General features: G+C 45.8%; 4 protein-coding genes across 7 annotated transcripts; 2 read left to right on the top strand and 2 right to left on the bottom strand.

Moving 5' to 3' along the window:
- Positions 1-16,589: 16,589 nt before the first annotated feature.
- On the bottom strand, positions 16,590-36,405 carry RNF41 (ring finger protein 41). 2 transcript variants are annotated; one of them, XM_027854995.1, is made up of 7 exons: positions 36,188-36,405; positions 33,098-33,282; positions 25,708-25,819; positions 22,361-22,632; positions 21,424-21,559; positions 21,024-21,127; positions 16,590-20,313 (listed from the first exon to the last, which is right to left on the bottom strand). In XM_027854995.1, exons 3-7 carry the CDS (start codon positions 25,795-25,797, stop codon positions 19,962-19,964), a joined length of 954 nt encoding a protein of 317 aa, XP_027710796.1. In that variant the 5' UTR covers positions 25,798-25,819; positions 33,098-33,282; positions 36,188-36,405; the 3' UTR covers positions 16,590-19,961. The 2 variants fall into 2 exon arrangements, with proteins under 2 accessions (XP_027710796.1, XP_027710797.1); XM_027854996.1 differs by lacking the exon at positions 25,708-25,819.
- Positions 36,406-36,754: 349 nt separating this feature from the next.
- NABP2 (nucleic acid binding protein 2) lies at positions 36,755-43,832 on the top strand. 3 transcript variants are annotated; one of them, XM_027855106.1, is made up of 7 exons: positions 36,764-37,268; positions 38,892-38,990; positions 39,366-39,504; positions 39,618-39,689; positions 40,077-40,158; positions 40,956-41,019; positions 43,308-43,832. In XM_027855106.1, exons 1-7 carry the CDS (start codon positions 37,193-37,195, stop codon positions 43,505-43,507), a joined length of 732 nt encoding a protein of 243 aa, XP_027710907.1. In that variant the 5' UTR covers positions 36,764-37,192; the 3' UTR covers positions 43,508-43,832. The 3 variants fall into 3 exon arrangements, with proteins under 3 accessions (XP_027710908.1, XP_027710907.1, XP_027710910.1); XM_027855109.1 differs by lacking the exon at positions 36,764-37,268 and adding an exon at positions 38,417-38,567; XM_027855107.1 differs by lacking the exon at positions 39,618-39,689 and having other exon boundaries at positions 36,755-37,268.
- Positions 43,833-44,715: 883 nt separating this feature from the next.
- SLC39A5 (solute carrier family 39 member 5) lies at positions 44,716-50,036 on the top strand. The gene is given in 12 exon segments (XM_027854935.1): positions 44,716-44,861; positions 45,274-45,624; positions 45,626-45,657; positions 46,137-46,320; positions 47,226-47,388; positions 47,636-47,805; positions 48,067-48,186; positions 48,539-48,629; positions 48,732-48,908; positions 49,131-49,211; positions 49,432-49,622; positions 49,889-50,036. Coding segments are annotated over 11 exon segments (1,611 nt in total). The 5' UTR covers positions 44,716-44,861; positions 45,274-45,366; the 3' UTR covers positions 50,033-50,036.
- Positions 50,037-50,120: 84 nt separating this feature from the next.
- Positions 50,121-67,006, bottom strand: ANKRD52 (ankyrin repeat domain 52). Its single transcript, XM_027854934.1, has 28 exons — positions 66,940-67,006; positions 66,530-66,613; positions 66,173-66,251; positions 65,999-66,069; positions 64,889-65,089; positions 64,536-64,623; positions 64,242-64,384; positions 63,777-63,989; positions 63,328-63,406; positions 62,856-62,970; positions 62,643-62,725; positions 62,420-62,537; positions 62,127-62,195; positions 61,869-62,009; positions 61,703-61,783; positions 60,873-60,984; positions 60,638-60,709; positions 60,120-60,321; positions 59,266-59,353; positions 59,051-59,168; positions 58,020-58,239; positions 57,722-57,809; positions 57,528-57,611; positions 57,249-57,394; positions 56,869-56,951; positions 56,489-56,571; positions 56,210-56,301; positions 50,121-55,819 (listed from the first exon to the last, which is right to left on the bottom strand). The coding sequence occupies exons 1-28, from the start codon at positions 66,964-66,966 to the stop codon at positions 55,569-55,571; spliced, it is 3,231 nt and encodes a 1,076-aa protein (XP_027710735.1). The 5' UTR covers positions 66,967-67,006; the 3' UTR covers positions 50,121-55,568.
- Between the last annotated feature and the right edge of the window lie 2,612 nt (positions 67,007-69,618).

Below are 69,618 nucleotides of genomic sequence, written 5' to 3'. Positions count from 1 at the left end.
TCCTCCTACACTATCTTGGCTGGTTTCTCCTCCTAATTTTAAGCAGATTAGTTTTGTTGGTGCAAAACCCTTTCAACTTCACATAATAAAAAAATGTCCATTTTATCTTCTGTGATCCTATCACTTTAGTCATAAATTAAATTTTTCTTCTCTCCAAAGATATGAAAGAAAATTTCTTCCTTGCTCTCCTGATTCACTTGTGACATCAAATCTCATATCCATTTGAGAGTTTCATTTGATATACAGGGTAAAATGTGGTTAATATCTAATTTCTGCTCAACTTTTCAGGTTTTTCAACAGTTTTGTCAAATAGTCCTTATCTCAGTACCTGAGATCTTTGGGTTTACCAAATATTTTACTCATGTGCTCATCTGCTTCTGTACTTATTGTCTTTCACTGAGCAACCTATTTTTTTCCAATTACATTTAAGTTCCAAGCTGTTTCCCTCTGTCCTTCCCAATCCCGCACTAGAAAAGGCCAGCATTTGACACAGATATATGTGAAATTGTATAATACATAGTTCCATATATCAGTTATTTCTCTGGTGGTAGATAGTATCTTCCTTCATAGGTCCTTTGTATACTAATATAACTCAGAATAGCTTAGTCATTCACATTTACTCTTCAAACAATATTGCTATTAGTGTACACAAAGTTCTGGTTTTTCTCATTTCACTCTTCATTATTTCATGCAAGTCTTTCCATGTTTTCCTAAAATCAACCTGCTCATCATTTCTTACAGCACAGTGGTATTCCATCACAATCATATACCCCAACTAATTCATTCCCAATTGATGGGCATCTTCTCAATGTCCAATTCCTTGCCACCACAGAGAGAGCTGCTATAAATATTTTAGAACATGTAGGTTCTTTTCCTTTTTCACAGATCAACTTATTTTTTAACTAGAATAAAATATTTTATAATTACTGCTTTGTAGTACAAATCTGTTCCTAATAGATTCCCTTCCTTCCCACTTTTTTTCATTGTTACCTTGAGTTTCTTGACAATTTGTTTCTCTGTATAAATTTTTTTTCTAGTTCTATAAAATGGTTCTTGGTAGCTTGGTACTAAATAATACATTAATTTATCAAATAAGTAAAATAATTTTTATTGTATTGGCTTTACCTACATTTGAGCAATTGTTTTCTCCAGTTATTTAGGTGTGTGTATTTCTGCAAAGTGTTTTATAGATGGATTCATATAGTTTTGGGATTCTGGGTGTAGCTTGGAAGATATATTCCCAAATATTTTATACCTTCTATCATTACTTTTTTAAAAATTCAATTTTATATCATTTTCAATTCAGAATTTTTTCCCTTCCATCTCCCCTATCTCATTGAGAAGGCAAGAAAAATAAAATCCATTACAAATATATATATATACATAATATACAAATATATATACACACATACATATTTATATCTGTCTATCTATTCATACAAAACAAATTCCCACATTAACTATGTAAAGAAAGAAAGGGAGGAAGAAAGGGGAGAAAACAAGTGAGAAGAATATCAGCTCTCAATATGGAAGTGTATAGCATTTTTCATAATTTTTTTTAAAATTGTGCTTGGTCATTGTGTTAATTGTGTTACCAGAGATACCAAGTCTCTCAAAGTTGATTATCTTTACAATATACTGTTATTGTATAAACTGTTCTCCTGGTTCTGCTCCCTTCACTTTGCATCAGTTCATACAAGTCTTCCCAAGTTTTTCTGAAAGCATCCCCTTATCATTTCTTAGAGCACAATAGTATTCCATCACATTTATATACCATAACTTATTCAGCCATTGCCCAGTTGATGGGCATTCCCTCAGTTTCCAATTCTTTGTTGCCACAAAAATTGCTACTACAAATATTTTTGGTTATATGGGTCCTTTTCCTTTTTCTTTGATCTTTTTGAGGTATAGATCTAGAAGTAATATTGCTGCATCAAAAGGAATGCATAGTTTAATAGTTTGGGGGAATGATTCCAAATTGCTTTCCAGAACAATAGGACTAGTTCACAACTCCATCAACAATTTTAGCTCAGCCCCGCCAACATTTGTCATTTTCCTTTTTTTTTTTATCATCTTAGTCAATCTGCTGAGTATGAGATGGTATCCCAAGGTTGTTTTAATTTGTATTTCTCTGATTATTAGTGAGTTAGAGCATTTTTTTTTCATATGACTATTGATAGCTTGGATTTCTTCCTCTTAAAATCGCCTAGTCATATCCTTTGACCATTTAGGAATTGGGGAATGGTTCTTATTCTTGTGAATTTGGCTCAGTGCCCTATATATCTTAGAAATGGAATCTTTATCAGGCAAATATACTATAAAGATCCCCCCCCCCCAGTTTCCTGCTTTTCTTCTAATTTCAGCTGCATTGGTTTTGTTTGTGCAAAAACTCTAATTTTATGTAATCAAAAGTATCCTTTTCACTTATTGTGAACCTCTCTATATCTTGTTTGGTTAGAAATTCTTCCCCTGTCCATAGGTCAAACAGGTCATTTCTTCCATGCTGCACTCATTTACTTATATTATTTTTTATGTCTAAATCACATCCCAGTTTTGAGGTTATCTTAGTATATGGTGTAAAATGTTGGTTTACATCTAGTTTTTGCCATACCTTTCCAGTTTTCCCAACAGTTCTTGTTGAATAGAGAGTTCTTGCTCTTATCATTGAGATCTTTGACTTTGTCAATCAAACACTAGGTTACTGTGCTCATTTGCTTCTGTATATTATGTACTTAATCTATTCCTCTGATCAATTTATTTCTTATGTAATACTAAATTGTTTTGATGATCAGAGCTTTATAGTGTATGGTTTGAGATCTGATACAGCTAGTCTCCCTACCTTCTCATTTTTTTCATTGATTCCCTTGATATTCTTGACCTTTTATTTCCCCAGATGAATTGTGTTATTTTTTTCTAGCTCTATAAAGTACTTCTTTGGTAGTTTGATTGCTATGATACTGAATAAGTAATTAATTTAACTTATTGTCATTTTTGTTACATTGGGTCAGCCTACCCATGAACAAGTACTATTTCTCTAATAATTCAATGTCTTGTGTGTGTGTGTGTGTTCTTTTGGAATTGTGTTCATATAGTTCCTGTGCATGTCTCAGCAGGTAGATTCCCAAGTATTTTATACTGTCTGTAGTTATTTTGAATGGAATTTCTCAATCTCTTTTTGTTGGGTTTTGTTGGTGATATATGGATACTGACAATTTTATAGGGGTTTATTTTATATCTTGAAACTTTGATGATGTTTCAATTAATTTTTTAGTTGATTCTAGGGTTTTCTAAGTATACCATCATTTGTATAAAGCAAGAATTTATTTGCCTATGCTTATTCCTTCAATTTCTCTTTATCATGCTGATATAGCCAGCATTTTTAGTACAATATTGAATAGTGGCAGTGATGATAAACATCCTTGCTATATCCCAGATTTTATTGGAGAGACGTCTAGTTTATCCTGATTATAGACTTTTGTTCTTGGTTTTAGGTAATACTACTCATCATTTGAAGAAAAACTTTTATTTCTTCCTATGCTTTCCCAGTATTATTTGTTGTTGTTGTTTTACAGCACTGTCAAAAGCTTTTTTTTTTTTTTTTTTTTTTAGGCAATTGGGGTTAAGTGACTTGCCCAGGGTCACACAGCTACTAAGTGTCAAGTTTTTGGTCTGAGGCCAGATTTGAACTCAGGTGAAGGCCTGACTTCAGGGCCAGTGCTCTCTCCACTGCACCACCTAGCTGCCTGTTAAAAAGCTTTTTCTGAAGTACTGGAATAAAAATATGATTTTTAAAAATTAATAGGATCAATTATGTTTATAGTTTTCTTAATATTGAACCAGCCCTGCATTCGTGGTATTAATCCAGCTTGGTCATTGTATATGACCATTGTGATACATTGCTGTAGTCTCCTTGCTAATATTTTATTTTTAAAAAATTTTGCATCAATATTTATTAGGGAAACTGGTTTAGTTTTCTCTATTTTGACTCCTCCTGTCTTAGGTGTCAGTCATATTCATATTATAGAAGGAATTTGGCAGGATCTCATTACTTATTTTTTCAAACAGCTTAAATTATATTGGAATTAATTGTTCTTTAAATGTTTGGTAGAATTCACTTGCAAATTCATCTGGTCTTGGGTTTTTTTCCCCCCTTTGTGAGTTACAGCTGGTTCAATTTCTTTCTCTCATAGTGGTATTTAAGTATTCCTGTTCTGTTAATCTGGGCAATTTTTATTTTTGTAAATATTCTTCTATTTCATTTAGATTATCAGTTTTATTGGCATATTGTTTGGTGCAATAGCTACTAATAATTACTTTTATTGATTGGTGGTCAATTAACTTTTTGATACTGGTAATTTTATTTTTTTAAATCAAATTAGCTAATAGTTTATTTTATTTCTAGTTTTCTAATTTAAAAAAAGCTTCTGGTTTTATTACTTCAATGATTTTTAAATTTTACTTTGTTTTGATTTTTTATTTCAAAACATCTATTTTAGTATTTAATTGGGGGGGTGTTAATTTGTTTTTTTCTAGGTTTTTTTTTTTCCTAGTTGCTTGTTGATTTGTTATTTTTCTTTTATTAATGAGATATATTTTCTCCTAAGTATTCCTTTGGCTGCATCCCACAAATTTTGGTATGTCACCTTTGTGGTCATTATCTTTAATGAAGTTGTTTTTATAATTTGCTCTTTGACCCATCTATTCTTTAGAATTAAGTTAGTTTCCAATTAGTTTTTAATCTCTGCTTGAAAGGCCCTTTATTGAATGTAATTTTTATTGCATTATGGTCAGAAAAAGATCCATTTGATAAGTCTGCTTTTCTGCATTTGTAAGGTTTTTATGCCCTAATACATGGTCAATTTTTGTGACGGGGCCATATATAGCTAAGAAATAGGCATATTCCTTTCTATTCTCATTTTCCTATTTCTATTTCCAAAGTCTATCATATCTAACTTTTCAAAAATTCTATTCATATTCTTAATTTCTTCTTTATTTCGGTTAGATTTTATCTAGATTTAAGGAAGATATATGAGGTTCTCCACTGTTATAGCTGTACCTGTACTATTTCTTCCTGTAACTCATTTCACTTTTACTTTAAGTATTGTATGGTGCAGATTCAGCCCTCATTTCCTTCCATGAGTCAAGCACTTCTGGCCAGATCTATTCCCCATCTGTAGACCTTTCAGTTTCCTTAAGCCACTCTGGCCAGAAAAATGACTCACTGTGACTGTTTTTTGGCTGTCCTGATCAGAATTCAGGCTACTGCATTTTCTAGATCTTTGAGGAAGGGTGTGTTGGTGGTGGGGGAGGGAAGGGGAGGAGGCTTCCTCCTGCCATCTTAATTCTGCTTCTATCCCTATTTTGAATGGATTTCTTTCCAGCTTTTCCCACTGGGTTGCTGGTAATATATAGAAGTACTTATGATTTATATGGATTTATTTTATATCCAGCAACTTTGCTGAATGAATTGCTTCAATTTATTTTTTCTTACCTCTTTAGAGTTTTCTAAATACTCTAAAATTCTAAACAAGTGACAATTTTGTTTCCTCTTCGCCTGTGTACTTATTCCCTTGATTTCTCTCTTGTATTATTAATATAGTGAGCATTTCTAGGTTTATGTGAAATAGAGGTGTTCATGGACATCTTTGCTTTAATTCTGATTTTACTGGAAAAACCTCTAAATTTTCTACATTACATGTGTTTGTTTGTTTTTGAGTCATGTCCAACTCTTCATGACCCCACGGACCACTGCACACCAATACTGTCAATGATGTTTTCTTGACAATGATACTGGAGTGCTTTGCCATTTCCTTCTCCTGTGGATTAAAGCAAACACAGGTTAAGTGACTAAGTGTGAGGCTGGATTTGAACTTATGTCTTCCTGACTCCAGGCCCAGTGCTCTATCCACTAGGCCATCCAGCTGCCTCTAATATTTGCTTATACCATTTACTATATTAAGGAAAGGTCCATTTATTACTATGCTTTCTACTATCTTTAGCAAAAATGTGTTTTGGATTTGACTAAAGCCTTTTCTGCATTCAGTGATATAATCATATGGTTTTATTTATATTAACATGATTCATAATGCAGTGTTGGAAAGTCAGCATAGTTTTAAGCTTTAATAAGTATTAAGACCTTTTGAACCCCTGAAAAGTTTGAAAGTCTTTTCAGTCTTTATGAAATCCAACCCTGCATTCCTAATATAAACCCAACAAGGTCATAGTTTGTAATCTTCCTATTCTGTAACCTATTTGCTAATATTTTATTTAAAATTTTTGTGTTAGCATTCATCATGGATTTTTTTTTTTGGTATGGCATAAATTATATTCTTTATTTTAAAATTGCTAAATATAGTGTTTCCTTCATATATGTACTGATCTGGATTAGGCACAATAAAGATAAAACATAACAATTTGGTTAACAATACTCATGAGGAAAGATATCTCCTTATTCCCTAGCATGGGAGAAAATGAAGACAATGGAGAAATAGCCTATCCTATAGGGCAACAGACCAGTACCTCACTATCCTACAAGGCAAGACAATGATGCAAGGGTTTTAGCGGTCCTCTTTCTCAATCTATCTTACCAGTAAATCTGGATCGTTAGTAGATGAGGTTATACAATATTAGAACTGGAAAGGATTTTGGAAATCATTTAGTCCAACTCCTTTCTTTGATGAAATAGCTGAGGCTCAGATACCTTGGGTAACTTACTCAAGTTTGTGGAATAGACCATAGGTCTCATCATGTCTAGTCCAGATTTTTTCCTCTATACCATATTACTTCTTTCTTCCACAAGGCTCCTCCCAAGTCTTCAGCCATGTCTCCTGCCCTAAAAGTATTTAAAATTTTTTTCATGCAAAACATTTCCATAGTAGTCATGTGAAAAACTTTATTTCCCTTCATCCAATCCCACCCCTCCTTTTATTCTGTTCTTTTGACCCTGTCCCTCCTCGTGTTTGCTTCTGATTACCCCCTCCCCTATACCATCCCCCCATTTTCCTGTAGGTTAAGAGATTTCCATACCCAATAGTGTGTTATTCCCTCTTTAAGCCAACTCTGATAAGAATAAGATTTGCTCATTCCTTCTTTCCCCCACTTCCCCTCCATTGTAAAAGCCTTTTGTCTGTTTTATGTGAGATCATTTACCCCATTCTACCTCTCCTTTTCTCCTTCTCCCAGTATAATCCTCTCACCCTTTAATTTTATTCTCCAGATAGCATTCTTTCATCTTCAACTCGCTCTGTGCCATCTATCTATCTATATACATACATAGATATATTTTTTCCCCTCCATCTACCTGATACTGACAAAGGTCTCGTGAGTTAAAAGCTGCTAAATCTTGGGTAATCCTGTTTCCACAATACTTACATTGTTTCTTTCTGGCTGCTTGCCATGTTTTCTCCTTGACCTGGGAACTCTGGAATTTGGCTACAATGTTCCTAGGAGTTTTCCTTTGGGGATCTCTTTCAGAAGTGATCAGTGGATTCTTTCAATTTCTGTTTCACCCTCTGTTTCTAGAATATGAGGGCAGTTTTCCTTGATAATTTCTTGAAAGATGTCTAGGCTCTATTTTTTTTTTGATCATAGCTTTCAGATAGTCCAATAATTTTTAAATTATCTCTCCTGGATCTATTTTCCAGGTCAGTTGTTTTTCCAATGAGATATTTCACATTGTAAAACAAAATGAAAAGAATGAAAAAATAGACAATGTCTTGATTTCTCATAAAGTCACTAGCTTCCATTTGCTCCATTCTAATTTTTAAGGAAGTATTTTCTTCAGTGAGCTTTTGGACTTCCTTTTCCATTTGGCCAATTCTGCTTTTTAAGGCATTCTTTTCCTCATTGGCTTTTTGTACCTCTTTTGACATTTGGGTTACTCTATTTTTAAAAATTAATTTATTTTAGTTTTCAACATTCACTTCCACAAGATTGAGTTCCAAATTTTCTCCCCATATCATCCCTCCCTCCACCCCAAGATGGCATGCATTCTGAGTACCTTCTCCTAATCTGCCCTCCCTTCTATCTCTCCCACCTTCTTATCCCCTTCCCCTTCAATTTTCCTATAGGCAGAATAGATTTCAATACCCCATTTCCTGTATATCTTATTTCCTAGTTGCATGTGAAAACAATTTTTTTTAGCATTTGTTTTTAAAACTTTGGGTTCCAAATTTTCTCCCTTCCTCCCTTCCCACCCACCCTCATTCAGAAGGCAAGGAACTCGATACAGGTTATATATGTGTAGTCATGCAAAACATTTCCATAGTAGTCATGTTGTGAAAAACTATTTTGCTTCATCCTATCCTGCCCCCCATTTATTCTGTTCTCTTTTGACCCTGTCCCTCCTTAGAAATGTTTGCTTCCAATTACCCTCTCCCCTCTATCACCCCCTGCTCTCTTCTCCCCTTCCCCCCCGTCATTTTTCTGTAGGGTAAGATAGAGTTCCATATTCAATTGTGTGTGTATGTTATTCCCTCTTTAAGCCAAATTTGATGAGTATAAGATTCACTCATTCCCTCTCACCTTCCCCCACTTCCTCTCCACTGTAAAAGCCTTTTCTTGTCTGTTTTATGTGAGATAATTTTCCCCATTCTACCTCTCCCTTCCTCCTTCTCCAAGTATAATCCTCTCACCCTTTAATTTTGTTCTCCGGATATCACCCCTTCATCTTCAACTCACCCTGTGCCCTCTATTTACCTATCTATATATATATATATACACATATAATTTTTCCCCTCCAACTACCCTAATACTGACAAAGGTCTCATGAGTTACAAATATCTTTCCATGCAGGAATGTAAACAGTTCAACCTTGTTAAGTCCCTTATGATTTCTCTTTCCTGTTTACCTCTTCATGTTCCACTTGAGTCTTGTATTGGAAAGTCAAATTTTCTATTCAGCTCTGGTCTTTTCATCAAGAATGCTTGAAGGTCCTCTATTTCACTGAATGACCATTTTTTCCCCTGAAGGTTTATACTCAGTTTGGTGGGTATGTGATTCTTAGCTGTACTCCTATCTCCTTTGTTCTCTAGAGTATCATATTCCAAGCCCTCTAGTCCCTTAATTTAAAAGCTGCTAAATCTTGGGTTATCTTGACTGTTTCCACAATACTTAAATTGTTTCCTTCTGGCTGCTTGCCATATTTTCTCCTTGACCTGGGAACTCTGGAATTTGGCTGCAATATTCCTAGGAGTTTTCCTTTGGGGATCTCTTTCAGGAGGTGATCAGTGGATTCTTTCAATTTCTATTTTGCCCTCTGGTTCTAAAATATCACAGCAGTTTTCTTTGATAATTTCTTGAAAGATGATTTCTAGGCTCTTTTTTTGATCATGGCTTTCAGATAGTCCAATAATTTTTAAATTATCTCTCCTATTTCACATTGTTTTCTATTTTTTCATTCTTTTGGTTTGTTTTACAATGTCTTGATTTCTCATAAAGTCATTAGCTTCCAATTGCTCCAATTCTAATTTTTTTATTAATTTATTTTATCAACAATCACTTCCCTATGCTTTTGAGTTTAAAAGTTTTCTCCCCCTTCCTCCCCACCACCCTCCCCAAGACAGTGCACAATCTGATATAGGCTATACATATACATTCCTATTAAACATATTTTCATATTAGTGATGTTGTAAGAATTAGAACCAAAAGGAGGAACCGCCAGAAAAAGGAAACAAAACTCAATGGAAGAGGAAAACAACAACAACAACAACAAATAGAATGCTTCAATCTGCATTCAGACTCCAGAGTTCTTTCTTTGGATGTGGATAGCATTTTCCATCATGAGGCCTTTGGAGGTGTCTTAGATCCTTGTATTGCTGAGAAGGGTTAAGTCTATCAATATTAGTCATCACACAATGTGGCTGTTACTGTGTACAACATTCCCCTGGTTCTGCTCACTTCACTCAGCATCAGACCATACAAGTCTTCCCAGGTTTTTCTGAAGTCTGCCTGCTCATCATTTCTTATTGCACAATAGTATTCCATTACATTGATATACTACAACTTGTTCAGCCATTCCCCAATTGATAGGCATCCTCTCAATTTCCAATTCTTTGCCACCACAGAAAGAGCTGCTATATTTTTGTACATGTGGGTCCTTTTCCCATTTGTATGATCTCTTTGGGATACAGCCCTAGAAGTGCTATTGCTGGGTCAAACGGTATGCACATTTTTATAGCCCTTTGGGCATAGTTCCAAATTGCTCTCCAAAATGGTTGGATCATTTCACAACTTCACCAATAATGCATTAGTGTTCCAATTTTCCCACATCTTCTCCAACATTTATCATTTTCTTGTTTTGTCATCTTGGCCAATCTGATAGGTGTGATGTGGTACTTCAGAGTTGTTTTGATTTGCATTTCTTTAATCAATAGTGATTTAGAGCATTTTTTCATATGACTATAGATGGCTTTAATTTCTTCATCTGAGAACTGCCTGTTCTTATCCTTTGACCATTTATCAATTGGGGAATGACTTGTATTCTCATAAATTTGACTTAATTCTCTATGTATTTTAGAAATGAGGCCCTTATCAGAGACACCGGTTGTAAAATTTTTTCCCCAATTTTCTACCTTCCTTCTAATCTCAGTTGCATTAGCTTTGCTTGTGCAAAAACTTTTCAATGTAATCAAAGTTATCCATTTTGCTTTTCATTAATGTTCTCTATCTCCTGTTAGGTCATGAATTCTTCTGTTCTCCATAAATCTGATAGGTAAACTATTCCTTGCTCTCCCAGTTTGCTTATAGTATCAGCCTTTATATCTAAATCATGAACCCATTTTGACTTTATTTTGGTACATGGTGTGAGATTTTGATCAACGCCTACTTTCTGCCATACTCTTTTCCAGTTTCCCCAGCAGTTTTTTCAAAGAGTTCTTATCCCAGAAGCTGGGATCTTTGAGTTTGTTAAATAGTAGATCACTACAGTCACTGACTGTTGTGTCTTGCATACTTAACCTATTCCACTGATCCACCACTCTATTTCTTAGCCACTACCAAGCAGTTTTGATGATTGCTGTTTTACAATACAATTTAAGATCTGGAAGGGCTAGGCCACCTTCCCCTGCATTTCTTTTCATTAGTTCCCTTGATATTCTGGATCTTTTGTTCTTCCAAACGAATCTTATTATTTTTTTCCTAACTCCATAAAATTTTTTGGTAGTTTGATTGGTATGGCACTGAATAAATAAATTAGCTTAGGCAGAATTGTCATTTTTATTATAGTAGTTAGCTTGGCCTACCCATGAGCAACTGATGTTTTTCCAATTATTTAAAGATCTGATTTCATTTGTGTGAAAAGTGTTTTGTAATTGTTTTCCATTCTAATTTTTAAGGAAGTATTTTCTTCTTCAAGCTTCTGGGCTTCCTTTTCCATTTGGCCAATTTTGCTTTTTAAGGCATTCTTCTCCTCACTGGTTTTTTGGACCTCTTTTGCCATTTGGGTTAGGGTATTTTTTAAGGTGTTATTTTCTTCAGGTTTTTTTTTTTTTTTTTTGCGTCTCCTTTAGCAAGCTGTTAACTTGTTTTTCATGATTTTCTTGCATCACTCTCATTTCTCTTCCTAGTTTTTTCTCTACTTCTCTTACTTGCTTCTCAAAATCCTTTTTGAGCTCTTCCATGGCCTGGGACCAATTCATATTTTTCTTGGAGGCTTTGGATATAGGAGCTTTGACTTTGTTCAGTCTTCTTCCAGTTGTACTTTATGATCTTCTTTGTCACCAAAGAAAGATTCTATGGTCTGACTGTTTTTGCAGCGTTCTCATGATCCCAGCCAATTACTTGAATTACAAACTCTGTTAAGGTAGGGGTCTGCTTCCAGTGTGGAGACTGTACTGTCCCAAGCTTTGGGGGTTTTGTGCAGCTGTTTTCAGACAGACTTCTAGGGACCTATATATTTGCAGTTCTTCCAAGGTGGTATGATAAGGGTGTTTACTCCTTTCTTGGCCTGTGCTCTGGTCTATGAGTGACCACAAACACTCTTTTCTGCCTTGGAACTGTGGGGATTTGCTCTCCACCGCCACTACAAGCTCCACTACACCAGCACTCCTCCTTGCCCCAGGATTGCCACCCAGAACTGTGACCCAGGTCCAAGCATGGGCAAAGTAAGAGAATCCTGTACCAGCAAAGAGATCCCTGCAATCCCCCTCTAATCATCAACTGGATTCCCCCTCAGTCTGTCGGCCAGAAGCTCCAGAAGCAGCCACGGGACTGGGGCTGGGACCAAGCTTCTCTCTCACCACAGTCACAGACTTTTCTTACTGACCTTCTAAGTTGTCTTTGGCATCTGTGAATTGAGAAGTCTGGAAACCACCACAACTGCATATGATTCAGTCCTCTGAGGGCTGCTCCAGGTTTTCTGAGGCCTGCTCTTTCCCTATGTGCCCACGCTGGACTGCATTCCTCTCCCCACCTGGTGCGATATACCCTTCCAATTAACCATCCAGGTTAAGTCTTTGGCTGGAAATTTGTTTCGCTCTTTTTTGAGTTCTGTTGCTTTAGAATTTGTTTACAGCCATTTTTTACATGTATTTGGAGGGGTTTGGGGAAGAGCTCGAGCAAGTCACTGCTTTTACTCTGCTCAACCTCCCCGCCATCTAGTCTATTTTTTAAGGTGTTATTTTCTTCAGTATTTTTTTGGGCCTCCTTTAGCAAGCTGTTGACTTGTTTTTCATGATTTTCTTGCATCACTCTCATTTCTCTTCCCAGTTTTTCCTCTACTTCTCTTACTTGCTTCTCAAAATCCTTTCTGACCTCTTCCATGGCCTGGGACCGATTTATATTTTTCTTGGAGGCTTTGGGTATAGGAGCTTTGACTTTGTCATCTTCTGATTGTATGTTTTGATCTTCTTTGTCACCAAAGTAAGATTTTATGGTCTTTTTTTTCCCACTGCTTGCTCATGATCTCAATTACTTAAGTTATAAACTCTTTGTTAAGGTAAGGGTCTGCTTCCAGTGTGGAGAATGTACTGTCCCAAGCTTCAGGGGTTTTGTGCAGCTATTTTCAGAGATATTTCTAGGGACCTGTGTATCTTCAGTTCTTCCAAGGTGGTATGATCAAAGGCATGGTGTTTACTCCTTTCCTGGCCTGTGCTCTGGTCTATGAGTGACCATAAGCACTCTTTTCTGCCTTGGAACTGTGAAGAGGATTCCCTCTCCACTGCCACCACAAGTCCCCCACATCAGTACTCCTCCTGGCCCCAGGACCACCACCCAGAACTGTGACCTAGATCCAAGCACAGTCAAGTAAGAGATTCCTGCTTAGCACCAGCAAAGAGATCCCTGCAATTCCCCTCTGAATAGCCACGCAATTCCCCCTCCAACTGTGAGCCAAGAGCTCTGGGAGCAGCTGCCACCCTGGGCTACCATCAAGCTTCTCTTTCATTGCCGTCACAAGCCTTTCCTACTGACCTTCCACATCGTCTTTGGTGTTTGTGGGTTGAGAAGTCTGGAAACCACCACAACTGCCCGTGATTCAGTCCCCTAAAGCCTGCTCCAGGTTTGCTGAGGCCGTCTTTGTCTATGCACCCACACTGAACTGTACTCCTCTCCCAGCCTGGTGCAATAGACCTTTCCAATCAACCATCCAGGTTTTCTTGGGCTAGAAAGTTGTTTCACTGTCTTTTTTGTGGGTTCTACTGCTTTAGAATTTTAGAGCCATTTTTTACAGGTATTTTGGAGAGGTTTGGGGGAGAGCTCAAGCAAGTTACTGCTTTTACTCCGCCATCTTGGCTCTGCCCCCATCATAGGTATTGATCTAAAATTTTCTTTGTTTTTTATCTGGTTTAGGTATCATGATTATATTTGTATTACAGAGATTGGAATTTTCTTATTACTGCCAACAATTCATGTACTGTTGGAATTGTTCCTTGAATGTTTGATAGAATTCATTTGTAAAACCATCTGGTTCTCGAGTTTTTTTCCCTCCCTTTGGCAGTTTGATTATGTCTTCTTAGTTTCTTTTGTTAATTTAAGTATTTCATACTTGTTAAGTATTCACCCATTTCCCCTACTTTTACTTTGTTCTTAGGTTCAAAGAATTCTAGGCAGTTTTTATTTTTTTGGTTTTGTTTTTGGTTAGGCAGTAGGGTTAAGTGACTTGCCCAGGGTCACACAGCTAGTAGGTGTTATATGTCTGAGGCTGGATTTCAACTCAGGTCCTCCTGAATCCAGGGCTGGTGCTCTATCCACTGTGCCACCTACCCGCCCCTATTTATTTCTTCAAATGTAGTATTCTAGGTATTTTGGGAGGGATGTAGTGGGTAGATACCTACCTGAGGGTGGGTCACAATTTTCAAATAGATAATCCTTAGATCAGCTTTTTCCTTACCTGTTTTGGAGGTCTGTTTTAAACACACACACATCATGTTTCATTGAGTAATTTTGTTTGGCCCATTCTAATTTTCTGGGCATTCAGTTCTTCAGTAATTTTCTACTGTCTACTCTCAGATATAAGATTTCCTTGCCATTCTTTCTTCCCTAGTTCATCCATTTTATGTCTCGTGTTTCATTTTTCCCAGGTATTTTTGGGAATCTTTATGGCCAGGATGGTTTTTTCTCCAAGGCTTTGGTTGGACTTGTAGGATAGCTCTTCCTCAGGGTTTACCCTATAGGGATTTCTCAGTCCAAGGTATTTCCTCATAGTATTTGGTCTGGGGGGGGGCAGCGAAGAGGGACAGGAGAGGCGTAAGAGTATCCATGCTTGTGTTGGACACTTTCCCTTTATTCCTGAATGGCATGGGAAGGCCAAGATCAGGCTCTTCCTTCAGAGGAATCTGGGGTTGCTATTGATCTGGACTCTGCCTAGGGCCTTCTTGCCACAGGGCCCTAGGGGAGAGACTTGCATTAGCCTCTGACTTCAGTTTTTTCCCCAATACTATTGGACTTTCTTCACCCAGTTTCAGGGTCACCCTGGCTGGTCTTTGCCTTTGACCTTTTTTCCTGCCAGATAGATCTGGGTCTCTCCAGTTGCCCTGAGGCTTTGTGCAGAAATTTTAACATACCTTGACTTGTCTACTTCAGAGCTCCTCCCAAGATTCCAGCAGTCCTTCTGTGCACCCCTAGGCTGAATGGAGGTGTCTATAAGTGATTTGCCATATTTTCCCAGTTAATGGTGCATTTTAAAATTTTACTTTGGTGTTTTGCAAGGGATCTGGGCTCCTCTGGGTCCTAGTCTATCACCATCTTTCTACAATTCCCCTGGCAGAGTTCAGATTTTTAGATTCTCTTATTTTCTAGGTCATTACAAAATATCTCAAATTCTGATTTTTCAGCCTAATACAGTTTTTTTTTTGTTTTGTTTTATCTGGAAGTTGTTTGTTCCATGCTATTTTTCAGAGTCCACTACTTGGGTAATGTTTCTCATCTGCTTTAAGCCCCTTCTCTAGGAGTGTTATCCATTCTCTATTTCATGTCAGCTAAATTTCTTAGATTCATTCTTACAGTCCTTATATCCAATTCATTTTTTTTTTCTTCAGGGCTTCTGACTGTTTTACACAACTACTTTCTTCTTCTGAGATTTCCTCTTGGGATTCTCTTAAGTCAAATTTTATCATTAGCAGTGGTTTTTCCCCCGTCTTCAGCCTCAGTTCCTGGTTGACTATTTTCTGCCCATTCACACCATCTTGGATGGAATTAGGTCCTGTCTCCCCACTGCTGTCCCAGAGTAGGACTCTACTAGGTCCTGCTCCTGCTGCAACCTGCGGTTTGTTCTCAGCCAGTTCTCCAGCCTAGTGGGGCCCCAATCAAAAGGTCACATTAGCCTCCACCACATCCCCTCGTACAGCACCAACCAATGAAATGTGCTGGCTTCAGGCCCTGGTCCCTTCCCTGACCAGGATGTTTGTAGGCTTCAGGCAATTTCTTAGGGTGATCCTGGAATGAATAAATGTATTCACAGCTGTTTCTCTAGTTTTATGGAATATTTGTTTCATCTAAAGCTTTTTTATTGTTCCTGAAGTGTTTCTCAGGGGAGTTTAGCTTAGTTGGAATCTTTCATATTGTAATCTTTGCTAGAAGGCCCCTGTCCTCTAAAGCTGGCCTGTCTGCCTTCTGAGGGACCATTATTATTTGTCCCCTTTTTTAACACCCTCAATATTTCCCCTATAGACTCATGCACTCCCACATTATCTTGAAAGTGTGTGTGGAGGGGAACACCTTGGCTCTTTCAAACACCCGCTTTAGTCTTCATCCCAGTGCATCATATCTCCATGTCTTCATGCCTGAATTACAATAACCTTCTTTTAATTTGATTCCTGTTTCCAGTTTCTCCATTTCTAGGTTTGTATACTTCTGCCAGATTGTAAAACGCTTTCATCATATAACTTCTCTGCTCAAAAAGCTACAATTTCCTATTAGTTTAAATCCAAACCCAAGTTTAGCATCCAAGTTCTACTACCAACTTTGAATTTCACTTCTTCCCCAAACATCATCTGAACTTCAAAGCAAGGCTATATGCATCATTTGTTCCTTGATCAATAGCAAAGACTTTTGTAGTCCTCTCTGATAAGTTTTCCCCCTCTTCTTCTACACATAGATCCTTCAAATATAGGACAGGGTGCCTTTGAGATACAGCTAAAGCCTGTAAAAGGCTTTTAAAATACCATTTTTTTCTCTTAGAATTAACTCACATTTATTAATAATTTACAGTGTAAACCATAAAACATTTTTAGGCTTACAAAGCATGTTCCTCACAACAACCCTGTGAGGTAGGCAGTGCAAGTATCATTTCTGATTTGCAGATTAGGAAAATGAAGCCCAGAGAGATTAAGTGACTTTCCCAAAGGGTCACACAGCTAGAAAGTTATCAAAACTAACCACTGAACTCCAATCCTCTGACCAACAAGCCTCTTCACACTTACAAATGCAATGTTTCACAATCACATTTGTATAGTGCCTCCCAATTCCCTAATTGCTTTGTGCCCCCATGGCCAAAAATTTTTGTCACCTAGTTGCCAACTTACTTTTGATAAGCCTCTCCAACTGAGCTACATTGATCCTTGGCCAACAAATTCAAGTCTCTTTTTTTTTAAAAAAAAAAAAAAGGAAAAAAAAGGCCAAATTAACCACTAATTTGCCAGTTTTGGCTTCAAATGATTTTTGGGAGGGAGGGGGGAGAGGAAGGGAGAAGTACAGAATGAAGGTACTATTGAACAGTATTCCAAAGACTTCCACAGGTTTTGAAGACAATTCTGAAAATGTTTTGAGCAACAGCACCCTCACTAGAAGCAAGGTCACTCCACGTCCCTGCTCCTGACCCATCGCCACATTTAAGGGAATAGCTCAGTCACTACATTCTGGTCACTTCATACTTATGCACTGTAGCACCAAAGAGACTGTAATGTTCTTCAGAGGGGGATAGGACTTGGGATTTCATTAGTAGCAGGAGGCCTTGCATAAGGAAACTCTTACTACCAATGTAGGTCAGAACCTTCTTGGCAAATCTAAACCTTAGCTGGTTAGAACACTGAGATGTTAGGTAACTAGCTCAGGTAACACAGCCAGCACTCATTCACAGGGCAGGTCTTTGTGGCTGCAAGGCCAATGTCACACTCTTCTTGTGGACAGCTGCTATTTATTGTATCCTCAGGTTGCCCCTTCATTCCATGAGAATGATCAAGGCAAGTGAAAGGAGATCACAGTTCCCTTCTTTAGTACAGAAACTAGGTATTCAAAGCAAAGATGACAGAAGGGGGGAAAGTTCCCATTGTAGATATCAATTAGAGACAGGGAGGGTCAAATTAGGATTTGAGACCTTGGATATATGATTCACAGTTAAAACAAGGGGATTGTATGAAGGTAAAGATACCAGTCTGTGTTATAAAAATATAGGCAGCTGGCAAAAGAGAAAGGGATTTAAGAAAAGCACCCAAAAATGCCACACACACACACACACACACACACCCTCAAAAAAAAAAAAAGTGTGACCTTTAGAAACTTACACATTGGAGACCAAAGCAGGTTATAAAGCCAAATAAGTATCAAAGAGAGTTAAAAAGGGGAGAAATAAAGGGCAGAGGAGAAACCCTGGTAGAAAGGCTGAATTAAGAATTTGGTGAGTAGAGTAAAAGGTTTATTAGGAATGCAGTCAATATCATGAACACAAATACAGCCAGAACCTGTAGACCAGCATGAGGAATGGAGACTGCCAGAATCATGATTCCAAATTAATTTTTGGGTTTCAGGAGAAAGAGGGTATGAGTCTTGTGGGTTAGATAGCAGGAAACTTACTAGCTACAGTAACTACACCTAGTAGAAAAGCTTTTTCTAATTTCTGAGCTCCTGATGGGAGCTAGAACACATGCCTGTCCTGTCCAATTCTAGAGGTACCCCTAGAAGGGCGGCCACTCACCAACTGCAAGCGGGCCTACACAGGAAATACCAAAAAGAACAGAAACTAAATGGATATGAAAGGACTGACCTCAAGCCGTGCCTTGAGAAGCAAAACAATTGTCCACCCACCAGCTTCCAAGCAACCAGCAGCCAGTTCAGAGTCTGAGAGCTGCCCTGGATGACCAACTTGAACCTAAACCAATGACAAAGTGGCAATAGCAGCTTGCCCAAACCCAGCCCCACAACTCAAGGGAAAAGAGAAGCTCGTCTTCAAAAATTAATGCTACAAACTCCAAGGAGTTTCAGGGTGAGAAGGCCAGAGGCTCCAGCTTTCCAAATGGCTGAGACATTGTTGGTCTTTCAATAGACTTTGATGGGGGTCAGACAGAAGACTAACCTGGGAAATTAGGGTTGGAGAGTAGATACATAGATAGCTCTCTTATCAGCCAACGGCCACTGTGTTCACCTATGCTCAAGCAAAACATCAGAGGTAATGAAGGGGAAGAATAAACCCCGTCCCAACCCTCACACCCAGGATAATCCCCCACAACAGGAACAGCAAAGGAATGATGTTCTTAATTCTCGTGGGTTTGGGAAGAAAGTTTGGATGAGGAGGAGAAAGGGGAAGCTTTTTTGGTCTCGTGGGGGGGGGGGCAGAAAAAAGGAAAGAAAAAATAATGTAAATAAATTAAACACCCAACACTTGGCTGAGTGGGAAATGGGAGAGGCCAGAGGTGGCTCACTCTTTTTAAACACAAAACTCGCCAAATGGGGAGATATACAAACAGAACAAAACCTAAAAGCAAATTATTACAAAAAATACTGAACCACAATCACAAGGGAGGGGGAGGGGAAATCTGGAAACTACCATTGCCCTAACCATAAAGGACATCAGCTCACCCTACTTTGGCAAAAGCCTGGCAGGGAAGGGCTCTTTCCTGGCTGCACCAACCTGCCCCCACCCCCAAACTCCCAGAACCCATCATTCTATTTATGAAAAGTGGAAGACAGAAGAGAGGCCCTGCTGACACATTACAGTACCCATTCCCCCACCCATTCAGCTAAAATCTGCCCCTCTCCCCAAGGGTGAAGAGAAAGATTCCCGCTTGGCACAGAGGTCATAAGCACCATCCCCACCCCACTCCCAGTCACCAGTGCTGATCAGTTTCCATTTGGCATCACTTACCACTCCTATGTCTTTTCTTCTGACCTTGCCTCACCCCTTCACATTTCCCCATCAATCCTGCTGAGGACCAGAATGCCTACAGGCTCCAACCCCCTTGGTTTGAGGTGGTGCTACCCTCTCCTCTAGGAGCAATGGACATTTTTGTGCCTTCTGCAAACATCTGGACCTAGGGCAAGTAGAGGTGGGGACCCTTCCAATCAGGCTGAAACTGTACAGAAATTTGGGGGGAAAGGAGATGAGAGTAATAGCATCCACATCTGGATCTCCCTCTTGGGCACAGGGGGCTAGAGGTATGAGGGAGGAAGAAACTAATGCCCTGGGGCACTTTAGTGCCAGGAGAGTGAGAAGCTGGGGCTTGAATATAGGCAACTGGGGGTGAGAGGGACATGCCCAGTGGAATGGTGGGGGTTCAGGTTTCCTTCTCGCTTTATAGTCTTGCTGTGTTTTCCTAGATTTCCTCCACGCCGTGCGCAAATATCATGACAAGCCCTGGTTCCTGCACCATGTCATCCCCCATGTGCTGGTTCTCACAGGCCATCACCACCACTGCCTGCTTGCCAGGGATGCGTTTGGCCACGTAGTTCTCATAGTAGCGCCGATTCATCTGACGTGTCTCTAGGGTGGCCAGGCCCTGAGGCCAGCTTCGCTCGTGGGCATTTTCAATGAGCTCATTGACTATGGAGGCTGGGCAGCCGCTCTCCACCAGAGAGCGCTTGATGACTGCTTGCAGCACAGCGTCTGGTGTGGAGATCATGCCACCCCAGCGCGTCACCCGTGCTGGCTGCAGGGAGTTGACCCACCTGTGTGGATAGCAATTTAGGAAATCACTCTAGCTCCTCTCCCCCCAGTCCAGGTTGCCCTGGGCTCTATGCAATGTTATAAACACTGGACATAGCCCGTAACTTCTCTGAGCCTAAGTTTCTCATCTGTAAAATGGGGACGAGAGCACCTCCATCAGTGTCATTGTGAGAAACAAATGAGATGTGGAAAACACTCTTTGCAAACTTTAAAATGGTAACATAAATATGAGTATTATTACACTATGCGCAAGGCTTAGCTTGTGTGTTTATCCCTTCTTTCTAAACCTGGCTCAGTAGTTCTTTCCTTGCTTTGCCCCACCTCATTTCCTGTCCCTTAACACTTTTTTCCACATATTAAACTTTCAGATCTAGAAGAGCCTTAGTCAAAATGTTCACTCTCATTTGTGCTTAGGGTGGTCGTATATACTGTCTTCCCTTATACTACAAGCTTCAGAGGGGCAAAAACAGCAGTTTCTACCTGTATAGAGCCCAAAACAGAATTCTGGGTGGTCAATGTAATCCAAGTCACTACCTTTGGTAGAACAACCTAACCCAAATCTAAATCAGGGACCCATCTTTTCCCTCTATTCTTGCCTTAGATTACCCCTGCCAAGAAGTCTTCTTTCCCTCCCAAGGCCTGAGGGACTAATGGCCAACAGGGTTTCCTCTGTCTGTCTAAGGATTGCCCTGAAGTCAGGGATTCCACTTACTCTAGGATCTCATTGTACTCAATGGTCTCCTCCAGGTTCTGCAGATTGGGATTGACACTGCGGATAGCGCGCATGTACGCCTTCAGCAGCTGAATGTCCCGCTTCTATTGGAAGAAAGGAGAGCCAGGATGAGTTAGAGGAAGCAGCAGGCAAAAAGATAAAGGGCAGCTCAGCTTAGGGGGATTTTAGGGAGATAAACCCTAAGTGGGTGGTACTGTTCAAGGTTAAGGACTCTCAGCAATAATTGATGTGAAGAGGGAAATGGCAAGGACTCTATCCTTCACATTCTATCCTGCTCATCCATATGACACAATGATTGGTCTTCTCATACATATGCACCGTACTCAATGATAGGACTGTTATTTTAAACAACCCCATTCCCCAAACCCCTTAGACATACCTGCTCTGCCAGCTGGTGCTTATGCTCAGCTGACGTCTTCTCTAGCTCCGCAATACGCGTCTGTTGCTGCTGTACCACTGAGCGGAGATGCTTAATGCAGTTGTGGTTGGGCAGCTCATCTTTGGGCATCTCCAGGCTGCAACCCCAGGGCAGGAAGAGAGTATGACAGGGGGCTCAGTGGCCAAGACTGGGCTTCCAATGCCCAGCCTAACAAGGAGACTGTAAGGAGTCCCATTCCACTGCAGAAATGTGCCAGGAAGGCTAGAGCCTTCTCCCAGTCAAAGCCTTCACACTTACTACAGTTTTCACTCTCTTATGTTCCCTTCTGCCATCCCACTTTCTAAAAACCCTACCCAGATAGTGTTGTTCTCTCTTCCCATATGTAGACTCCAGCTATACAGTTACCCTTTCTCAGAAGCCCTCCAACCCACTGCTACACACATAACGAAACTCTGCTCCCAGACATTCCCAACCCACACCGACCCATGTGAGCTAGGACGAGCAGAGAATCAAGAGGATGAGGATGAGAAGGGTGGAACTTAAGCCAGATAAGGAGGCCCCTTGATAAGGGTGGGGAAGAAGAGGGAGATGTGCAATCGATTTTCATGACTCTAAAAGGCTATTCTATAGAATTAGAAAATTTGCCTTTCACCATATCAGTTACAGGAAGAGCAAAGGTCAAAAATTCCAAATGAAGGTTAAACTTTGGGAAGGACACTCCAATCAGGAAGCCTGGAGGGCAGAGGGAGGTAAGAAAGACAAGGCACCACTTTGCCTAGAGAGCAAGATCTTGTAGCCCAAAAGACAACTCTATTTTGGCATTCTCTGGCTAGAGGCAAGCTAACCCTCATTTGTCTTGATTCTGGGCATAGTAACGGGGAGAGGGAAGAACTCTAACTCTGTGGACTAGAGGCAAGGGTCAGGTGGAAATCCTCACCCACAGCCCTGCTCGCAGGTGACAGGCCGCTTGGGGTTGTGCTCGCAGTCACTGAGATGAGACATGAGGTTGTCCAGCCGCACAACGGCACTGCAGCCAAACACAGCGTTGTCACAGGCAATCTGTAGTTTTGACAGCATGTTCCGCATGATCCGGGGGACGGGGCGCAGGTGGGCAACTGTCACTACACTTCGGTCTACTGGGCAAGTCTGCTGCTGAGAGAACCACTGGGTGATGCAGGCATTGCAGAAGGCGTGCTCACAGTGAGGGGCCTGGCAGGGAGAGAGTTACCCAGGACAGTCAGCAGGGTCTGGAAGCAGTGTTGGCATCATCTCCACAGACCAAGCCAGTCAGAACTCTCCTAGGTAATGCTATTCAAAAGTTCCCAGGAATCACAAGGGCTCCCTCCTTCTCTCCACCAAGTACAGATTTTCATGACCTAGCCAAGCGAGACCAAGTGCCCTCTGGGGTTGAAACAGGTCAAATCAACAAATATTTATTGAGCATCTACAACACACCTTGCACTCTGCAAGTTACAAAAAGCTGCAATCTATTCCCTCAAGAAGTTTATAATCCAGTTGGGGAGATGAAACATAAAGACAAGTTAAATAATAATGATTTAAGTAATTTTCAACACAAGGGAAAAGATGTCACAAAGCAGTACGTGATTAACAAATTAATTATAAAGAGAGTAATTGATATAAGAGACTACGATGGTTGGTGAGTGGAGGGAATTTTGTGAGTGGAAGCTTCTAGAATGGACAGGATTTGGATGGAAGAAGAGGGGGTCATTCCAGGCAAAAGCAAGGTGTATTAAAGAAACTGGTTGGCCTTGCCGAAGTTAGGCGAGTCTCCTTCTAGACAGACTGAGGCTTTTTTCCTTAGGAATGCCAAGGACTTCCTAGGTGTTACCTGAAACACAGTCCCTGGCTTGGAACTCGCCCACCCCCACTGTCACTTTGCTACCTTTCTACTTGAGACTCCTCTGCTGATGTCCAACACTTTGTGTTAGCCTCAACAGAGGCCACTGGGGCTTTTTTGAGACCAGACTCTTCCTTGACTTTATATTTCCCACTTCAGAAAAGATACAGAAAGATTCCTCTTGTTCTTGCCCTCTCCCTTCTTGCTGCCCAGAGAGCCTTTCAAAGTCCTTAGGGGCCAGTAATTTTGATAGGAAAAACCCATGGGCCTTTGTGAGGTCACCACCTAACAACCAGGCCCTGCTGGATACCAAGGGGTCCCTTGGTTACAAAAAGGCTGCAGACACGAGTTTCTCATACATGAGACACACTTGATTCTCTCACCTAGAACGAGAGGAACATTTATTTACATGGTTTGTTCTGCAGAGCAAAGTCTTGTCTGGAGGTGAGGGGTGAAATGACTCATGTCATTTTAATCAATCAAAAACATTAAATGCCTACTGTGTACCAGGCACTATGCTAACACTGGGGATACAAAAAAAGAGGCCAAAAACAAAGTCCTTGACCTCAAGGAATTTGAAGTCTAATGGGGAAGACAACTTGCAAACAAATAGATAAATAGGAGATAATTAATAGAGGGAAGGCACTAGAATTAAGAGGGGTTGGGGAAGGCTTCCTTTCCCAAAGATGGGATTTTAGCTGGGACTTAAAGGAAACCAGGGAGGTCAGTAGTCAGTTACACTGAAATTGAATTTGTTCAGACACTGCACCTTTCCACCTCTGGGTGTCTGAAGGGACAGGGAGAATAGGTAATCCAAGAGCTGAAGCCACAGGGGCAGGAGATCCAGGAAATCCTTTGTGATAAAATTATGGGGACTACAGATCTCTCTAAAGTGGTCTTCCAACCTGAGATTCTGTGGGTCTGACTAGGGAGCTACTAGTTTCAGAAATGGGGATTTACTAGCCCTAACTCCAGGTGTCACAAGAGCACACCTTCAAATGGTATTTACTAAGCGAGCACCAAGGATTCTAGAACAGGGCATCTTGTGGGGATCATTAGGAATTCATCTTGCTCATGCTTTCTGGCTGGTACTTTAACTTCTCACATCTGTCAGACACCAAGTGACTGATTTGTAGGAAAAGGAGGAGTGATTTAGTGGCAGGGAGCGGCTTCTTTCTCTGTCTCCACTGAGCCTAGCTCACTACATGCAGGAGCTGGCCCCATAGATAGGTCTTGGGAAGGAAGACAGGCAGGGTGACTTCTAGACCAAGGGATGATGACCAATTAGGAGGCTCTGGGAATCTTGAGAACTCTCCCAATCACACATGCTGATGACAGGGGAGGTAAATAATCACCAGGGGCAGGCAGCAGCCAACAGGGCATGGGGCAGAGCACCAAAAGGATTCTTACCTGTCAAGATCTATAAAATCAGAGTTCCTACTTACAGGGGCCAGGGATGAAGCCATGGACAGACAGGAAGAGGGCCTAGCTGGAAGATCCTGGCCATACCAGCACAGAGAGACGCTAAAGGAAACCTGCCAGGAAATCTAAGCATGGTGTTATGACTGATATTCAAGTAAATGCTTGTAGGTAACTGTGGAAACACATCACTCCAGCCATCTATTTAGGTTGGCAGCTTTATTACTCAAGGATTGCAGACCCAACTTTATTCCATCTGTGGGGATTTTTTTTTTATTTCATTAACTCCAACTTTAATGTTTAATTAGAGCTTCTTTGCTAGCATATATGTCATAGTATTCATTTCTTCCATTCATCAGCTAATATTTGAACTATCTTCCCAGAAAAATCTGATAGGAAGAGACACTGGAGCCATTATTAAATTTTGATAGAGGGAACCCCCAAAAGAGGAAACTCCATCTGCACCTTCTCTTTGACACTTTTAGAGAGTTAAGTAGAACACTGAGAGGTTAAGCGATCTGCCCATGGTCACACAACCAGTATCTCAGAAGTGAGACTTGAACCCAAGGTTTCCCTGGTTCTAAGGCCAGGTCTCTATCCATTCTACTTGGATCTTTTCCCTTCCTCAGTTAATACATGGTATTTGAGGAAAATAGAACCCTGACTTAAAAAAACAAATAGAGGGACCCCCCCTGGGGCATTCCACCTACTCAGGCAGACCTTGGGGGAAGACCTAGGCCTACTTCTCTGTTACCCATTCTGTACTGGGGGATGTGAAACCATAAATTGGGACACTTCTGTTTCAATGCTGGCTTTCCTGATACTCATGGGGGTTCCATTCTCTGGGCCTCAGCACTCCATGAACACTATTGTTTCTCAAAGTAGAATGGTTCAGGATAAACTGAAACCTGGAAAAATAGGAACTACCTCTCATTATCCCAATTCAACAAGCAGTGTGCGAGAGACACAAACACAAGACCCATTACTCTTCCACTCTGCCAATTCACCTGTACTGGCTCCTCCAGAACTCCACTGCAGATAGGACAAATAAGGTCTTCATCAACATCCCCCTGGAATCGGGCTACATCATACCCCATGTCTCATCACTGAGACCAGGCCCTGCAGGGAAGAGAAGAGAAGCAGCACTAGGGGTAGTCTACAAATGGACCAGGCCATATCTCTCCAAACCAGGGGTTGGAGCAGAGCATATGTATTTGGTTGGTAGTTTACTTCTTACCTCTGTTAGATATGACTAATTTTGATTTGTCAAGTAAGGGAGAGAGATTCCTCCTCAAACACTTTTTACGCTGTGGTCATATAAACTCACTTTTGCATAGAAAGATCAATTAGTTCAACTCAGCCTCTGCCTTCTCTCCCAGCATGGTATCGCTCCTGTCTTCTGGCAGTGACTGTTTTGCCCACCACCTGTTTTAATTCTCCTCCACATATGCTGAAGGAGAAGGAAGAAAAGAGATAGGTACTGTCTGGTCCCCCCTCATTTTTTTTTTTCCGGCTAGGCAATGCGGTTAAGTGACTTGCCCCGGGTCACACAGTTAGTGTTATGAGTCGGAGGCCAGATGTGAACTCAGGTCCTCATGAATCCAGGGCCAGTGCTCTATCTACTGCTCCACCTAGCTGCTCCCTGTCCCCTCGTTTTCCAAAGAACACAGAGTTGCTGAGATAAAACTTCTGGGAGTTTATAGCCAAAAGTAGGGAAATGTAAGAGCTGGGAGATGTGGGAAGGCTCACTCCACCTTAAGGTTTCATCCTCTTCCCTCAGGGTTTGTACCTACTAAAAAGGGTCCATCAGTATCACGATGAAATTCCCACCTTACTCAAAGCTGACCTACAAGTAGGTGTTGGGCAGGGATACAGAGGGAAAAAATAGTGTTCACCTCAGATGGAGTTTTAATCTATAGTTGGGAGGAAAATCCAGCATACATGTGCAAAACTGAACACACTAAACAGTACACTAGTAATGCCTAAAGTGGAGTTTTAATAAGGGCCTGTCAAAGAATTTAGGCTGAGGATTCTCTGAGCCCTGAAGAGGGAGTGGTCTACCAACCTAAGAGTCCCTGAGTCCCTGAATACCCTGACAACAATGAAAGACAAGATTATGTAATTATTTATAAACAAATGAAAAAACCACTCACAATTCCTTAAGTTCAAATCTGACCATTTTGGTCTTAAGTAAGAGAATGAGAAAGATGTGTTAGAAGTCATCACCTGAACTTCTGGCTTAGAAACAGCCATCCAAACAGCCCCTGTGTGGAGCTTGGGGGATTATCTTAATGAACTTTGGCTAGTAACTTGGGGGGGAGGGGGAAGGGTAACTCCCAGAACAGATACCTGGAAATGGGTCTTCAGCTATGAGGCAAGTACATGGCCTAAGCTACAGGAAAATGGGGGTAATCAGTGGTGATCCAGCAGATAGGGCTGATTAGACACAGAAGACTGCTGTCAACCAAAAGTACCCTTTGGGGACACTTACCAATTTAAATTTTCAGCACATGATGAGTCTGACCAGAAATTTCTTCTAGGTCCAAATTGGGGGGAAAAGGGAAGGAAGAGAAGAGGAAGGAGCTGAATGAGACCCTGAAGGCTGTGACTAAAGCCAAGGTAGGGTTCAACTCAGCTTGGTCGGCAGACACTGTGTCTCCTCACACCAGTCCATGCTCCATGCAGCTGTCAAACGGATTTTTCTTGAGCTAGGTCTGACCTTTTCCCTCCTATTCAATCAGCTTCAGGATCCTTGGCTTCTAACGCCCTTCATAACGTGACCTCCCCTTAGCTTTCTATTCTTCTCACACCTTACTCCCCTCCCTGTAGGCTACAAACCAGTGATGCTGGCCTCCTTGCCCTTGCTATCCTCATAAAAGACATTCCATTTCCAGACATTTTCCATGGGAGTTTCTCATGCCTGGAATTCTTTCTCATCTTGGCTTCCTGGCTTCCTTTAATTCTCAGCTAAAATCCCACCTTCTGCAAAAAGCTTTTCCCAATCCCTCTTAATGCTTGTGCCTCCCCCCTACCACAGTTTATCTAGCCTATGTCTCATTTGAATATAGTTGTTTGCATGCTGTCTCCCCTTTAGACTGGGAGTTCCCTGAGGGTAGAGACTGTTTGTTTGTTTTTGCTTTTCTTTGTATTCTGGGGACAGGAGGAAGTGGTAGGGTTCTAGTCACACAGAAAGTACTTAATAAATTCTTGTTGATCTGACACCTGCACCTTGTCTAATCAAACTTGGGAATGGATCAGAAAGAGGAGGGAGTTTTGGGGTAAAGTGGCACCTGACACCCAGACTCCTTCCCAACTTACTATGGGAAGTTATTTTGCGTTACCTTTTACTACTCTCAGATTCATAAAAGCTAGCTAAGCAGAGAATGAAGTGGGCTGGACACCAAAGAGATTAATCCTTCAATCTACCAATATTGATTATGGATGTATAGGTGATCTTAAAAGAACCAAAAATAAAACTCCAACCCAAAGCCTCTTGTAAAAGATTTTCTGTATCCCTAATTTGTTGAGAAGGCATAGTGGTGGGAGAAAGTAACTCATACCCTTTTGTTTGTGCCAAACAAGAGCAAGAAATCAGTATTGCAATTCCTCCCAAGGAGTCAAAGTAGAGTAAAATCCATGATTTCAAACCTGAATAAATCTATATATTTTGTAAAGTTTCAGTTTGAAATCCTTTCAGGCTACTCCAATTTCTTAATTGGAAATATGCTTTCAAAATGAAAGCTTAAATTTAAAAAAATTAAAACAAGTTTTTGAATGCTTAATTTTTAAAGTGACACCAAGTAAACCAGTAGAAGGCACTTTAGTATGTGAATTCAGAGATTAGAAGTACAAATATGTAAGAGAAAAACATTTTCTTCTCTTCAATTAATTCTTAAATTAAAAAATCATCTGGGAATTTTTAAAAACAGAAACTTTTTTCCCAGACTTTAAATTTAAGAAAAAGAAAAGTTGAAAACTGAATTAGCTCCATACTCAAGTTTTCCTCTTAATGGCTAAAACAGTCCACTTATAGTCGTTTTTCCTTGTCCTCTCATCTTCAGCAATCACAGTTGAGTCTGAGGAAAGACAGTTAAAGTCTCCTCACAGAATAACAATGAAACCATCATTGCTCGAGCACCTAAATAAAGATTTTTAAAGATACAGTATCTCCAAGTTAAACACATGCTGTTCATTCAACCATTATAAAGCACCATCTAAATGTGTTATACGACCTGGTTTCCATATACTTCACCACAGAGGGGTTGCCCCTTTGTCAATGTTACTGATAAAATTTAGTGTCCAAGAAAGGATATTACATGTGGTCTGACCAGTGCAGTGTACAAGGGATAGGACTACCACTTCCTTTGCTTTGCACACTAAACTTTTATTAAGATGTACTAAGGTTGTTTTAACAATTTTGTTTTAACTGACAGCTTTTTCCAAATCGTAATAAAAATATTTCACTACCTATGATTAATCTATTGAATTTGAGACAGTTTACCTCCTACTTTCACAATGTTTGAAATAGCTTTGATAAAGAAAATAACCAAATCCTAACTTTTTTCTAACATAGCTGCAAAATCTAGTAAGTATCAAAATAAATTGCTAGTGTATAACTTTAAAAAAATGTAAAAACTTCATTAAGAGTCTATTAAAGGGCAGCTAGGTAGCGCAGTGGATAGAGCACTGGCCCTGAAGTCAGGAGGACCTGCGTTCAAATTTGGCCTCAGACCAAACACTTGACACTTACTAGCTGTGTGGCCCTGGGCAAGTCACTTAACCCCAACTGCCTTAAAAAAAGTCTATTAAAAATATGAGTGGTCTTTTTGCAGAAAAAAAGGGATTAAGTAGAATCTTCTGGACTGATGCTGAATCTAAAACCAGAAAAGAATTTAGGTATCACCTAATCCAACCTAATCCAACTCCCCATCTCAAATGTGATCTGCCTTCATCTGAGGTTTCAGATCGACCTCTTCTGGATCCTGTAATGTTTCACAATGTCTGTCTAAATGAGAAGAGTGGAAAAAAAAACTTCAGAATTCAATTCACTTCTCCAACTCCGAACAAATCTACTAAGGCTTGACACCTAGTTCTTTTCCCTGACACATACCTTCCCCCTGTCAACCTGAGAATCTCCTGGGAACCTGAAGTTTCAGTGGTTTGGGTGAAATCCTGACCATACCTGTGGAGATCTTCTATAGTTACACAACTCCTACTTTACAAAAGCATTTACCTCAAGGAGTTTTTAAAACATTAAAATTTTCTTAACCCACAAGGATCTGTGATCACATTGATTTAAAGATCTCCTCCAAGAATACAGATCAGCCTAGCTACATGACTCTTGTTCACATCTTTCCACAAATTTGCCATAGTCATCCACCTATTTTCACTCACCATATGACTAGCTCATCTTCTCTTTTGATCTTACCATCTCCTGACATCTTTTACTCCTGGTCTTCCAACATACTTATCTGTTCTCTGATACAGCCAGATCACACCTACCATATGCCTTTTACCCTCTATGTAATACCCATTTTTAATTCTTTGGATACTTATATTCTATGTCTTACAGATACATAACATAAGTGAGAATTGGTATTTAAAAAGATGGGCTTTTGTTTCTGGGAGAAGTTCGGCGTTACAGAAACTCTGCAATTTCTTGAAGTCAATCCAGCCCGCTCTTCTGCCCATTTAATTCTGAATGCAACTCAATTTGGGTCCATTTGTACTGGGTTTCTTTCCTCCCCTCAGATATACAAATGGTGGAAAAGTCCACCCAACTCCAAGGCAATCTGGGCAAGAGACATTTGTCAGCCGCTTGATACGATGATCAAGCCAAATCATTCCAAGTGATTATGGATCTCTCGGATGAAGCTCAGAAATGTTTTGGGGCTTGATGCACCAGTATCATTTACCTCATCATCCAATTCATATTGGTCTCTGTGACAGACTTTCTCCATGTGAAGTGTCAAATACTGTTGGCAAGCATACATCTTCTCATCATATTCCTCACCTGATGCTTGGATCAGAGGCGAGCTGAGAAGGTTCTGTTGTTAAATCTACTAAGAAATCTTAAATGATTTTGATGTATGAATGAGAGCCTTTAAAGTGGTTTTTGCTCTACCGAATTAAGTATTTTGTAACCAAATGATAAACACAGTGGGGCTTTATATCCTCAACAGCTTTCAGTAAATCGTGTGGTGGTAAAGTTAAAGGCCACTGTAGTATCATTTGAAAAGCCTGTCTGTTCTCTACTTGTACAGTGTATGAAGAGGGCTCTCATGAAAATTTTGTATATACAGAAAAGTAGATAAATAGGTCAGCTTGTCTTTTTTCAGGATTAATAAATGTCTGAATTTTTCCCCACAACTTTGGTTTCTTATCTTTCGGATACTTTGTAAATGATCCCTCAATGCCTTCCTCTAAAACAGATCTACTCTATGTACACTCATCTATTACAATCCACTAGATCTTAAGCTCCTTGAGGGCAAGGAGGGTCTTCTGCCTCTTTCTGTATCCCCAGCACTTAGCATAGTGCTTGGCACATAGCAGGTGCTTAATAAATGTTTACTGAATTGAACTGAGTTGCTTTTCTTGTCTTTGTTCATTTTAGGGTTTCTTCTACTTTCTTTTATAAGTACATTCAGGACTATGATGATACCCATGTGTTACCACACTGATGGTGGAAAGTTTTTCATAATATCTTTGCAGATCTTTTCTATTCTTCTTGTTTGTTGTTCCCTTAAATGGCTTCAGAATGACTTTGCTTTACTAGGTCCCTTGCTATACTTTCTTAAAACTGATCTTACCCTTCTCTACTTTCAGGCAACACCTGCCTTTGGGTGTCATTACTCTCCACAAGTCAAATGTTTGCTCACTGGGACATGTTTTTCAGGTTGATTTGGTCTTCTCACTGTGGTGATTGATTTACATTAGTTAAAAACTTCTGTATAAAATCATAATCAATGTCCATGCCCTTTTCCTTTACTATTTTTCATTACCAATGATTTGTTTGATTAGGTCAGGACTAAGTCCCATGGCTTTTCATCTTTATCACTTTTTCTTCTCGCTAAAGCTAATTTTGACCTCTGCTCTGATAACTTGTCAGTCTGTACAAAGTCGGGAATGACTCCAAAAACAGAGGAAGGGAATAATCATTTACTAAGCACCTCCTATGTGTCGGGCACTGTGCTAAGTGCTTACAATAGTACCTAAACTTTGGTGGGCTGTTCAATTATAACCAATGTAATGCTTTGTGATGTTATTTGGTGCTCACTATATCTGGAGCATATTGGTTCTTTTCTCAAATAAGGTATTAATGACAAATGCCTACACAGAAGCTTCCTGGCTCTACAAGTCTTTGACCTCTCTCAGCCTTTTATTCCTGACCTACATGTTTCTCACCAACATCACCTACTCCAACTTTTACACCAAAGTCACTGTGTATCAGATGATGCTGATTTGAATGCATGAGAATTTTCTAGTTTTTCTAAGAAATTCCTCTACTTCCCCCTGAAACCAATGTTGGTACATGAATTGCAACTATTTTTATGGTAATTTTTTGGGGTAAATATTGGGTGTCCCATGAAATTATATTTATCACTGCTGCTGGAATAAAACCAATTCCCTTCTTTGTCTCTCTAAAAAGTGTCTGTAAGCTATCCCTCTGTCTAGCTAACTGCAACCTCCTTTTCTGGCTTCATTTATAAGGAGAATGACAAGATTGACAGGACCTCTCTCCTTCAGCACTGAGTATACTTGCTGATCACCTTGCTACCATAGTAGACTCTGACTCAGTTTATGCTCTGCTTACACTAGTAGTCTTCAAGGTCCCAGGTAGCACTGCCATGCTTCCATGGCATATGAAAGCAGGACTCTGTAGAGGCTAAACTCCCTTTGTATATTTAAAATATAATCCCATTTAGAAATTAGTTCAATTTGTACACAATTTTCTAGGAAAAACCTAACACATACAAAAAGGCACAACTACATCAAAAGGCCAGTTATTTATCACTTAAATAACATTCTGAACACCCAGAATAGAAACTCTCCTACTCTCTCTGCTCTGTGCTTGGGAAGGTGGGAGGGTAGAAGGGCATCATAAAAGCAATCTAAGTCAATTCCTTTTCCCAAAGGATTTATCATCTAAGACGCAGCCTTAAGGCCTATTGGCAGACAGGAAGACACATATGAAAATCATTAAGATCTCCTAGGCAACCAAAAACAAGTGAAAATGAACATAGGTGCCAGAGTGTAAAACGTTGGGAACGAAGAGCAAAGAAAACAGGCAAAGCTCTGTGGCGTGGATCAGGAATTAGAGAGGAAAGGAAAGGACACGGCTTGTTAAAAGGCAACTGAAACTAACTGCATGGTCTTGAGCCAATGGTCTGTTTTTACCTGGCAGGTGGTGTGGGGCAGGGTCCCTGTTCACAAGGCTCCAGCCCCCTCACGGCTCCACTCAGTACCTCTCACGATATGCTCCCAGTAACCCATCTTGTATGTTATGCTCAGACTCATTCTTCCATCCTAATGATGAGCTCCATCACCAAGGGGATGGTCGTGATGTCATAATCAGGATTGCTCTATTAATAGGAACAAGGAAAAGAAAGGTAAGTCAGGGAAAACTCGACTCTACTCAATGGGGGAGGAAGAAATAGGTAAACAGATTTGGAACTGGTAACCAAATGGGGAGGATGAGGCAGTTGTGTCAAGCATGAGTTTCCAGTGAAAGGCCCCCCCCACTATCAGGAAAAGGGGTTTGGATATATAATCACAGTCACTGTGGAAGAGGCTCAAACACAGGTTTCAGTGAAAGGATAGGGAAGAAGAACAAATTAAAGGGGGGAAAAAGGAAGAAAAGAGACACTTTTTTGAAACAGACAATCATTTGTGTTTTCAGATACTCTGTGAAGAAATGTAACTTCAATTCCTGAAAGTCATAAGCCTTCAGTCAGACACTGCCCAGATGCCATACTACCTCACAGTTGTATCATTTTTTAGAGTTTACCAAATGTTTTCATATCCATTGCCTCATGTAGAGAGTACTTACCCTCCCTCCAAAGAGAAGGTACAAGACTTTACTTACAGGCTATGAACTTGCTCAGATGTTAGTCAATAAGCATTTATTACGTGCTTCCTATGTATCACTGTGCTAAAGCCCTAAAGGGACGAGAAACACACAAAAAAACTTTCTGTTCCCAAAGAACTCACACTCTAATGAAGGAAACACAATCCATGTAACCTGTATGTACAAAATGAATACAGGGCAAATGCAATGTAACCTCAGAGAGAATATGCTAGTAGAGGTGAGGGGGGTGGAGGAAAGGGCAAAAGGTGATATTTGAGTTGTGTCTTTGAAGGAAGCCAGGAGGCAAAGTTAAGGAAGGGGAGCATTCTAGGTGTGTAAAAATGAGACAATAACTGGGGAACACTTGGTTCAGATATTCCCCACTTCCCAGTTACTCAAAAAGTGAACAGGCTTTAGGATAAGAAAGGCTGAGGTAATACAGGAGGAAGTAGTCCTACAACACTAGGGAAGAGGAAACGATTCAAGCAAAGAGGTTGATTTGCTAAAGAAATAGCTGCATCAGACACAGGCAAGAGGTACAGGTAAAGGCATTAAGGAGAAAAGGGATAAGGCCCAATCACACTTTTTGTACCCTATGTACATTTATCTATATGTCAAACACATACTTTTCATGTTAAATAATCTTAAAGGGGAAGTGGCAGAGTAATTATTGCTATCAGGTATAATGAAGGATATGTTTCATCTTCTGAGCCTAGAGTAAATGTCAATTAGTTTGACACTGGTCTGCAATAATAATATAAGTGTAGTAGCACTATTTAAACCAGAGACTGACTCTATGATAAAAGGGTGAGGGCAGTGCCATTCACAGTCTGTCATCCTGCAGGTTCTTTGGTTCCACAAAATAATAAAGCATGGCCCACTCTCCTCTTTCAATACCAAAGAAGATCAGATGTCTTACTTCTTTCATTCAGAGACTTCCTTTCATTTCACAAACACCCCACCAGTTTTAGAGAGTGATCTATCTGTTCAATTCATGGCCCAGGCCTAATTAGAAACCTAAAATTGGTGATTCAGCAGGCACTCACCATGCCTATAGTGTTTCTAAAGAGTATGTCACTAAACCAGCCTCATTCTGCCCTGCCCTTCCCCCCAACCAATACTTTCCTAGGTATCACAAATCCTACAATTTCTAAGTCTCCTTGGTAGGCCAGGGTGACGTAATATTTCACAATTAAAAAAAAAAAGTACAAAACTGAAAGACAGGAGGCCAAAGTTGTTGTACTGATTCTGCCATAGCTGTCTAACCTCAATTAGGTCAGTTAATGTCTTCATATTTTCATTTCTTTGTTTTGTCGAATGGAGATAATAATACCTTCCCAATGTATGCATTGTTGTGAAATACAACAAGATAGGAGAACACACACGGAAATATAACATAACTAGGTGAGATGGTATTCGTACTATGTTAACACAATTCATAAGAAATATGACTTGACAAGTTGGAAGGGCAACTTGCCTCCAAAGGGCATCTAGTCCAACCTCAACCTAAAGCAAAAATCTTAGTAGGGAACTCGCCAACCTTAGGGCAGCCCATTTTGATTTTGGTCAGCTCTAAATGCTAAACTTTCTGTATGTTAAGGTGATGTGTACTTCCCTGTAAACTTTACCTTACTATCACCTAGTTGGTTCTAGAATTCTGCCCTCCAAGTATTGGGGAATCTAGGTGGAAACGGTTGAGAGGGACCAGAGTCTTAAGTTGCTTCCTCTTTTGAACTGGAAGGTAATGTTGGCTGCATACTCAAAGAAAATAACATAACTAAATTAATCATATACTTCCTCTCAAAACTTTCATCTTGTAGACCTCTTTTGGTTCTACAGCCGTCCTTTATTATAAGTTGAGCTAAGAAAAACCCTTCTATCTTTCTTGATCTTCCATTTTGCTGGCTTGATTAAATAACTTCTTTTGGGGTTACCTTAATACTGATAGGCAAAATGAGCTGCCTGTCTCTGGCTGTTAGCCAATTCCTCTGAGAAAGCCTTTCCTCCCATCTCACTAGTCTCCCCTCAGCCTCCGGTTTGGGAAGATTTCCATGCATTCATATTCAAAGGCTAGGCAGAAAACCATGAGCAGGGATGGAAAAAATGTGGGATTCCACCCTGGAATAAGGAGGAGTGAGGGAGCAAGGCAAGAAATGGGGAAGAGAGGCTCAGTTACCCTGAAAGTGAGTGGAAAGTGGGTGAATCGCTGCCCACTTAACAACACTTTGTTCTCCAGCCCACTCTCCCCCAGCTTTTCTGCCTCTTCTGGTCCCTCCTCCTCTCCCAGCCCCTTCCACCTCTCACCCAGTCAACACCCCTCCTCAATTCTGATCTTGCCCACCTGCCTGCCCACCCCTCCAAACCCCGACTCCTCCAGCCCCACCTCCCAGACACCTCGCGCGCGCAGGCGCAGTACGCACCGTCCTGGGAGCGGTCTAGACCCGTAGCTCCCCGGGCTCGGACTAGCCTGACCTGGCTCTTCGCGCTCCGGACTCCTGCTGGAGGTGAAGCGGCTGCGGTCACGCGCTGGGCCCTAAAGGCCTCTTCCCCGTAGTTCCTCGGAGAAGGGGGAAAGGGAGGGGAAGACTGAGCCCAGTCTTCATCCGTCCAAGGCACACTCTTTGCCCCGCCTCCCCGTGCTACACATCCCACCGGAAACACGTCGGCACGCCACGGCCCGCCTCCTAATGGGCTCTCTGGCCGGAAGGGGGGGAGAAGATTATTTCCTGGCCAATGAGAAAGGTGGAAGCTCTAGCTTGGCCCGCCTCCCCCCACCGGAAGTTTTCGTGATTCCGAAAGAGGACAACGTAGCTGCCTGGGAGGGGAGAGGACTCTACGTTTCCCCCCCCTAACCCGCCCCTCCAGCTGGGAAGGAAATTTTGTTACTTGAAATACCTCGAAGAGTGTCTTTAGGGGGCGGGGCTCCTTCCTAGAACTGCTCGCGTGCACGTGTTTCGCCTTGCGGGCTTGTTTGGCTGGAGTTGTGGTGGGAAGACGTGACAAGAGCTTCATTTGGGCTGCGACTCCCTCTCCTCTTGGCTCTTCCTTTTGAGCTCCTGGCTTCCTCTGCCGTCCAGAGGCCTCCGCTGGTCTCTTGTCTTCCCATGCTGGCTCCCGTAGCCTTCCCCATCTCCCCAGTCCAAAGACGAATCCCCTTGTCTTTGAGAATAAGGCCTGTCCGTCTCCTGGGGAGGCCAAGATAAGTTTGGTGAAGAGATCTTTTCGGAAGTCACATTTTTATACGCTCCCGTATACCCCTCAAAAGCTACTTCCTTCCCAAGGACGCTCGTTGAATGTATTCTCTCCGAGAGGTCTCAGGGACACAGATGTAGGGAACATGAGGGACCGAGGTCGACCGTGCCTGGGGGAAACAAACTTCTTAAATGAGCACAGACCAGGTAGAATGGAATGGAGATTAAGGGCTTATGTGCCAACAGGTTCTGGGATACCAAAAATTGAATCAGTCCCTGCCCTCAAGAGACTTAAATTCCACTGGAGAAGGTAGGTGCCCTGTAAACCCAAGGTGGTATTATCGTTGTTTTTCTTAATCTAGGTTTTAAATTATAATTATGGACACTTGGTATGTATATAAACATTTTTATTCTCAGATGGATAGGGTTCTTGCACATTATGTCAGTCGTTTATTGTTGCTATGCCAATCTCCTATGATTGTTGTAAAACACGGAAAATCTGGCATCCCGTTCCAAAGGCCCCTTTGGAATTAAGTCCGCTTTTTCCCTTCCCGGCAGAATACATACAAGTTTGGGGAGACTGGAGAGATGTGGGTGTTTCTGTGTTTATGCTTCCTTCAAGAGCCAAGGGTGGGTCAGTACTACAGAGGAAAAGTCTTAGAGCTCCCTCCTCCGCCCAAATGAGGACGGACTGTACTCTGGAAGGAAGGAGCCCATCCTCCAGGGATTAAATTATGCCACAGACCGTAAAAGACAGCTAAGGTATTGGAGTCAGTCAATAAACATCCATTAAGTACCTAGTATGTGTTAGGCGCTAGTGATACAAAGAAAAGGAAAGGCAGTCCTAGTTCCCAAGGAGCTCACAGTCTAAGCGGGGCGACAACCCGTAAACAACTATGGCAAATAAACGAGATACGGGACAAACTGGACCTAAGCACCAATGCAGGGCACTAGGATTCAGGAGGGTCGGGAGAGGGGCGATTTTAACTGGAACTTGAAGGCTGCCAGAGAGGCCGGGAGCTGAAGATAAGGAGAGTTCCCAGCCTTGGGGACAAGCGGATGAAATTGCCCGGAGCCGGGGGACGGCGTGTCTGCTTCGAGGACCCGCCGGGCGTCCAGAAAAGGGCCCTTGGGAGGCCTGGTAGGGAGGGCCAGAGAGCAGGATCTCCCTCCCTCGAAGGAGTGGCCTTGGGCCCTATCACTTTCACTCCGGAACCTGGACTTTAGAGGTCCGAGACGGGGAAGGGACGGGACCGATGGACGGGAGAACGATGCTTCCGAATGGCGGGCCGGCTCTACTTCCGCCAGGGCTTAACTTTCCGAGGTCCCTTTAACGCTGAGGGCCCGCCCCTTCCGACCCGGGACGCCGCACATCCCGGATTGGCCGGAGCCTGGGGGCGACCGTGCGGAGGGAGGGAGAACGCAGGAGAGGAGGGGTCGCGCGCGTCGGAACGGCGTCTCGAGCGCGTTGATTGGCCCGCACCCGCCGGACCGGGATACTTCCTGGAATGTCCGAGACTCTACGTTCCATTGGGCTGCATCCGGCCGAGGCTAGGACCCTGGCTCCCCCTGGGGGTGGCTAAGCGGCGTGCACCATCCTCCCCGCTGGGTGGGTGGTAGTTTGAGGGGTGGGGGGGTGGGAGGCAGGTCCGGGCCACTGGGTAAGGGAGGGGCCCCGTTCTCCTTCCTCCCACTCCTCCCCGTCCTAGGAATGGGAAGGCCCTGTCCCCACCCCAGGCCCAGGAAGCGCTACTTAGGCACCCCGCCTCTAAGCTTTGGGGCAACTTATTCTGGGATCCCCCATTACTAATTTGGGAGATGTCAAAATAGAGAGCAATGTTTTAACAATGGGGGGAGGCTGATGAATGTGTTGGAAGAGCTGGACAGTGGACTGCTGCATTCCCCCATCCTCACACTTTCTTCCCATGGGCAGGGAGTGAAGGCCTGGGCAGCATGACGACGGAGACCTTTGTGAAAGATATCAAACCAGGACTTAAGAATCTGAATCTCATCTTCATTGTGCTAGAAACAGGTGGGTGAGGGGTGTCTCAGGGCCTGGGGAGTATAACCACTTGTGATCTGGCTGTGCACCGGGTCCGGTGATGAAAGTGAATTGGTTCAAGACAGTTCAGAGTGGCAACCCACCCACCTGCCTGCTCAGGCTCAGGTATTGTGGAGCAAAGGTCAGAGCTTCTGTGTTGGGGGGAGGGTGCATGGTGGTATCCATCCCCTGTACTTGGAACCCAACGTTATATGTATTCCAGGTACCGCTGGTTATCTTCATGAAACCGTTTCAGTGGTGTTGGGATAGCTTGTGTCCTTCCTATTGTGAAGGGCCTGAAACCTATCCTATCACTGAGATCTCTTCATCTACCTCTGATTTCCTCACCTCCCCACCCCTTTCCAGGCCGAGTGACCAAGACAAAAGATGGACATGAGGTGAGGACCTGCAAAGTAGCAGATAAAACAGGTAGCATCAATATATCTGTTTGGGATGATGTTGGCAACCTGATCCAGCCTGGGGACATTATTCGACTCACCAAGGGGTAAGGCCAGTGAAGCACTCCTTGATCTAAGTATGGGAGTCACAGTGAAGGCAGGGGAGCAGAAGTCTGATGTGTCCTCCCTGCATTCCCTATGTGCTGTCTTCCCCCAACAGATATGCTTCAGTATTTAAAGGCTGTCTGACGCTCTACACTGGCCGTGGGGGTGATCTGCAGAAGATTGGAGAGTAAGGGCTAGATTGGAGTGGGGGGATTGGGTTGGAGAAGCATCTCTCCCCTAATGAAGGGGAGAAAGCCATAGTGTTAAGGAGGGTGGTAATTAAGGGGTATTCATACCTTGTATTAGTAAGGGTATCAAGGTATAGTGGAGTGATGGCTTTGGTGTCATCAGATCTCTGTTCTCATTCTGGCTCTGACACTTAACTGCCTATGTGAACTTGAGCAAACCATCTCTCTGGATCTTAGTTTTCTTATAAAATGAAGAGGTTAGATTCGGGGTCATCTAAGGTTCCTTCTAGCTCTAAAACTATGATTTTGTTACATGTCTTTTTGATACCTCTGGAACTGGCCCATAAGGATTTGACCTAGGTTTTGGTTGTTTCCTTTCCTGGTAGATTCTGTATGGTTTATTCTGAGGTCCCCAACTTCAGTGAGCCAAACCCCGAGTACAGTGCCCAGCAGCTCCCCAGCAAAACGGTGAGTCCATGAGATCCTTGTAAAGAGTAGGAAAAAGAGGGATGTTGTTGCTTTAACAAAGAGGTGAATAGGTAGATAGGTAGATAAAGCAAAAAGAAAGACAGCCCCTGCCTTTAAGGAGCTTGTATTCTAGTAGGAGAAGACAAAGCATAAAAGGGAGCTGAAAATGTAGGGGAGGGAAAATCCATGGCAAGGGGGAGCAGAGGTATCAGATTTGCAGGTTGCTGGCTGCAGAACAAAGTTTCTAAGAGTAGCAGATCAAATTTAAATGTAATTGGGAAATGTTTAACAAAAACAACTAAAAATACAATACAACATAATGTTAACTTGTGGTTTTCTAAGTCATTAAGTAGCCACAGGAATCTCTTTCTGTTTGAGTTTGATACATTTGTCTGGGGCATCTTGGTCTGCTTTGGGTTTCATTCAATTAGTAAACGTTTGTTAAGTGCCTACTACATGCCAAGCACCGAGCTACGTGCTGGGGATACAAAAAGAGGCAAAAAACATTTCCTACCCTCAAGAAGCTTGCAGTCTAATATAGGAAACAACATGCAAATATGTATAAACAAGCTCATACAGAATAAATAGGACATAATTAACAGATGGAAGGATTAGAGGGGGTTGGGAAAGCTGTAAGAAACGGGATTTGAGATGGTACTTAAAGGAAGCTAGGGAAGGTTGGAACCAAGGTCGGAAAAGAGCCTGATGGCTGGCATGGCTGCTTCCTCAAGTTCAGGTTCACACTTCAAGGCGAGGAGCAAGGGAACAGGGTGTAAGTGTGTTTTTGGTTTCTTCAGGTACAGAACGACAGTACCTCTGCCACTTCCCAGTCCCCTTCTGGCCCTCCTGCTGTCTCTTCAGGTAAAATTCTGCCTTGACCTTCCATCTCAATGAATGGAAAAGGGGCCCTCTGGAGATCATCCCTTGGTATTGTCAGTTCACACAGATGTGAATTCCTACTCTGCTTTTTGGTGAGGGTGACATCCAAACCCTTCTTTTATTTCTTCCTATTTGAGAGACACATCAGGAAATGCCCTCAAAGGTTCAGCATCCCTCTTTTTGCTGCCTGACCCTCCCCTCTGGGTGGATGATGGTTCTTTCCTGTCAGCACCTTTTAGAAACCTTTCAGAAATCTGGGCTCACACTCCCAAAACTCTTCCCTTTCCTTTCTACTTTTGCTTACTTCCACCAGGCCCCTGGGATGAAACAGGGTATAGCACCTTCTTTGGTCCATTGGTAGGTCTTTGGGCATCCTTCTGCTGCCACCACCTAAGAAAAAAGAATTTGGAAGTTTTTCTGTTAAAGAAAACCCCCAATTACCAGTTTCTTCCCCAATACCTTTTCTCTGGCAGTCAGTTCCACCCCCACATTTTTCATGGCAGTCCAGTATACGAGCAGTTTAGGTATAAAGCTAAAATTTGCTTTATCTACTTCAGCCATATATTGTTTACCCCTCAAATTTCCCTACACTCCAGTAAAGTTTTACTTACTCCTCTCTTTGGCAAGTGAAGGCCATCATCTGTTAGTTCTTCTCTGTTATAATACTGATAATAATAATAATAATAATAATAACACCTTTATAGATACCTTGTTTGATTCTCACAATAACCCTGAAGTAGGTGTTGCTGTTATACCTATTCTATAGATGAGGCAACTGAAGGTAAAAGATTAAGTGACTTCCCCAGAGCCACACAGCTGCTGTCTTGTCTTAGACAGGAATCACACTGGAGTCTTGACTGCAGGTCCAGCACTCTGTCCATCACGCTGCCTAGCTCTGCCTGATTATTAAGCCCTTCTAGGTTTTGGGCTTGAGGTTATACTTTTAATCTTCTAGTCTTGGGCCCAGCTAGTCTCCCTTTTTTTAAATTAATGTCTTTTATTTTTAGACCTCCTCCCTTTCCAAATATATCTAACCCTATCCAGGGAACTAGGGCACTGGCAAAGTGAATAGAGCACTGGACCTGAAGTCAGGAAGACTTGACTTTCTCAGTTCAAATCCAGCCTCAGACACTTGTGACCTTGGGCAAGTCATTTCACCCTGTTTGCCTCAGTTTCCTCATCTGTAAAATGAACTGGAGAAAGAAATGGGAAACTACTCCAGTGTCTTTGCCAAGAAAACCCCAAATGGGGTCATGAAGAGTCTGACATGACAACTGAAATGACTGAACAACAAGAAAAACTCAGGGAACCATTCGCCGTAACAAAGAATAAGAAACAGGGAAAACAATAAAATCAACCAAAACATCACTAAATCTTGACAGTATATACAGTGATCCACACCCATAGTCTCCCAACTCAGCAAAGAATGGAAGGAGGCTCCCCACCCTTGCCTGACTCTTTAACCTCTCTTTGGGCATCCAGAAGAGTGAGGTCATTTCCAAAGAGGACTTCATGATCTTTGGGTCAAAACTGGCCATTTAACCTTCCCTCATCAAGCACTTCGGTGTTCCCCCGAATGCCATTTCGTCTTTTCTCTCCCTCTCCCTTCTGGCTGCATCTGTAGCTCTGTTCTCAACTAGCTCACCTCAGCCATTCTGTTCTCTCTTTTCTTAGGCTGTGTCTCAGTCCCTGTGCTCTGGATCTGATTTGCCTTTAATCTCTCTTTTGCCAATGCCTTCCCTTCCAAGCATTCTCTGGCTTTGTACGGTTTCTCCCCTCTCCAAATCACCATCGTGCCTCACGTCTGTAGGCTGCTGGGATTCAGATCCCTCAGTTTAGAAATCCAGAGTGCCCACTATATTCAAGGCAGTCCTTGCCTACCTTCAATTAAACATTTAAGATTTAAATGTTTGTTTTCCCCCGATCTAGACGTGGAGGAAACATGTCGCCTCATGTTCTTGAGCCCAGAATTAAACAGTAACGGGGGAGCCTGAGTGCCACAGGTCGAGAGGAGACAAGGCACTTTATCCTGCTTGCCATCCATCTCCCACATCCACATCTCCTTTGCCTTGTGTTTTAGAGCCAGTAGCTCATCTTTCCTGCTGTCCCCTAAGGTGGAGTGGCTGGAGGGGTTCGCTAGGTCAGGGGAGTTGTAACCACGGGTCCATCTGTACCTTTGTTTCTTTTTTTGAGGGCAGGGCTGGGGGTAAACAGAAGGTCATTTGTTTTAATTCCTGTCCTCTGTATTTCTTCCCCTTTCCTAAAACCAGCCTCTGAGAATCAAAATGGGAACAGCCTAACCACGCCCCCTGGCCCAGGCAGTGGCCCCCATGCACCCCACGCCCCTACTCACCCTATCAGCACCCGCATCACTCGAAGTCAGCCTAGCCACACACCTGCTGGCCCTCCAGGCCCCTCCTCCAACCCTGTCAGCAACGGCAAAGAGACTCGAAGGAGCAGCAAGAGATAGCGAGACACCCTTCTTCCTCATGAAGACACCCCTCTTCTCTGTCTCCCCACTAGGAACAAAGACTGCCCATTGGGAGCTAGCTGGGTGTGTATGGTAGGGGGGTATTATAGCCTCAAACTTTCTGAGCTGATGTAGAGGGGGGCAGTCGTCTCTCCCCCTTATTTCTTAAGCCAAACCCCATCCCCCCACGCAAGTACTTTGTCTCCTGCCCCTTCATTCTGGGCACTCCCAACCTCCTCTGCCCTTTTTAGAAACCAAATTTGGGGTGAGTATGTTAAATATGTGTGATATAGGGGACTTCCCTAATAAATACTTACACCCAGTGTGCCTGAATTTTTTTTTTTTTTTGCGCCCTGTGGCTTTAATGTATGGGGGAGAACAGAGAGTTACTGCCTCTGGACTTGGAAAAGGTTTGGGGTAACCTTGGGATGGGAGAAGTCTGGGGAGAGAAATTAGAGGACAGGCACCTTGCAAGGCAGGCCTGCCCCTTTAAGGTAGTGTCCCTCCCTCAAGCTTTCAGCTACTGACCCTTGACACCCCCCACCCCTTTTGCTGAAAGTAAGAAGCCTGGATCCTCTTGCATTAGGGCTCCTCACGTCTGCCGTGGTCAGGTAATGCCAACCTCTGTCATTGGGCTCTAGGCCAGAAGTGAGGAACCTAACCTTCTCTCTGCATAAGCGTTTCCCTTCTTCAGTCTCTAGATATTTCTGGGTGGGGAATAGTAATGAACCATACCCTTCCCAGCAGTCTGGGACTTGTGGGTTGTTAAGCCTGGTAATCCTTGGCCCAGCTTTAAGATTCTTGGATCGTGGTCCTTGCCTAAACTAATTCTGGAAGCAGGGCAACAGGGAGATGAAGAGGCTAGTCCTCTTCTCTCCACCTGGGGGGAGTAAGGTGTTTGGCAGGGGTGGGTGCCGTACTTGGAAAAAGAACAGAAGAGGGGGGAACAGCTGGTGTGAGAGGTGGCAAAGCAAGGATTAGAAGGTGGGACAGTAGATTCAGAATCTGAGACCTGCACTCCCTAAATTGGCCTTACTTAGTCATACGGCTCCCCAAAAGGGGCAGAGGGTAACCCTTCCCTGTCCAGTGGCCTTCGACCCTAGCACAGAGTCAAGTGAACCATTAACTCCAGATATGAGCCCTCCTACCCTCACTCCACCCCCAGACAGGTGTGTTAGGGTGGCAGTCCTGGCCTTCCTGACGTGTCTTACGCTTCACTTTGGAGACTTGGGAGGCTGAGATCAGGCTTCCCTTCACAGGACTCCCAAACGCAGAGCTCCCCAAGAGAACCAGACAGGATCTATCCCTAGATGCTGACAGACCTGCGTGGAAGGTTCTCACACTGCTAGTGTGGGTGAGGCCCAGGGAAGGTGGGGTTAGGGAGGCCTGGGCAGTGCAAAGGGCGGAAGGGATGGGGAATGGGGTATCGATAGGATCCCATTTGAGGAGGGAAGCTGGGGGAGTAAAGGTCTGGGAAGGGGAAGTCCAGAAGGAAGAAGCCTCCTGGATGTTGGCAGACAGGGTGGGGTGGGGGTAGTGGTGATAATGCGGGGGTCAGTACTGTGTTATGAGAAGGAGATACTGGGAAGGAGGGAGATGGGGTTAGGCTGGACTAAAAGTAGGCCAGAATGGAAAATTTGATTGTGGGGGCCACAGGTAAAATAAAGAATAAATGAGAGTATTACGAGATGGGCAGGGGGACTCTAAGTGGCTTTGAATGTGGGGGGAAGTTTTCTCTGAACTCCCCTCTACCCTTATTCTCTCAGGTGTGCTAGGCCCCAGGATGCCCCAGGGGGAATAGAAGTCCAACCCTTGAAGCCTCAGCTGTGGGGACTACCTTCCCATTCTCCTGCTCCACCATGGGGCCCCTGTTGGCTGGACTCTGTGTTTGGGCGGCTCTAGGGTGGGTGGGGGGTTTGGACCCCTCCACAGGTCCTGCAGCTCCCCTGGGTCCTGCTGAACAGGAGCAGGGACATTATCTGGCACAGCTGTTTGGCTTATATGGAGAGAATGGAACCCTGAGTATCAGTGGCCTTGCCAGGCTCCTTCATAGCCTAGGCCTGGGTCGGGTTCAGGGACTTCGACTGGGACACTCGGGCCCCACAGGGGGTAGGGCTGGGCCCCCCCCCTGGGGACAATTCCACACACAGGTACTAAGTCCCCAGAGCACCGAATCACGTAGCTTCTGTTGTGTGCTGAGGCCCTCTAATCTTCAGTTCCCATGTTCCCCAAATTCTCCATTCCCTAAGTACTATTCTCCCCAATTCTCAGTCCCTGAATAAATCCCAGTCCCCATTTCATACCCTCAATCCTTCTGATCATTGTTCTAGCTTTCCAATTTGCCACTTTGAGCTATTCCCTAATTCCCCCTGCGCAGACACTCAGTACCCATTATCTCCCAGTCCAATCTCACTTTTTTTTCTATTTGTGAATTCCCAAGTCTTCCCCAGTGTTACAATCCTTAATATCTAGACTCCGGCAGCCATAGCCCCTATCCCACCCCCACCCCACTCCCTCCAACCTCATGTCCTCTTGACCTCCTCATAAGAAGTGCTTTTCTAACATTTCTGGGAGAGGTTTTCTGAGCCCACAGCTGACCGTTTCCATTCCTTATCGCCATCCTTTTCAGGCCAGTGGCCCCTGGACTGAGTGTGGATGTCTGGACAGGACTACCCCTGGGATCCTCAGAATGGAGGGATCCAGAGAAGCCAGTGGCCTCCCACTTGCCCCAGGGGCCACCATCTCCTAGTCTCGGCCTCTTTCACAGGCTGCTGCTGCTGGACCATTCACTGTCTGACCATCTCAATGAGGATGTGAGTAGGGGAACCCTGAGGAGGGAAAAATTAGGGGCCTTTCATTAACCACAAGTTTAATATGAACCAATAGCCATCTTACTCTGCATTAACAGAAGGATGGTGTCCAGAGCATAGAAATAGTATGTTATCTGTAGTGATCAGATGCTCATTAGGACCAGTACCCTTTGGTTAACAACAGTCTCTGGAGAATGATGTCTAAGTTTAGTCACAACATTTGAAGGACTCTTGACAAAGTAAAGAACATCTAGGCAAGGTTATGTGACCAACGTGAAGACAGTTTTTAGCCTGCAGACCGAGGAGAGAGGTGTAATCACTGTCGCCACATATCTAAAGAATGTCTCATTGTAAATTGCTCAAAGACCAGAATAAGACAATTGGACAGTAATTACAGGGAGATAGTGAAAAAGAAATTTATAAAAATGAGTTTTCCAGTTATTGGACTGAATCGATAGTGAGTTTCCTGCCACTGGAGATTGCTATAGTCTAAATAGACTTTAAGGACCATTCTCTCTTTAGGATTCTCAGATTTTAGAATGGGTGAGACAACAGCATCATCCACTCACAGAAAGTACCTCAGCTGTTGACTTGGGATGTATGTGGGAAACAAGGATTATTTGTCATTTCCAATGTTATTATATGCAGACCATACTTTGGCCAGATTTCCTCACCTCCACGTGCATGTAAAGCTCCCTTGTCCTCTCCTCCCAGTTCCTCGTGTGTCCATTTGTGTTGGTCCCGTCTTGAAAGACCAGGACAGACATGGTATATGCTACCCAAGGGCTTCAAGAGCCCCTTGGCCCAGGAGTTGAAACCTTGGGGGAGATGCTCTTGGGGGCAGAGTTTTAAGGTCCTCAGTCACTGTCCCCAGGGGTCCTCTGATCTCTGACCTCCAAATTCCCCAGTGTCTGAATGGCTCCCAGCTTCTCGTCAATTTTGGCTTAAGCCCAGCCACTCCACTGACTCCCCGTCAGTTTGCCCTTCTGTGTCCAGCCCTGCTCTACCAGATCGACAGCCGAGTCTGCATCCAGACCCCAGATCCTGCCCCTCAAGGAGACTTACTGTCAGGTCAGTGACCTAGATGGGTAGAAATTTCACTGGGGGTGCAGTGGTGGTGATGTCCCTATTAAACTTGGATACCTCATTCTCAGTGGAGAGTTGGGTACTATGCTTGGGCAAAGAGATCAGACTGAAGTCCCCTACTTTTCCTACCTCCCCTTTTAGTCCTTATTCCCAACTGTCTCCTCTTTGAGACCTTCCTGGCCCCAGCCTGACCTTTGACTATGCATCCCCCTCTCCCTGCCCCCACCCCCAGCCCTGGCCCATAGTGCTCTGGCTGTCCTGGTGCTCAGCGCTCTGGCTCCCTTCTCCATACTACTGTTACGACTCCTGGGGTCCTGGCTGCTGCATCCTCTGCTGGGCTTCTTGGGGGCACTGGCTGTGGGCACACTTTGTGGAGATGCTCTGCTGCACCTGCTGCCACACGTATGTGACATAAAACCCCAGACCTGAGACTCTCCAATCTTCCCATGGGTTTCTATCTTGGTTTTTTGTTCCAATTGCGTTTGAGCATCTCACTTCCTTGTTTCTTTGGTGCGCCCCCTTCTCTCCAAATCCATGGGCTTTTTCAGAGAGGAATATGAGTTGGGGGAAGAAGCTGTCTTGCTCTGAGGGTTGGGTGAAGTTTCCTCTCAGATGGAGACTCTTCCTGGGCCTCTGGTTCATCTTCCAACTTCCACGTCTCAGGCTCAGGGCGGACGTCACGGGGGGGACTTAGGCCCTGGATTGGCTGTTCTGGGAGGCCTCTTTCTCCTCTTTGTCTTGGAGAATCTACTTGGGATTTTTCGGCATGGTGGGCTACAATCGGTGAGTAACTCCCCTCTTGCCCACGAGCCCAAAACCAATTCATTCAACTGTCTACAAAATAGGCAGAGGTGGGGATGGGAGTGGGAAGGAGTAAGGGGTAATGTCTTCCTCCCATTACAAGTTGCCCATATTCAATAAAACTCGTCAGTTTGTGAGGGAGTTGGGTGGCAGTTCCTTTCACCTTACCTCCTGACAGTGTCCAGGCATCCTACCTCTTTTTCCTTTCTGAGGGAGACAAGAAACCAAGAGAGAAGGGTGGCCCATCGATGTCAATGATGGAACCAGATGTTGCACCTTAGCCCTCTGGTTTTACTTTTTTCCCTCTTAAGTCCTGGTCTCACTCCTGTTTTAGAGATGCTGTAAGCAAACAAGAAGAGATCCTGGGATTCAGGACCTAGAAAATGGCGGGGGAGCAACTCTTCAGCCCCTGAGGGAAGGCCCAGGTGAGTCCTAAGTGGAGCTAGACTTTGGGGAAAGGACAAATAGGAATCGAGGCTCCCCGAATTCAGCAGTAGCATCCAAACCCTTTATTTTTCTCCCTATAGATGCTGTGACTGAAGGACCACAGGAGCTGGGTAGTCAACTTTCCCCAGGCCCACTCCCACTACGACTTCAAGGTCATGGACACAGCCATGGGCACCCAAGCCATGGGAATGCTCAAGTCACATGGATGGTCCTGCTGGGAGATGGACTTCACAACTTCACTGATGGGCTTGCCATTGGTGAAAGAGAGGGCCCATCGGAAAGGGGATGGGAAGACAGAGGGCTAGACTGGGTGCTAGGGTACTGGTGAGGGAGAAGAGGAATGGGGATACGGGGAAGAAATGATACAACTGGTGAGGCTGAGTGGAGGACTTGTAGGTAGAGTACAGAGCCACCCACAGTAAGCAGAGCCTATTGGTGACGGATAACTAATTCATGATCCCTTCATGTCTTCCTTTCAGGAGCTGCCTTCTCTGAGGGTTTTTCCAGTGGTATCAGCACTACCCTGGCTGTCCTCTGCCATGAGCTTCCCCATGAATTGGGTACGGGAATGATAGAAACAAGGCACTAATGGAGGCCTCCAAGAAGGAAGGCCAGAATACCAAGCCCCACTACACACACACCCCAGTTACAGATTGGGGATTGGAGGGTAGTGATCAAGGAGAACAGAGGCCTGTCTTGGGTGGTAATGGTAGGGAGATGCTGGGCTAAGCTCAGGCTGAGATTTGCCTCATTCTGCCATCACCTTTCTCTTCCCAACAGGTGATTTTGCTATGCTACTCCAGGCTGGGCTACCCTACAAAAGGCTTTTGCTGTTAAGCTTGGTGTCAGGGGCCCTGGGACTGTGTGGCGCAGCCCTCGGAGTGGGTCTCAGCCAGGGCCCTGCCCCATTCACTCCCTGGGTTTTCGGGATCACTGCTGGGGTCTTCCTTTATGTGTCACTTGTGGATATGGTAAGGGGGCATGGAGTTGGCACCGATAAATATGGAGATTAAAAAGGGGGTGGTGAGGAATATCATTGTAAATTTATGGTGGTGGGTGGGTGGTGTACCATTCTCCACTCCTGCCCCCTCCCCGCTTCATGCTCAAAGAACTTGGGGAGATAGATGAACAAAGTGAGTAGCCCTAACAGGAAGGGCCCTGGAGATTGTCAGATATCACCTCGAGGCCTTTTCTGCTGCCGAAGGTCATGGATCTGACTGCCATTTCTTTCCTTCAGCTACCTACCCTGCTTCATCCCCCAGACCCCCTGCCTACATCCCACATCCTGCTGCAGGGGCTGGGACTGCTGCTGGGGGGATGCCTCATGCTGACTATTGCCCTGTTTGAGGAGCAGCTGGTTCCCTTGCCCTTAGATGGCTGAAATGGAACCACAGAAGGAGGGGGTCATGGTTCCTCTCCCTTCCCCACCGCCCCACTCCATCCCAGGAACAGAGGCCGGACACAGGGCCAACAGGAGCAATAGGACTTTAATAAACAGAACCCATCCCAAAGCCATGATGACTTAACAGTTGTTCTCACACCAAAAGAGGGTAGAAAACCAAGGGCTGGCCTGAGGCTCAGAGCAGGAGGCCATGGGGAGGGAAAGGAGGGGTCTTTCTTCCACCTGTCCCTCCACCCCCAACCTAGGTTTGATGGGGGCATGGGTATGTCCATTTGCAGGGAGTCTTTGTGCTTTACCCCAGGGCTAGGGGGACTACATGTGATGCCCCTCCCAGCCCCCTCTCCCCATGCTGCCCTTGACACTCTGGGTGTTTGCATCCCAGGCAGAATCTCTACCGGTATTGTTGCCCAGTAGTTTTAGACCCTCTCCCTCAGACCCCTCCCCAATTCCAACACTAGCACCATGGGGTGGGTGTGGGGCAGGGAGGAGAGGCAGGTGTGACAATTGCTTAGAGAAAGATTCAACTAGAATCCAGTGAATTGTGCTCAGTTCTCTTTACTTCCTACGACCGAGTACATGGGTCACGGGGTGGGGTTGGGGGGAGTAAGGGACGTGGTACATCCCCTCTGCCCCCCAACACACCTGCACACAGGATGGTGGTGTTTGCAGCATCACAGGTCATGCAGGTCATGAGGGGAGAGGAGCAGACACACAGACACCCACAGTGGGCACCATACAAAGAACACTCTCATGCCCCCATATACACAGCTGTACATGAGGAAATCCTCAGGCCCCATTCTTCCCTCTCCCCTGTCTTGCTTGGCTCCCAGGAAGGGGGAACTGTATTGCTTTGAGAGAGCCACCTTGGGGGGAAGGAGCCGCTAGCAGAGCAGCCCCACTTCATCCCCACCCCCACCCCAATTTGGCACATCTGCAAGACACATAGCATTGAGGGTAGATACCCTCACTCCTGGGCTCCCATGGCTTCAGGAAGGATTTTGTTCTCCATTCTTTTCCTATCTTCAATAACTGACCCCTCTCCAGCCAGATTCCCCCCTCCCTTGGCCCTGGACACATACACAATGCCGAGATATCCAGGTGTGACAAAAGGACGAGGAGATTAAGGGTGGGGAGCAGGGTTTGGAAGCAGAGACCCCACCCTGAAGTGGGGGCAAGACTGGCACAAAGCTACTTTAGTGCAATTGGAGATGGTGCCCAGAATGAGGGGGAGCCAGTTCCCCAGGAGCCAAGACAATTTTCTTGGCTCCCCGGGGAAGGGAGGCTCAGAATGGGCAGTCCAGTGCTCAGGCCCAGGGGGAGTGAGGGGGGTGGGAGGATTGGGACTGGGAAGAATCCACCCTCACTAGTACGTGCCCTCCCAAGTGCTAGGTACAGTTTCTATCACTTCACAAAAATGGGCAACAGCAGCCTTGGAGTTAGTACCTTCAAGTAGTTAAAAAAAGCAGCACCCCCCACTACCACCCCTCCCAGCCCCTGCCCTCCCCAAACCTGGCGTTTGGTCACTTCTCTGGGAAGGGATTTGGGGGAGACAAGCCAGACCCTCCTCTCAGACCTCTGGCCTTGGACCTCAAGTATTCATTGCCTTGACCCTTACTCTCCAGTGGAGTGCCAACCTGACCATGCTAAGGACCCCTTGGACAGAGAGGGCTGGAACCACTTTTACCAGGCAGAAGAAGGGGCTGCTTTGTTCTCCTCCCCATCCCCCACATTCTGAAAAGATAGGGGTGGGGAGATCCCCAAACTATTGTTCCCCCCGGGGGGGGGCTTCTGGGCTATTGTCTGTAAGGCTATTTTCCTTTGCTGGAATCAGGGAAGGGGGAGAGGATTTAACACACACTGGGGACCAGGGTTGGGTATGGCCAAGGAGGGGAAAGGAGGGAAGGACTTCCTTACTGGAACATGAGGTCTGCTGGAGCTGTTGTTAACAAAGAAACACTTGTGTGCATAATATTCAGATTTACCTTCTTCCCTCCAATTGACCACCCCTCCCCTGCTCTCCAGCCCAGCTCTCAGGATCGCTTTAAGGACTCTAGAGAAGATACTGGGGGCTCTGCAGAACATTTCCCATGGCCCTCATGTCCTCATTTCCCCTTCCAGGCCAAGGGAACGTATGGGTGGTCCAGTGGGGCAACATTGGTGGACATTGGTGGAAACAGTATTGAGTTTTCCTTTGGTTACATATTGAAGGCAAAGGTGAGCTGGACTTACAGTCTAAACGGAGGGGGTGAAGAGAGGGAAAGGGTCCTGGGGTGAAATGAAGGAAGGTAGGCCCTCCTCCATTCTTCCACCCCAAGAAACACAAGTCTTATTGGGGGTGGGAGTCCCTCAGTGTTATCTCCCCCACCCCCCACAGCACCAAACAAGAAGAATAGAAGCCCCTCCCCTATGGGCTGCCCCCCCCCCCAACCTGGGCTGTACATTCAGTGGTTTTCAGCAGTCCTATGGCTCGGGCATTGCAGGGTGGGGGAGGAAGCCCCATCAGTCTCAGCTGGACAAGTGGCAGTGACCCTGGTCTCTATCTGTTCTACCAGGACCCACAATTTGTGCCTTTCTTTTTTGGGGAGAGGGAGCACCCTCCCCTCCAACTGCCCAATGTCCCTCAGATCAGAAAAGCCCCCAAAATCAGAAACTAAAAACTGGCTCTCATTAGCTGTCTTTCCACTTTCCTACCCATTTCCTTTGTCTGTATCCTCCATAGCGCTCTTTGCTGGGACCCTGGGGCTGCTCTCCAGGACCTCTCTAGAGAGGCTTTTTCCACAAAAAGTGCTTATTACTTGAAGCAAGTGCTTTAGAGCTTTTTTTTGGGGGGGGAAGGAAGGGGAGGGAGGAGAGCCTAGGGAAGGAAGGGGAAAGAGATGTCTACTCCCTCCCCTTCCTGGAGAAGGACTGGGGGCCATTCTGCCTTTGTTTAATTTCTCCACACCCGTTTAAGTCAAAAAGGTTTAAAAAAACCCTGAAAATTAAAATAAATATGCAGTGGCCATGAGTATGGGACAAGATGCTTCAAAAACAACAGGGACTTGGGAGCCCAGGGCGGGGCAGGGAATTTCCTTTGGCATAAGGAGAGGAGGCTGCTCATCCCCCAGGCCCCCTCACCAATGACATGAGGAGGGGCAAACAGTTTCCCTTATTTCCCCAGCAATGCTGACACTGTGCTGAAGGGGCAGCCACCAGAAATCTCTTTTAGCAAAATAATGGGGCGCTTTGCAGACACTCAGATTCTTACTGATGTGGCTGAGCATCAATAAAGGAGAACACGACTGACACACAGATGGGCCCCTCTGGAGAACCTGGGTTGTCCCTTCCACCCAACTCCCTGCGTCACAATGAGAATGGGGAGGGAGAGTGAGAAGGCTTCCAAGAAAATCAGCAGAGCGGGCCGGGCGAGGGCACTTGGAAAAGCCAAGCAGGGATTGTTTTTGAGGGGAGGGGCTGCAGCCCTTAGAGAGAGGTCACATTGATTGTCATTTAGGGAAGGAGGGAGTGTGGGAAGGACATAGGGGAAAGGGGCAGCACAAGGCCCTTTGGCTTTAACAGGATCGAAAACTAAAAGCTGCACAATCCTTCTCACCAACAATGGTCATTTAGAAGTTTTGAAATGGTTTTAGAACAATGATTGGGGAGGGGGGGCAGGTGAAGAGAATAAGGGGGACAGAGATAGTGGGGAACACAAAGAGACCAAGAGGAATGGCAGAGATGAGGTCTCAGACAAGCTACAGAGAACTGGATACATGAAAAGTTGGGGGATGTTGCAGAGGAAGGGGGCCCTGGGATGTCCCCTAATGCCCCAACATCATTCTAGGCAGAGATGGCAGAACACAAGTCTAAAACAGAAAAGTAAGTACAACTGTGAAGAATGCAAGCAAGATTGGGGGTGGGGTGGGCCCTTGTGTTTCTCTGTGGGGAGACAAAGCACTATGTAAACGAGGCCACTCTAGTTTTTGGGAAACAATACTGATGGCAACTGGGGGATACTGAGGGAGGGGAAGGGGCATGGCCTCTGTTCAAGTTATGTGTCTTGGCTCCTGGCTGAGGTATTGCGTGTGAGGAAGGGAACACTGGATGGAGGGGCTCAGGGGAATACTCTGGGAGGCTTAGCTGGGAGAGGGATGGTTAGGGCATTTAAGGGGACCAGGGCCAAATTCAATGCTACATTTAGAGAAAAGTTTGCCCCCCTCACCTTCCCTAGTTTGGTGTTGAGGGTGGGGCTCTAGGAATCCTGTTAGTGCAGCCCCTGGCCCTCCCCCACACGCCCCTGTCACTGGGAGTCAGGGGCTCTCTTCTGCCTTCCCACTTCTAAGCCAAGGGCCCGAGCTCTGGAGGAGGGCTCTAATCTGCCCCTGCCCCTCCCACCATCTTTGGCTTCAGATCTGCAGTGATTGGGGGTGGGCGTGTTCTTGGACATAAGGGGACGGTAGAGGCAGAGAGGGAGGCCCAGAGGAACTATGGATAGGGAGGCCCTCCTTCCACACGCACATACGAGCACATGCTTGAAACATACACAGGGAATACAAGAGGGCTGTGGCTTTGAAATGGACAGGAAATTCATCTGTTTCTTCTACTACAGGGTGAATGCTTACTTAAAAATTCATGATGAGCCTAAGTGGAGAGCTGAGGAGGAGGGAAGCCACAGCGATGCTCTCCCCCAAAGGAGCTAAAATGAAGAAGCGAGGTTAAAGTGCATGGTGAGGGGGCCAAGCCGGGCCAAGCCGGGGGAGGGGGGCAGAGCCAGCCCTTGATTTGCATATGAGGAAGTGGGGAGAGAAGGGAGCAGGTTTCAGAGTCCCAGGTACAGTAGTTGTTGCTTCAAGTGTTTTGCATTTGAATCGGAGGGGGTGGAGGGAGACAGGGTAGACTGGAGGGGAGAGGAAGAAGCTCCAGGCCTCAGTGCTAAAAGTCTTCCCCCCACCACCCAACTGCCCCTAAGGGGAGTGGGGAGACACCTCCAGAGTGCTCACACAGTACCAGAAATTAAGGCTTCTCACTGCTTCGGGGGTAGAGAGGCTAGCCGAGCAGGAAGGGCAGTGATCAGGATGGGGACAGGTAACTGCCTGGCTCCAGAGGCAGGAAAACTGGAGAGAGGACAAAAAGGGAAGAAGCGGGAGGGAGAGAGAGAGGAGGAAGAGAGGGGTGGAGCTGAAAGCAGACTGTCGGGGAGAGGCGGGTAAGACAAGGGGCAAGGGTGGGCAGAGCTAAGGGGAGCCAGGCATTTAGTAATTTTCTCAGATTACTTGGCAGAAGGGCCTGCCCTGGGGGCACCAAGAGCATCTGGGAACTCCCTGGTAGCCCACTAATACCCTGCTCAGTTTGGGTGGCAGAGGGGTGAGCAGTTTCTCTCCAACTCTTTCCCTCCTTTCCCCTTCACTTATCCCCACTCCCAGCCCCCCCATCACCCAAGTCGTGTTCTCCTTTAAAGTGCCCTATATTTATAGACATTTTCTAAATAAATAGAATAAGATATTAGGTCACCAGTGTGGGGAGACCCACGGAGGATCTACTCTGAGTAGCAGCCGTCCAAGCCGATGGCGCCGTGCCGCTCCTGGCTGTAGGGGCAGGAGGCCCCATGGGGCAGGGCACCGCAGCCACCCACTGTCTTGGCAGCGGCGATGCCACAGTTCTTGAGCAGGCTGAAGCTGAAGGGGCTGACAGCGTCCTTGGGTGGGAAAGGCTTCATGGTGGAGAGGATCAAGGCCAGACAGTCTGCCACATCTTTGTTGGGCGCACAGGCCAGGGCTGGAGTGTGACCTGCAGGGCACATCAGGGGAAAGTGAGGTATGGGCCCTTCAATCTCCTCCCTCACCAGCCTGGCTCCCTACAAATCTGTGGAGGTGAGCCCAGCCAGTCAAGTTTTTCTAGAACATTAAGTGTGCAGGTAAATGCACCCTTAGCCAGGAAAGAGTATACACATTTGTGTGTCTGGAATAGGAGGGCAAGAAAGGAGGGAGCAGAAGCATGCCTTCCTGAGAGTTCTGATGGCTCTCCTTTGTTTCATCCCAAAAGGGAAGCCCCGTCACTTCGCCTCCTTTCAGTGACCCCAGAATGAGTGATGGGGGAGCCCGGGCCCTCTACCCTGAATAGCTCCCCAGTATAGTATCCCTGACCCCAACCCAGGGGGGGCTCTGGGCCCCACCCCACCTTCTTCATCCACAGCCAGCACTGTGGCCCCACGACTGAGTAGTGCCTGCACCACAGAAGCCAGGCCATTCCGGGCAGCGATGTGGAGTGGCCTTGGAGGAAGGAAAAGAAGAGGAATAAGTTAGTGGGGCACTCAGCTGTCCTTGCAAGTTAATCCAGAAGGGTAAGGCATCTGCAGTTATCCACTCAGGCCTCCTGGGATCCCCTTGCCCCTGGGAGTACCCCTTTCTTTTTCCCACCTGCCACCCCAACCTTAGGCCCTCTTGTGTGAACACTCACATCTGCAGTGCACTGTTGGTGGCATTGATAAGGCCAAGGTCTTGAGTTTCCGCCAGGATTAACAGGGCACATTTCTCGTGGCCCTGAGAAAAAGTGGGGGAAGGAGGGCATAAAAGGATGGCTTCTAAAGGGAGAACGAAGTTGGTAGCATAGGGGAGACAACAAGCATTCCTGAGTGTGACCACAGTGTCAAGAACCCCCCCTGCCCACACCCACACCCACACCCACACATCTACAAACATGGTGCTTCCAGTTTCCTTGTCTTACCCACCTAACCAATGACCCTTTCCGCCTCCTCTCCTGGCGTGACAACCTGCCACTATCCCCTTGCCCACCCCCCATGCCTGGTTCCATATCCTCTCAGGGATGTTGCTCCCGACCTTGCTGCATGCCAAGTGCAGGGCAGTGTTCTTATTCCCATCCAGCACAGTAAGGTCTGCTTTTGCTTGATATAACAGAAACTCTGCCGGGGGAAAGAGAAAGATCATCACAAACCACACAATTTAAGGCCACAGAGCTACCCCTACCTTTTCAAGTTTAATAGGCCCTGGACTTCCTACCTGACACATGTGCCCACCATCTCAATCTCTCCTTACAATGCTCTTAATCATCAGCTACATACTCCTACCCTAAGTACTCCCAAATCCTGCTCTCAGGTAGAGGCCAGCCCAGCCCAGCCCAGGAAAAACTCCCAGGTGGGCTTCTTCTGCCCATGCCCTCCCACATACACAGCTCCCCCTCGGGCATGCGTGGCACGCACCGACAGCAGCGGTCTGCCCATTCTCAGCTGCTGTCATGAGAGCCGTTCTGCCAGCCTGATCAACGGCATCCACCTCAGCTTGGTGCCTCAGCAGCATCTGGAGCCCAGAGACATTGTCTGCGAAGGCAGCAGCATGAAGGGGGGTCCTGCAGGTGGGGGAGGGAGTAGAAAAAGCAGGGGAGGCTACTCAGCCTAGGCGAGTCAGGCTAGTGGTGACGGGGGTGGAGGGAACTTAGTACAGGGGCCCAAGTGATCATTCTGCAGGATTTGGTCACTCACCGTCCTTTGGCATCTCGGCTATTCACAATCTTGGCACCCAGTGCTCCCAGGAGCATCTCTGTGGTGCTGTCCTGGTTGTTAATTCTGAAGAAAGAGAGAAAGGAGTATTACTGAGGGGAAAGAAAAATTGACCACCTGCCTCTGGGTCCTGAGTCACTGCCCTCTGGGGATGGGATAGGAAGGAGTTCACTCACACTGCACAGTGCAAAGGAGTGAAGGGGTTTCCTTCTAGGTATGAGAACGGGCTGTGTTCAAGTAACAACTCCAGACAATCTTCATGTCCTGAATGAGGGCGAAGAGAGAAAGGAGGGACGGAGAACACGGGAGAAAGTAAGAACGAAGCTCCCTCCTTCCAGTCTGCAATCCAGCATTCTCCCAAATCAATCCCATCATACTCCCAGGTCTCAGTTTAGCTGTCTCCAGCCCTGACGCACATTCAGCCTTAGTCCCATCCCCTAATCCCCAGTGCCCACCCATCCCCAGGCCCCTGACCAGTGTAGGAGGCCCAGTGCATGGGAGAGTAGCCACTGTAGTCCACTACTGCATCCAGGGGATCTGTGGAGAGGGCAGCCTGTAACAAGGTCCTCAAGACAGCTGTGTGGCCACAGGCTGAGGCCAGGTGGATAGGTGTCCTGCCCTTAAAATCTCGGCATAGTACAAAGGCGTCATGGTCCAGAAGGGCAGCCAGGCAGTCCTCACAGCCAGTCACCGCCTATGAGCCAGCAACAGGGGTAGTTAACCTATCTCTCACCCCGAGTACTAAGAACCTGACCCTGACCACTGAATGCTGGGGTGAATTCCTCCTTTTCTTCACCACCCACCATCCTGTCTATCAGTGGAAGCCAAACGGCACGAACATGATCGATCCCAAGGCTCTGACGTGGGAGATGACAAATAACAACAAGAGGAAGAAGAAAGGGGCCCAGGAGAGGGAGCTAAGGAGGAAGAAAGTACAGGGAATGAGGTGGTGAAAACTTTGAAGTCCGTTAGTCATCTGTCCCATGGAACAGGTCAAGAGTATTTAGGGGGAAAGAGTGGGTTGATGGGGATACACGAGTGTGTGAGCTACATACATAAGCACACATTATAAAAATAATAATAATAGCTCACATTTACATATATATATATATATAATTATATAATTTTAAGGTTTACAAAGCACTGCACTTTGAATAACCCTGCGAGATAAGTTCTGCCAGAGTTAATAACCCCATTTGAGAGAGGAGGAAGCTCAGCGAGAGCAAATGACTTGCCCATGATCACAATGTGTTGGAGACCATATCTGAACCCAAGATTTCCTGATTCCAGGTTCAATGTTCCTTCTACTACACTATGTGGTCTCCCAGCAGGATGTCAGGAAAATAGAATGGAGGTTTTAATAACCTACCTAGAGGACGATAAGATGGCTCACTGCCCACGGCCACACTGGGGGTCCCCAAATTGATTCCCGAACACTGGTTGGCCCATGCAACTAAATCTTCTACCTGTTACCATGGCTCTGCCTAGCAAGATCTGTCACTCACCCCACGGTGCAAGGCAGTTCGACCCCGGCGATCAGCTGCATCAGCCGTTGATCCTTTTTCTAGCAGGAGATGCACACAATCTACATGGCCATTCATGATGGCCAACATTAGTGGGGTCCTGAAGGCAGGACAGGAAAAGGGAAAGAGTGTCAGGCTAAGAGATGAGAAAGTCTGCCATAAACCAAGGCATCTGGACCCTCAGCCCCTACACTCACTGTCCATGGGCATCCATGACATCAGTGATATCGGCTCGCTCTCCACTGTCAATCAGCAGGTGCAGGGAGTCTGTGTGACCAGAAGCAGCTGGGGGAAAAGGAGGCATATCAGAGCAGGGTGGAGACAGGGAATGAAGAACGGAGACAGGCCGAGGGAGAAAAAGGGACCAGGGAAAGAGACAAAGGGGGAGAAGTCCCAGAGAAAAGCAGTCAGGTCATAAGAGGGGCAGTATGGAGGGTTCTTCTGGGGAAGTCAGAAGAGGAAGGGACCTTATGGGACACAGAATAGTGATCCAGCACTGGAACTTAATATCCCAAATGTGATTCAGAATAACACCAAACAAAATGGACACAGAACTTGACAAAGATAGTTCTAGTACTCTCCAGATTGCCTCTACCCTCACTTTGGACCTGCATAAACAGGGGATTGCTAAGGTGTAGCAGAGGTGTTTAAATTCTGGCTTGAAAAATTCCCCAGTTCCTACAACTAGACTGAAACATAACTGGGAAATATTTAACAAAAATAAATAACAATACAATAAAACAGATAATGCTGATTTTTGGTTTTCTAAGCCAAGAAGTGGGCAGCAGGCATTGGCTTCTATTTGAGTTTGAGGCCAGTGGTATCCAGTAGTGCTGTCAAAGTCAAACAGAAAAGGGGTGCCACTAAGCCATACATGAGGATGCCTGCAGGCTGCATGGTGACTTAGAAAACCACATATTAACATTATCGATGTTCCACTGTATTTTTATTTATTTTGTTCAATATTTTCCACTTCTTTTTCACCTGGCTCTGACCCGTTTGACCCCTCTATCGTACAGAATGGCTGCGTGAGTTTCTGAGAGGCCCCTACCGGCAGCATGGAGGGGTGTCCACTTCCGCTTGCGCTCCTTGACCAGGGCAGAGGCTCCATGGGCTGTGAGCACCTCCACACACTCAGTGGAGCCTCGTTCTGTGGCCAGGAACAGTGCAGTCCGGCCTTTGTGGTCCCTCACATCCAGGTTCACCAGCGTCTCTGCCAGTGTCTTCAGTGCTTCACAGTGACCATTATAGGCCTGGGAGAGCACGGGAACCAAAACAGAGCTAGTCCTCGAGGTACACAGTCAATCCCTTACCCTTACCCCCTTACCCCCTGGAGGGGCCCTGACAAAATCTCTCCTAAACTGCTAGGCACCACAGGCTTGACATTTGTGCTTAACTCTCTTTCCCAAGTCGGTGCCTACCCAGACTACTGCCCTCAAGGCCACTCCCCCAAAGAAGGCAAAAAAAAAAAAAAGAGGACTCTAAGCTAGGAAGAGGACTCGGGGGTGCTGGTACCCAAGGCCATGGTCCCATGAGGGAGGTGCAAATTAGCACAGAAGAAGGACTCACAGCTAAGTGCAAAGGGCTGACTGGAATGGTGTTCTCCACATCTTCCAGGCAGTTAAAAGACATTTCTAGGAGCTGAAAAGGATGAAGTGGATGTGAGGATCGGGAGCTGCCTGAGGGATGCCCCCAGCGTCCTCCCACTTCATCGTGAACCCCGCCTCTTCTGGATCTGAGGCCCCGGAGGCCATGTCAGGTCCCTTTAGCTCCCAGACCTTTTCCAGAACTACCTCCCACCTACCAGCTCAAGGTTCTGTCTGTTGCCATAGGCGGCTGCATAGTGCACGGCTGTGTAACCCTGCCTGTCCCGCAGGGAGGGGTCTGCACCGTTATCCAGTAAAAACTCCAGACAGCTGAGAGGAAGGATGCATATCAGAGAAGGACCCCAGGAGAACCCAGAGCTCGAGCTAGAGATAGGGGCAATGATTTTCCACTACTCCCCGGGACACACCCTCTGCTCCAGTCCGGCTGATTCCTCACCTGTTGTGCTCACTCCTGTCCTCCCTCCTTTCCCTCAGGTGACTCCCCACATTTGAGATGCCCTGCCCTCTCTCAAAGCTAGCTTAGATGCCAGCTTGTCCATAAGACATTTCCTGTCATCTACACCAGCCCTCCCTGGTCTTCTCTCTTTTAATTTCCTGCCTCCCTCAGCTACAGTTCCACTGACAGGCAGAGTGGTGAGTGGAAGAGCCTCACTCCCTCACTCAATGGCCATGTGACCCTAGGTCAGTCACACCACCTCTCTGGGCCTCAGTTTTCTCATCTGTAAAATGGAGACAATGGCCTTACACTGCCTCCTTCATAGGCCTCAGAAGGGTCAAACAGAGTAACTGTTTAAAAGCACCTCCAGACTCCAGACAGGAATATTGCACAAGTGTAGACCCATCATACTACCTCAATCTCAACTGGAGCATGAGCTCCTTGCCTCACACTCCTTGAGGATCCTGGGGCCCAGCTCGATGTGCACTGAATGCTGGTAGAGAAACAGACTAGGGGGAGCCCAGGCAAGAAAGACAGGACCCAAGGGACATAGGTGATGTGGGGACTTGTGAGGTCCTTGAAACTACTCACAAGAAGGCCTCCTTCCTCCGGGATGCCTTCAGTGGCTCGTCCTCTTCAGGATCGTGGCTGGTGGCCGCATGCGGCTCCGCTCTAGGCACAAAGAGCAGACTCAGTGTGGACAGGAGGGAGGAGGATGCTGGCTGGGTGGGTGTGGCGGTGAGAGAGGGAGACTCACCTCCGGTAGGTGTCGGAAGCGGCAGCATAGTGCAGAGGGGAGCAGCCTTTACAGTCAGCCTCATTGATGCCTGCTCCAGCAGTCACCAGTGTCACCGCACACTGGTAGCTGCCATTGGCGGCTGCATAGTGCAATGGGGTCCTAGGGGAGATGGGGAGGGGGAGGCAAGGCATTAATGAAAACCTCTTAACTCGGCTAAAAGCCAAGTCAGAAGCTATCCGTACAATACTCATGGCCCATCGAGCCCTTCCCACACACCTTCCAAACTTATCTCTCCTTCTCAAGTCAGCTCCACTGCTCAACAGCAAATTAAGACATTCAACATTCCTGCAAAGAGGGGGAGGAATGAGCAAGGGTTAAGAAGAAATTGGGACTTTCTGAGGAAGAAGCAGGCACTCAAGGAACTCCTGAATGGACAAAAAACAGCTGGCACTCCCTACCTGCAGGTTCCATTGTTGGAAGCAAAGAAATAAGATTGGGCAAGAGGAAACAATGACCTGCAGGACTCAGTCCAGTTCTCTTTCCCAGAGCACAAGGGCAAGGGAACTCACCCTCCAGAAGCAGCAGCATGGAGACAGGTTCGGCCAAGGTTATCAGGTGTGTTGATGTCAAAACCAGCAGACAGTACATGTTCATTGCTGAGTGAAGACACAATGCTGTACAGCTGACCTGCGAGGGGAGAAATCTCCACAGTTCAGACCTCTGGGCAATAATCAGAGAAGGGATGATACTATTACCCACCGATCCCCAGCTAGAAATCCAAAGAGGACGTACCTGAGGAGAGGAGCTTACGACAACAGTCTGAGAATCCAAAGAGAACAGCTAAGTGCAGGGGGAACATGTCATGGATGCCTCGCCTAGAAAAAGGAGAGGACAGCAGTCAGCCCTCGGGTCAGCAAGGCGCTGGGGAGAGCGAGCGGCAACTTCTTTTGTCCCAGCACCACCTAGGCTGGGCTTTGAGGGCTGGGGAGGAGGGAGACGGCTCACCGGGCAGTATCAGCACCATTGGTCATAAGGGTGCTGATCAGCAGCTCATGTCCATAACGGGCAGCCACATGCAACGGTGTATTCCCATATTTGTCAGCACAGTCAATCTCACTGCCTGAGAAAGATATATACTAACTCAGACACAGAACAAACCTTAGGATTGAGGCTGATAACAAGCTTTGGAAAGCAAACCTATAAAAAGTCAGGTGATAGAAAGTGCCTGATCATAAGACAGAGAATTAGAAAGAAAATAGGCAATATTCTATATTATCTAGGATGGCTCTCTGAGAAGGAGAAAGGAAAAGAGACATAGGAGAAAATTTAAGCAATGTAAAAACAAAAGATATCAATAAAATTTATTTAAAAGAAAGAAGTCAGGCAAGAATGGTCAACATAATAGAATCTTTGGAAAGCCCAAAGATCTAGAATCCCTATGGAAAGGAAGACAATTCATAATCTCTGAGGTCCATACCATTTTGGATAAGGATCTGAGATCGGGTGAAACGCCCATGGATGGCAGCCATATGCAGGGGACTCTTTCCTTCCTTGCTCTGTAGAAAATAAGACCCCTCAGTATAAAATAGAGAAAAGCCAGACACCCAAAGAACCAGTCCTTGGGTCCAGAAAGATCAGGTAAATTTGCAGACCCTGATGCCTTGAGCCCCTGGTTCAATGTGATCACTGTGGGGAGCAACTGGGCATTTCCCTGGAGACTTGCCGAGTATTGCATAAGGTTCTGAAGGGGAGGGAGTAACTATGGCTTTAAACTCTGGAAACTCTTTCTAGTAGTTTAATAACATGGGAATTTCCCAGGCTTGTCTGAGCAAGATCTTTCATCTTTGTCCCTGCAAAACAGATCCCCACATTCCATCACCAGTTCCCTTCTCCCCACTACTCCAGGGCCTCCGCCCTCCCAGTCACCTGGAAATTGACATCTGCCCCGTTATTGACCAATAGTTCCAAGCAGAGTGCACCATTAGTGGAGACTGCAGCCACATGTAATGGAGTAAATCCCTTGTCATTGGGCTGGTTGACGTTAGCGCCTGCATTCACCAGCTCGTTGGCCACAGCATCCTGGCCCAGGTAGCAGGCGATATGCAGAGCTGTGTTCCCATAGGCATTGGGCTCATCGATCTGGAATGGTGGGGAATGCCAAAATAGGGAGGATGGCATACCTGGCCAAGGAAACCCAGAATCCCAATGCTCCAGTTTCTGCCTACTTAGGTCCCCAACTCCCAAGATCTGTGGCTGTCAGTACTGGCCTCTCAAACTTCCCTGGTGCCCATACATCCACCAAACCTAAGCTTCCTTAAGCTGACCTTGTCTCCCCACACAACCTCTTCTACAGTTCTTAAGCCCTTGATCTTAGTCCCCCAGCCCCCTGACCTCAGCCCCGAGCCGTAGCAGGTGCTTGACCACATCAATCTGGCCATTGGCAGCAGCTGTGTGGAGCAGCCCATAGCCCTTCCGGTCCTTGCAACTAGGATCTGCACCCCGGGCCACCAACAGCTTCAGGACCTCCAAATGCCCTAAGGGGGGGAATGAGGAGAAGATCAGAGACAAGGCAAAGCTAAAGAGAACAGAGAATAAACTCTGTTCCAGGCACCCTACCCCAGAATTCCCAAGTTCTAAATTATGCCTATGTAGGCCAAACGCCTTTCCATCTAGATTCTTCCTCACCTAAAAAGGCTGCCCAATGTAGTGGCTGCCGCTCCTTTTTGTCACAGACATTAAGACTGGCCCCCTTGTTCAGAAGCAGGTTCACCATCTGTGTGAGAACAGGGGACACTTCCATTCAGAGCCTGGCACAAGTCCCTTTCCACCCTTTCCTGTCCCTAGCCATCTTATACTAAAGCTTCTCCACTTTCTCAGGAAACTGAAGAGAGAAGTGACAAAATGCTGAAAGGACCATGGACAGGGACTAGTGGGGAAAGCAGACACTAGGAAAGGGAAAGGACCAGGAGGTGGGCATGGGAAACCAAGCCCCACAGCCACAGTGTCTGGATGCCCCAGGCAGTGAGTACAGTCCATACCTCCAGGTGCCCACTGTGCACGGCATGGTGCAAGGCACTGCGCCCGCTTCGATCGGCCACATTCAGGCTGCTCAGCAGCGGGGCCAGGGCTTCAGCACATTTGGTGGCCCGGTTGGCAGCAGCCACATGCAGTGGTGTCTGCCATAGCTTGTCCCGGGCATTCACATCTGCGGAATGTGCTAGGAGCAGCCCCAGTACTTTCTGTGAGTGGGAATTTGTCAGGACAAGAACAAAGAACAGGAGGTGAGGGGACAAATTAGCACGGGCTCCTTAACCCCAGAAATGAAAACAGCTACGACATCCAGTAAATACAGAATCCCTTCATCCACAAGATCTTACCCCCAATTCCCCTAAGAAAACACACAAACCACTTTAACACCAACTGCCAGTCACCTAATCCTTCCTCATCTTTCCAGGGTAAACACAGACCCTTCCTCAAGCACAACTAACTCCATTCTCCCAATCTTGGTAATCTTATTACCCCTCACATCCCTTCCCCAAGCAAATATAGACATCCTAAAGACTCCTCGACCTTCCCTACCCCCATGGGAATTCCAGGGAAAATAAAGCCTCCCACCTTCATGTACACACCCACCTTTCCACAACCACTAAAATCAACCTCAATAACAACCTAAGAAAACAGATGACCTCCACCCTCATTGCCCAGTCAAAACGTTGTCAGCCCCCTACCCCTCAATACATTAGCCTCAGCAACTCCTCCTGAGCACAGGGCTCTGACCTCTAGGATGATGGCTCAAGCCAGGCGAGTGCCAGGGTAGCCCTGGGAGGGGCCCTCTCCTCTTCCCAGGGCCCAAAAGGGGAGCAGGCTCTAGGGTGGCCCCTCAGGGAGGGATGAGTCATTTAGGCCTGGCATTGGAGCCCCCTGCAGTCTGCCAGCAGAGTGCTAAGCTGCCCCTGACGTCAAATCAGCTGGCAGAGCTCAGCCCCCCATAAACAGCCTGCCCAGAGGTCAGGAGGGAGGAGCCAAGATCTGACTTTCCAGATGGTACAGGAGATGAGACTAGAGAAGGAGGCTGACAGAGGAATAAGACTCCACCATCCACCTCCTTTAGCTATTCCTTTCGGGAAGAAGTGCCTAGCTGACCCTACCTCATTCCTAGAGGCGGCAGCACGATGTAGGGGGGTCAGCCACAGTGTGTCCTTAGCATTGACATTAGCACCTAGGGAGAAGCGGGGAGGGGTGGGATTGGCAAAGAGAACGAGGGTGCAGAAGACAGCCCCTCCTCGACGGGTGGCCCCTCCACTCCATGACTCCTCTTTTACCTGACAGCAGTAGCAATTGGAGGATGGGGACATCTCCTACATATGCAGCAGCATGCAGAGGGGTTCTTCTCTCTTGGTCCTAGAAAAGGAAAGGGCCGTGGCTGGGTCGAGCCCGGGCCCATCCCTCCATCACCTTCCCTCGGCCCTGCCCCTTCCCCGATGCTGGGGGCTCTGTTCCGGGCATGCTGTCTCACCCCGCCAGAAGGCGGGCAGCGGAGGGTTCCCCCGGCCTGGGGGGGGGGAGGGAAGGCCGGGCGGGGCCCCGGGCGGGGCGGGGCCAGCCCCCCGCCCCCCACTTGTGGGCGCCTCCCCCCGGGGCGGGGGAGGGGGTGGGGGCCTGGCTGCCCCCCCGCTCACCAGCACGTTGATGTTTTCCTTCTGCGAGAGGAGGGAGCGCACTTCCTCCACATCCCGGCTAAAGATGGCCTGGACCAGGGGCGGCTGCGGGGAGAGAGCGGCGGGCGGGCGGCTCAGGGGGCTGGCCGGGAGGGCGCCGCGAGGGGTCCGGCGGGAGCCCTGTCACCGCCGCAAGGGCAGCGGACCGCGGAGGCGGGGCCGGCCGGCCCTGCGGGCGGGCTGGGTGTGCGCGATGCGGGGCGGCGCGGGGCGGGGCGGGCCGAGGGGAAGCCGGCCCGGCCCGGGGTGGGGGCCGCGAAGCGGGGGCCCGGGGCCGCGGGAGGCCAAGGCGCGGGCTAGGCCTAGGCCGCACATCCCCGAGCTCGCGTGGCGGCAGCGGCCGGCGGGCGGCGGCCAGCGCGGTGACTAACCTGGTCCGTGATGCTGAGGATCCCCATGGCCCGGCCCAGGCTCCGTCCGCATCGAGCTCCCGGCGGCAGCGGCGGCGGCTCCACCGGGGACACGGGGCAGCGGCAGCGGCGGCGGCAGCGACGGTAGCGGCTGCTGGGAGAGCGGGGCCCCGCCTACCGGGAGGCGGGCGAGCGGGAGCCGGCAGCACCCCCTGGCGGCCACACCGGGCCCCGCAGCTCCGGCCCCCCGGACCTCCCGACAGGGCCTGCCGGCCCCACCGTCGTCCCGTAGCACCGGTGGCGACCAGACCTGGCTGCGCTCCGCCCCCTGGCGGCCAATTCTGGCTCCACAGCGCCCCGCGACCGACCCTGCGGCGCCCCCTAGTGGCCGTACCTAGCTCCGCAGCGCTCCTGGCAGTCAAACCCAAGAGCACAGCTCCCTCTGGTGGCCAAACCCCAAACCGCAGCGCCCCTGGTGGCCAAACAGCCCTGCGGCGGGTCAGACCCTCCCCAGGGTATTGCCTTGATCAAAAAGGCGATGGGGAAGTGGCGGGGAACTTTGGAAATTTAGCGTTCTAGGATTTAAAACTGGAACAAATTTAGCAGGCATATGACCGAGGATAATTTCAGAACTGGAAGGGAACCCAGAGGACTTCTAGGCCAATCTCTTCATTTTACAAATGAAGAAACTGCGTGGTTAAAGGACTGGCCCTACAGGTCACACAACTAGTAACAGAGTTGGGATTTTAACTCAAGTCTTCTGACTCCAAATTAATGCTCTTTCCACCAAACTATGTCTTCCTGGGAAAAAAGCTGGAAAGACTCTTTTTACAAGCTTATAACCTGGTCAGAGAGTTAAGATGCACATACTTCAAAGAGGTACAAAACATTTCCCCCTCCCAACAGTTGGGGAACACATTTTCCCCTATGCTACCTGGATCTCTGGGGAGAAAACAAAACTTTCACCCCAGTAAATTTACTTCTGAAATGTGTGTAGCCAACAGACCAAAATACTTCCTTGCTTGCAGGACTCAGCAATTAAACATCACAGTAAATACATTGCTCAGCGGCCCACCAGGATGGTAGAGTAAGAGAAAGCAGCATAACCCATCATCTCACAACTACTCCACAAACATCTAGAAAATGGACCTGACTGAATCCTGATGGGGAAATCCAAGAAGAAGAAAAAATCATGGAGTAATTTTTCCAGCCCAGGTTGGTACAGGAGAACAGAAATGTCTTCAGATTCTGGGGATAGGGTCTAGCTAGGAAGGCATAATGCAGAGCCTTCTAGTGCAGGGACTGAATGAGGGCCAGGGTCTGCACACTAGGGCAAGAAGAGCTCTATCACAGAGGGGCCTGATACTGTCCAAAGAGCAAGTAGAGATGCCGCCTGGAACATCTGTCCCTCGTATTCCAAAGCTAGGTTACAGATCCAGTGCAGACTGAGAAGATGACCTAGGTCTAGGGTCCTGGACAAGGAACAGTTGAGGGCTGAGGTTCTACAGTACAGAAGGGGCAGGAACAGAAGCAGACAGTGGCTGTGTGGCCCTGACCCTGGGAGAATAGTGGGATTTCAGATCCTACCTCCAGACCAAAAGACAAAGGAGAGCTTGCAGTCTATCACTCTGAATATGCAGATTCTTTTGGATTGCTGACAGTAGTTGAATCCTGCAGCTTTCTACTGGAGCTCCAACCAGGGGCACGTCCACAGTTATGTTGCTCAGACCCAAACTCAGATTAGGAGGTTGCACAACTCAGACCACAAAGAAAGCAATGAGACTTTGCCTTGCATCAAGGCCCTAACACAGAGTCTGAAATCCAGAAGTAAAGCTAGATTTCAGTAAGAATGGGCAAAGAAAAATAGAATCTTACCACAAAGAGCTTTTATGGTGTCAGGGATACCCAAGACACAAACTGAGAAGAAGAGAATGTCTCCAAAACATCTACATGCATAGCCTCAAGGTAAAACACAACTTGGGCACAAGTTCAACTAGAATTCCTGAAAGAAATGAGGCAAAATGATTTTTTTTTAAAAAGTCACAAAATTATTTTATAAATGAGAGTGTTAGAGGAAAAATTGGAAAAGAAGTGAGAGCTATAAGAAAAGTCTTAGAAAGAGAATTAGCAACTTAGCACGAGAGGTACAAAACTTACCTAAGCAACAAAATCCTTGAAAATTAGAATGGACCACATAGAAGTTAATGATTCCATGAGAGAACAATATATTACTGGGCTGGGTCCTAGCTGTTGAGGAAAATGTTTTGTCTTTCTATTCTTCCTATGTTTTCTTAATGAGTATTCCTTTGTAAAAGTTAATTGTTGTTAATTGGTTAAATGATATCAATAATACACTGTAACATGAGCCCAAGCCCATACTATTATTAGGAAGATACTCATTTCCTCCTCAGGTGTATGTTTAGAACCCTAAGGGAAATATATACCTGGTCAACACTCTGGGGACCCAACTCTTCAGTGTAGGTGGGAGTTGGACACAGTCTCACCTCCATAACTTCCTAGCTATGTAATATAGAGCACGTGACTTGGAATCTCTGAGATGTTTCATTTGCAACATGAGGTATTTTGACTGGATAATCTCTAAGGTCCTTTTCAGCTCTTAACAATGTATATATTTAATTTATATATTGATATATAATAGAGAGTTTGAGACAAGAAGAGGAGTGGATGAACTAGGGGAGG

Source organism: Vombatus ursinus, unplaced genomic scaffold, assembly GCF_900497805.2.
Source record: "Vombatus ursinus unplaced genomic scaffold, bare-nosed wombat genome assembly UNPS02010769.1, whole genome shotgun sequence".
Classification (NCBI taxonomy): Eukaryota; Metazoa; Chordata; class Mammalia; order Diprotodontia; family Vombatidae; genus Vombatus; species Vombatus ursinus.
Note: the sequence above shows the minus strand (reverse complement) of the source record. Positions and strands in the feature narration are given on the sequence as shown.

Coding starts and splice junctions, on each gene's coding strand:
- RNF41 (XM_027854995.1), bottom strand. CDS start 25,797: ATGGGGTATGATGTAGCCCGATTCCAGGGGGATGTTGATGAAGACCTT. Junction 22,633..25,707: donor TTCTGGAGGAGCCAGTACAG/GTGAATTGGCAG, acceptor TCTCCCTGCCAG/GCCCCTCACTGTGAGCACGC. Junction 21,128..21,423: donor AGCACCAGCTGGCAGAGCAG/GTATGTCTAAGG, acceptor TTCTTCCAATAG/AAGCGGGACATTCAGCTGCT.
- NABP2 (XM_027855106.1), top strand. CDS start 37,193: ATGTGCCAACAGGTTCTGGGATACCAAAAATTGAATCAGTCCCTGCCC. Junction 39,690..40,076: donor GATCTGCAGAAGATTGGAGA/GTAAGGGCTAGA, acceptor CTTTCCTGGTAG/ATTCTGTATGGTTTATTCTG. Junction 40,159..40,955: donor AGCAGCTCCCCAGCAAAACG/GTGAGTCCATGA, acceptor TGGTTTCTTCAG/GTACAGAACGACAGTACCTC.
- ANKRD52 (XM_027854934.1), bottom strand. CDS start 66,966: ATGGGGATCCTCAGCATCACGGACCAG. Junction 66,252..66,529: donor AGGAAAACATCAACGTGCTG/GTGAGCGGGGGG, acceptor TTCCTTTTCTAG/GACCAAGAGAGAAGAACCCC. Junction 62,726..62,855: donor AATGGTGCTGATACTGCCCG/GTGAGCCGTCTC, acceptor TCCTTTTTCTAG/GCGAGGCATCCATGACATGT.